We start from the raw sequence: 69014 nt of genomic DNA, 5'->3' as shown, positions 1-69014 counted from the left end.
TGACGTAACAATCAATACCTGCTCCCAAGAGAAGATAACTCTGCAATACGCAAAGACGGAATATGATTATTTGCACTCAGTCGATCTTTACAATAACATATGATATATTTTTCAACCTTTTCTTTCGCTTTTGATAATTTGTTACAGCCTTTACACTCATTAACCTGTTTATCTTTAGTTTGATATAATTTAATCTTGCTTGTAACAAGCATTTTCATTGGCTTAAAAATGTATGTTATCAGCCCATGACGCAAAAAAAATGACGTCGCCGTTTGTAACGACGCTTTTGGTTGGCTGATACAGCAGCGAAATAATTTCTAAGAGAAAAGAGTCCATCAATAAAAGTGGATTTCCACAGGGATTGTGTAGGGTAGATTAAATTATAAGGATTAACTTGAATATATTCTTCATGTTATGGAGCTATAACACCGGAGTGTACTCTCACTCCGGTTTTTTGTGTTATATCTCCATAACATGAAAAGTATATTCAAGTTAATCCTTAAGTATATATTTTTATCTTCACAATGTTGTTTTGCCCAAAATGACTTACATTGTCGATGGGCCGAAAAACAATACAAATACAAACAATATTTCATTTAGACGTGCTTTAACTTTAATTATTACGGCAATTTAATGATGTAAGAATATTCATTGTTGATGAAGGATAGCTACATCTCTAGTGTACGGTGAGCATTCAAATAGTTTTTAAAAATACGTAGCACAATTAAAAATGTCACAAATATTCAATCCAGGAGTGAAATATTACTGCAATTCAAGAACCGGAGAATATTCTGTTTATTGCAATAAAACCTTCTTATGATATCTTCATTTGTCCAGAGAATGTTTTGCATCATAAAGGGGTTTAGCATTACATTGAGGGAAATGTGTAAGGAGTTAGGAAAATGAGAAAAGGGGACATTGAAATATTTTGGCGATAAATGAGGTGACAAGTGAAACAAAGGGGCATTATATCGAGGTTTCACTTGTCTTTTGTCATGGGTATCCGTGAAAATATAGTCCATTTCTCGTATGCGAATTTATTACATTTTTTGCCAGTGAAATAACGGGTTCTATCAACTTGATTAAACTGAAATCTTTCACACTTTTGACCAATCATAACGGTATCTTCTATTTTTTGTTCTGGTTTAAATGAAGCGACGGTAGAATAAGTGGTTGTTATGGTAAATGTTTGATGCACACACTTAAGTATTTACATAATTATACAATTTATAACATTTTTAAAAGCAATCATACCAGAAAATAGCAGAAAACGTCGTAATTGCGTTGAGTATCCCATTCAAAAGGGCGCGCAGCCTTGCTGTCAAGCGAGACGTCATTAGAATATGGCGCTAATTATTACGCTTCTGATTCCCGCCCTTTTTCAATGCATTACATTTTTCATGTTTTATGCTTTAAAATGCAATAAATAGAAAAGTTTATGGTGTCTTCAGTAATACCAAATATATTTCACGAGTGTGGTTAATATTTTGATATTTTTCACGACTGCGCAGCCCGAAATTAGTCTGAACTAATTTCTGAATTGTTCAGTACTTAGCTTTGTTCCGAACAGCTTTGGTTCTGAGAAAGTTGCAATGACTCCTAGAAGCTGTTCTTTTACAAAATTATTGACAAAAAATAAGTAAGAATCAAGATTTATTGCTGTCAGGCATTTCTCCAGATAAAACGATTATGTCTCGACCAACACACAGACGATGTTGTAGACATCGTTTCTATGGCTCCATGCGACAGGAAGTTGATTTCCGCCTTAAATCGTACATTGCCGAACGCTCTCTACAATAAGTGGTCTTGCAATTTTCTGGAATCCGGGGATTTGTTAACAGGATAACGAAGAAATGGGCGATTGTGTTATATCGTTTTGGGATATAATTCAGAATGTAATCAATTTAGCAATGATTGTTCTCAAACGCCTAACACGTTGATCAATTTTTCCCCCCAAATTAACCTTAGCAATGGTTGTATTGACCAATATTTTTAGTTTTCTCTGACACAGAGACAACTCCAGACCTTTCATGTAAGTGACTACCAGAGGTTACTGAACCTCGTTCTATGAGGTCCCCAAGGCAGGTTAGGAGAAAGAAAAGGCCTGATAAATCCCACTGTATGTAGTAAAAGGCGATTAATATGCACGGCTGCGTTGTGTACTAATAAGGAATATGTGCTTCCTCAAAGTGCTCCTATTAAAGGAGATATCAAGAAATGACAAGATGGCAACGGAAATCGATATCCAATAGTTGGAGATAATTGTTATTGTTCATATTTTCGAGGCTATATCCCTCTCCAACCCACTGTATGCTCCGAATGCATCTGAATATATAACATGTATAAATGTTTTAAAAAGGAAGTCTTCGACACTAAATAACTCTGTTCAGGCCACTGGTTTCACATATATTTTAAGAAGAAGGGTTTCTCAACACCAGCCCGGTATTAGCCAGAGATATTCCTTTAAGTCTCGTTCCAATGATTTCCCATAAAGGATGTGCAAATCAAAACCCGTAAAAGTCAATGTAAAATCGAACGAAGTGCGACATATAATATACAAACTGCAATTATTGGTTTCACTTGAATTAGATTGACATGACAGTTAATGAATACATTAGGCTTGGAAAATCCTTAGCCTCTTATTGATACTACCACCATTGTGAATAATCCTGTATAAAAAAACTCAATTTAATTACAGCAAAGAATTATGACGCACTTGTGACAGCGACAAGGAATTCAGAGTGATCCCCCCTCATTAAAATGCGATACAGACGGGGAGCTATGTGGTTTATTTACAGCAGACGAGAATAATTAGAAAGCCCAACTAGAAGACATGCTTCATATCCACTACACTGGCGAAACTGACATCTTAATAATGTGTTTCACAAGTCATGTTTTTATGTAGAAGCATGCATGACAGTCATTAAAACGCACAGGTGACTCTGATCTCCATTTCCGACGGCGGGACAATTAGGAAATGGCAAGCATTAAATTGAATTCGATTCAATGTAATGGATGCTCCCAAGACCATATATTTAAAAGCTGCCTTCAATGAGTGATATTGAAGTGCAGCGATATTTTTTATCCAACACCGCCTATGCTTAACTGTGTAACTGACATTATAACTAGTTAATGTTTAAAAGCCCGATTTCTTTATTCATTAGTAAATACTTTCACTTGTTAAAATCTAGCTGTATGGCAACCAGATTAGTATGGCCGATTAAGGGTAAAATGACACTGAGGAACTATTAAGACAAACACAAATTCTATGGTATATCAAATTTTCACTCTACTGCATTTAACCTTGGACTTATATAACTAATCTAAATCCATGACTTAACAATGATGTAGGCTCCATCTCGGTTTTTGACAATGTCGTGCAGTATTGCTTGTAAATTTGTTGCAAGTGCTCGGTCGACAATAGGAGGCAGACAGGGACCAATTCCAATGACAAGGATCTGCTTAATCGGGAACTGTCGGCACTTTCCGTAACGAGAATACACTTTCTCGTTTACGGAAAGTGATGACGGTTCCCAATTTGAATCTTCATCGAAAATGAGTTCTTTTGGTAACGAGTGTCGGAGAGCTGATTTGAAATTAAATTACTTACTGATAATAGAAATTGTTCTTACACTTCGACTTTGATATTTATGCTGATTTTGGCATTTTCGTCTTAAGGACCAATATTTCACTGAAGGCAAAACAAAAGAATATTGCACTGTATTTTTTCCTACATTAAGTTACCTTCGTTTTGGATTAAACTGTAGTGGGCTGGCCCAGAAAATTTATATCGCTGATTAGGTAACTCGGCTAGTTAGAACAACCATATTGTGATCCGACGGCTGGCTTGGGGATTCGAATCATGGTACATTGTATGTCCCCGTTGCTTTTTTACACTAAAACACTGTTCTGTTGTTGTTGGTCCCACTTTCCAGATTTAAGGGGGGGGNAATGGATTTCTTACAAGCAAAGATTTATTTATTGATTGATTGATTAAAATAGTGTCTTGCGGGTAAAAAAAAACCAATTCATTGTCTAAGCATTTGGCAGTGACACGGGGATCCTTAATATTTTAATTCTGAAATTGTTAAATGTACTTACATAATGAATTAACGTGATTTTGTTTTAAAAAATGAGTCGCAGAAGACTATTGAAACAAGACCTGCTACGGTGTCAAGTAATTGTCATCGGGAGTAGTCCTACCAATAGAAGTACCTTGACTGTTGAGATTCAGCCCTAGCGAGGGGTGGGGGTGGGGGGNAATCTTAATTTCGATGCAAATCTTTTAAACCCTTTTAATCTGAATCTTAACAAGCACACAATGCCAGACAGAACTAGCAAATGTTTATTTTCTGGGGGTTTTGCGTTCTTCGCTATACATGTAAAATGGAACAGACAAAATAAGCTGTTGTTTTTTGCTCTGTTCGTTTTAATTAATAAATGTACCACGACTCAATTTTAATGGTGAACATGTGTCTAGAAGGAAGATGCATGCACGATTTAAAAGCATTTCACGCCTTCTAATTTATCTTAATTAACCAAGCTGATGAAAACAATACATCGTTAGATTTCGGACTGCAGAACATTATCTTTGTCCTAAGGTTAACTATACTACGAAGAATGGCTAAAATCGTTTCGCTATCACTCCGCCCAGGCATAGAAAGGTCTATTTAATAATATTCGAATAGCTTTTTGTTTTCGTTTATACTTTTACAGCCTGTTTTACATCTAATGCAGGCAGATTTATCAAGTTTTGATAACATCGTCCTTTTAATTAAAAAACAAAAGCAAGAAAAATAAATGTATTATTGACAAAAAAAACATGTATTGTTTACAAACAAACCATGAACGTATGATGTTCTTCTAATTGACTCCCTTTAACTGCAAAACAATGTTTATCATAATGACGGAGCTATTTCCCTTCCTCTATGTTCGAAGATTTATAACTCGGGAATCGAAAATGTTGGAGAAATCATTTACTCAGGCCGAGCCGACATTCGTTATTTCTTCTTTTTGTTACATTTTCTCATCCGCTTTATATAATCCACCATAATGTACATACACATTTTCTTTTTAAATAGATCTAGTTAATTTTTCAAGGGTCAGTTTGAAAAGTACCTCATATTTAAATTCACCATAATTATAGCATACATAGAATTTCTCGGGGATTGAAAAACAAGCTTAGATCATTGATAAATTCGTCTTACAAAGGCTGTAAATATATTTTGTTATAACGCCTGACGACAGTCTGTGCTATTTCGTTACATCGTCAGCCGTTATAACAAAATATATTTACAGCCTTTGTAAGACGAATTTATCAAAGCTCTAGTCGGCAGAGCAGTTCCACTATTCCATGTCATACATTACTAGTAAAACCCAACGAATTTATTTTCTCACGCCTTCGATCAATCTTTCTGAAAGTGTGTTTTTTCCCCACGATGACAGATTCATTGAATTGGCCAGTCTTTTGTTATATAGAGTAGGCTGTTGGGAATTGAGAGTATTTGTATTGCTGTAGCATGACCGACGTCTTGTAGTCTTGAGCTCAGTAGATCACAGCAATATCCATCAGAGACAGTTTAAAACAATAACACTGGACAGATTGTTCTCCATCTTTGACATATTTCTAGACAAATCGACGCATTCGTGGCTACTGTAGGAATCATAACTCCTGCAGAGAGTAAATCTGTCCTTGTCAAACGTTTCATTAAAGTCGCTACATAAGACTTTTTTCCAGTAGAATAAAACACTGTCGTGTTTGTATCGTCTGCCTTAGTAAGTATAAATCATATAGTGTTTACTGGCCTATTGCATTTTGAACATTATTGTGCAATTATTTAAAATGTAGGATGCGGTACTGCACGTGTGCTGTTTAAGCAGATGAAGTGTAATGTAGAGGCTCATGTAACGCACTTGTACCAAACTTGGTCTTTTAAGGCACCACACGTATATCCTATTGATGCACCGCACTAATAATGATGACGTATAACACATGTTATAAAGCGGATCTTACATGAGTGTGCATGTCATATTGAATTTATAAAACGAGTTCAATAATTTGATATGATACATGCGTCATAACAAATCATTGATCAAGTTTAATAACTTCGACATGAACACTCATGTTATATTGAATTTATCATATAACATTCATAAAGTGTAATTGTGTGTTATCAGCTGACACTTTATAGGTCAAAACCAAAGTACGCTGATCATAGTATTGTCGTTCCGCGCAGCGCAAAGTTGTTCCAGATTGTTTAATAATAATAATAATAATAATAATAATATACAGCATTTGATATACCTCAAGTATGATGTAGCTAACATATAAGCCACTGTAAAGCGTTTTACAGTACATAGATATACAACTAATGCAATTAGCATTTACATTAATCAATTCAATTTTGAGGAATTCGCAGGAGCTGCCTTATCAGGCGCTCACTTCTAGTCCTATGCCACCTAATATCTCCCTATGTGTGTATGCCTGCGTGTGTGCTGGATATGTGTTGTGTTCTGTGTGTAGTGGGACCGTGCTTCCAACGGCATCATTTAAAGTGCCAACTCACTTGAATGCTACAGCACAGATACCGCAACATCCACCACAGACCACAGACCATTTTATACTCCATCTGGGTTGTTTGAGTTGTGTGGGCAGGAGAAAAAACACTTTCTCTGATATTCCATTTGTGCGACGACTTGGAGAATCGAACCCCGGCCGCCTGCGTGGAAGGTCGAATTATTTACCACTCAACCAATCCGCCCTTAATAATAAACAGTTTTAAATTATATGAAAAAATATAACAATATAAACATTTTAAATTCGTTAAGAATAACAGTAAACATATCATGTGGTATAGTATATAAACGTAGTATCCGTAAGGGCGTAGGAATATGTTTTACCATATTTATGACATGGCCGCATGATAAAGAAAGATATCACACGTGCATCGATGACGTAATGAAGGCATACTAAGTAGGAACGCACGTTTACTATTGAATTGGAGCACTTGCTCTAAGTAGGTTATACACATGTACGTTTGTGATACCCCACAAATATCGATGAGGGTATCACATTTAATCTGATAAGGTACTACAAGTATAATACGGAGATACTGCACGTGCGCTGATGACGTAGTGAACGTGCACTTCATAGGTTAACGCACGTGCAGTGTTAAAATATATCATGTGTACTGATGCTGTACTGCACATGTACAATCGGGATGCAACATGTATTATGATTAAGAACTACACATGTACTGATGACGTTTCGCTCATGTACCTATGGGACAACGGACGCGTAATAATTTAAATATGCGTGCAAGGTATTTGAGTTAGAACACGGTGACTGATGAGATGCTGACGTAACAGTGTAGGCGAAATATTGGCAAATATTTCAATATCCAGACGAAAGAAGCCATACAAGTACTGTCATGGCGACATAATGACAGCTCTTGCGTCGAAACGCATACTTGTGTTACAGGGAACGGCACGGTATATATATATATATGGTGATCAAGAAACTAAACACGATCATTAAGGGGCCGTATTTTCATCTAAAATGAATCCAATCTTGTGTTGGAAAATCACAGACATAGTAAATGGCCAAATGGACCTGACAATTTGTTACAATATGTATATAAAGACCTATCTTGATGTACGAAGAGTAATATTTCACATGTTAAAGTTTAAGAACAGCACTTGGTAAAATTGCCTCCCCTAATTATGGTATTTACTATTTGATCTATACCTTAACATGCCAAATGTTACTCTCTACAGTGCATAAAAGGTCTAAACTACCTTTAAAGGTCGCCATGGATTATTCTTCTATTGAAGCCGAAGCAATCAGTGACTCTCTTTAATAGACGACGGGATTTTTTATTAAAAAAATTGCATAGTGCCGTAATATTTACAACTGTTCTTCAATTTATTTGTATATTGCAAATAAAACTACTTCAATCCTTTATACTGTACTCACCAACAGCCATATGCTTTTAACATTCAGTTGGTCGTCAGGCAGTTTGCGCGATCATTATGCGTCATGCAGTTTGCGCGATCATTATGCGTCATGCAGTTTGCGCGATCATTATGCGTCATGCAGTTTGTGCAATCGTTACGTGTCTTTTGCTTGTGCGATATTGCGCGTTGTTCTGTACTGTATTGCAATTTTACGCACCTTGAGTTACGCTGAAAAGTATGTGCAGTGTGGCGCATCGTAAAATTCTGTTTCGCGGTGTCTCAATAGATACCACCAGTTTGCACGTTTCTTGAATAATTTGACAGAATCGAATGTCATACGTCCAATACCGTTTTCAGCTTATGACATTTCAGTGAGATCGCACTTAAATGTAGCCATTACGTGTCGCTAAACTAGGTGGACATCGTTTTGAATGTGAGAACGCAAAACCCTCAACAAACACACGGTTTATGGCAGTCACTTGTCGTGTAGTGTTTGCGGATTGTATTTGTGATGAGTGTGCGGTTGTTATTTGCCGTGTGGTTAAAAGATTGTATTTATCACATAACATTCATACAATGTAATTGAAAACAAAACTTCAAACATAATAATGTGTTATCAGCTGACCCAATATAGGTCAAAACTAAAGTACTCTGATCGTAATATTGTCATTTCCGCAGTGCAAAGGAGTTCCAGATGTTTTTTTTAATAATAAACAGTTTTAAATGATATGAACACATGTTAAAATTAAACGTTTTAAAGAGGTATGGCGGAAAACTGCCCGTATTTCCCTAAGTCGGCATTTATGAAAACGGGAAAACAAAATAAGGAGTAAAACATTTCGTGTAGCAAAAATGCATACAAAAGCTACAAAACCATTTGAATATGAATTTTTAAACTGCTGAGAAATTAGGTATTGCTAATATGATACTGCAAATATAGCCAAATACACTATATCTATGAAAGTGGTGGGGTTTCCCGGAGTTAAAATAATACTTTCAACACTTTCCCATCCGAGGACCAACTTTTGAATATTTGTTTTGTGACTGTGATGTAATATGCAAAAACAAATCGTATTACGGAAAAGTGGTCCTCCTTTGGGAAAGTTCTCAAAATAATAAAAACAGGGGTGATCAAGTTTCTCTAAACTGCGACCGATGTTTATCGGGTAAAAGAAGTTTATAATTGCCAATATCTATATGTTCTATGTAGCCGAATGTGTAACGCAGTTTTCTTGCGACTAGAAAATAAACGGTGCAGGTTCGAATCCTCCTTCAGTTATTTTTTTTAAAAATATTTATGCATGTGATCATTTTCCTTAATAAGGCAATGGTGGTTTTAATTAAATCGATGGAAGATTTTGTATACATTTTAATAACATACCTATTGATTTATCAGTTTTGTTAGTAATAATTTCTTTACTATTTAGTGCGACATACTTCTATCGAAGCATGTCAACACATCCCTGTACACGTGTACAGTACAGCTACGCTTTGTAGGTAAGACACTATTTTTGATGAAATTTATGAATTGTTTTACCCTCCAACTGGCAATAGTAATTATATCAAGTGCTTAAACACCAACAAACAATGCCGAAATACCAAATATGTGGTCTGTTTACAATAATCTATTCTTAGACACGGGATTCCGATATTGCTACCTGTATAAAAATACCTGAGGACGCGTCATAACAGTGCATGGTTGGATGCGCGCTCTAGCGAAATATAGCTTTGGGGAAATAGGCATAGCAACCCGCCATATCTCTTTGTATAACAGTAAATGTATCATGAGGTATAGTAAATAAAAGAATTATCTGTAGTGGCGTAGGAATATGTTCCCATGGTTTTGACCAATCACATCACCTTTAGGTTTTATTACACGTGTGTAATACCATATTTATGACAGGCCGTATGACATAGTAAAATGGGTCTGTGTGTGATAAATAAAGATACCGCACGTGTATTGATGAAGTAACGAACGTGGAAACGCACTTTTACTATTAAATTAGTGCACTTGCTCTAAGTAGGTAAAACACATATACTTTTGATAAACCGCACATATACCGATCACATGTCAGTTTTTCGCAGTCATCGTGCCACTTTATGAATAGTAATGAGGTTGACGTCAGCCTTTGCATTTGCTCTGATACGGTATCACACGTGTAATATTGAGATACTGCTCGTGCACTGTTAAAGAACTGCACGTGCAGTATATCGCTTGTGTACTAATGCTGTACTGTACTTGTACTGTCTTGTGCAACATGTATTCTTATTAAGAACTGCACGTGAACTGATGGTTCATGTACCGTTGAGACAACGGACGCGTACTAATGAAAGTAATGTGTACAAACGACGTAATCCAAGGTGACTGATGAGAAGCTGACGAAACTCTGTAGGCGAAATATTGGCAAACATTTAAATATCCTGACGAAAGAAGTCATACAATTACTGTCATGGCGACATAATGGCAGCTCTTGTGTCGAAACGCGTACTTATTGGATACAGGGAACGGTTTCATTAAAAACGAATTCCCACTTTGTATGGGGAAAACGTCGAGCACAGCTCACAGACACAATTTAAGGCCAAAGGAACCTGATATAGACATATCTTGATGTACGACGAATAACATAACACTCGTTAAAGGTTTAGAACAACATTTTGTCAAATCGCCTCCCACTTTTACGGTTAATCTAAACAATAACACGTCCAATTTTTACTCTTTACAGTACATAACAAATATAATCTACTTTCTAAGATCGCAGTGGATTATTCTTCTTTTGAAGCCAAACCAATCCGTATTTCCATCGACAAAAACAATGCATAGCTCCTTAATCGTTACAACTGTTCTTCATCATATTTGTATTTTGCAACTAAAACAACTTCAAAATCGAAAATACTTTACTCGCCCAAAGGCTTTTCCATATACTTTTACAACTATGCGATCATTATAGGTCATACGATCTGTGCGCCATCCCGTGTCTTGTGTAATGTGCGATGCTTGGCGTCGTGCGGTAATCGTTTTATTCTGAAAAGTGTGAACGATGTGGCGCGTGGTACGGCCTTTCTTGTACGCCCTTACTCATTCTGTTCCGCGTTGTCTGACTATGTTCTGTCGGTTAGCACGTTACTATAATAATTTGACAGACTGGAATGCCAGAATACATATAACGTGTTCAGCTTATGACACTTCAGTGTGATTTCACTTTTATGTACCCATTCCGTGGCGTCATACCCTGTTGTTATTGTCTTTTTATGATACTGACGGTTTTGAGGAAGGAAAACTCTTAACAAAGACACTTTTCATGGCTTTTTGATTTTCGTGCGGTTTAAGGGATCGTGGTAAGCCGTGCGTTGTGTGCGGTTTTTTCTACTGTGTTGTGTGCAGTAGTTTTTTTGTCGTGCGGTGTGGCAGTTGTTTTGTGTGCGGTGTGTGCGGGTTTTTTCTTGTCGTGTGGCGTGTGATGTTGTTTCTTGTCGCGCGGTTGGACCGGTTGTTACGATGTCGTGTGGTTTGTGTACCTGTTGTACATATTACGGTATTTGTGATTTCTACGCGTTGTAATGTTACATGGTGTTTGTTGCTAAGCGTTCAGAATTTAGGGGAATAGCAACAACTAGTTCATCCGTTGTCACTACCATGTGACCGGACGGAATGCTGTGCTGGGTTCCTTTGGAATGGTATTTCAGTGAGATAGCACTATAAAGTCGGCATCAGATCTGCGCTTTCACAAGGAAGCACGTACACTAACATACCCTGTCTCCGGCACACATACACACATGCATGCCTACACGCCACACATGGATGCACGTCCTTAAATGACCTGAGCTGCTAGTACGACGTTAAACCAAATATTTAATCTAAGCTTTGTCCGAATATCTGCGCATTTTCGCGTCCAGCGATCTGTGTTTTTGTACCCTGTTCTGTTTTTACGTGTCTTGCAGTGTGTCCCGTTGTAACGTTTCGCGCGGTGATGGTCATCTCGGTAAAACTGTTGCTCGTTGATCGATAGTGTTAGCTCTCCTGGACGTGGTAGCTGTTCTTATTTGTTACAAAATATTTGTTTCAAAATATTGTCTTGATAATTTCCCGGTTGACTCGCTGGATCGCTATCAGGACGAATGATTATTGTCAGGAAGAGCGGTCAGCAATTGGTTATCATATACACTATCTACTTGTCTGAGTTTTCCATGGCTAACAAGATAAGGAACGCCCTATGGCTACTGTGTGTCCTTAAAAGTCACGTCTAATCGATCATATAAAATGAATTATGACATCGATTTTATCAATAGGGTTTAGAAAATGATTCTTTCGGTTTTATAAAAATGATTTTTCTGTTTTTTTACAAGTTCAGATTTAAATTATCATTTTTTGAAATTTTGGTCTAGACGATCAAGTTGATATGACATGTCCATGTCCTTTGATTTTCCTTACAGCATGGCGATTATTGAGCCAATAGGATGTTAATCCAGATATTTAATCTAAGCTTTGTGCGAATATCTGCGCATTTTTGCGTCCAGCGATCTGTGTTTGTGTTACCCTGTTCTGTTTTTACGTGTCTTTCAGTGTGTTTTGTTGTAACGTTTCGCGCGGTGATGGTCATCTCGGTAAAACTGTTGCTCGTTGATCGATAGTGTTAGCTCTCCTGGACGTGGTAGCTGTTCTTATTTGTTACAAAATATTTGTTTCAAAATATTGTCTTGATAATTTCCCGGTTGACTCGCTGGATCGCTGTCAGGACGAATGATTATTGTCAGGAAGAGCGGTCAGCAATTGGTTATCATATACACTATCTACTTGTCTGAGTTTTCCATGGCTAACAAGATAAGGAACGCCCTATTGCTACTGTGTGTCCTTAAAAGTCTCGTCTAATCGATCATATAAAATGAATTATGACATCGATTTTATCAATAGGGTTTAGAAAATGATTCTTTCGGGTTGATAAAAAGGATTTTTCTGTTTTTTTACAAGTTCAGATTTAAATTATCATTTTTTGAAATTTTGGTCTAGACGATCAAGTTGATATGACATGTCCATGTCCTTTGATTTTCCTTACAGCATGGCGATTATTGAGCCAATAGGATGTTAATCCAGATATTTAATCTAAGCTTTGTGCGAATATCTGCGCATTTTTGCGTCCAGCGATCTGTGTTTGTGTTACCCTGTTCTGTTTTTACGTGTCTTTCAGTGTGTTTCGTTGTAACGTTTCGCGCGGTGATGGTCATCTCGGTAAAACTGTTGCTCGTTGATCGATAGTGTTAGTTCTCCTGGACATGGCAGCTGTCCTTATTTGTTACAAAATATTTGTTTCAAAATATTGTCTTGATAATTTCCCGGTTGACTCGCTGGATCGCTGTCAGGACAAATGATTATTGTCAGGAAGAGCGGTCGGTAATTCCTTATCATATGCACTATCTACTTGTCTGAGTTGTCCATGGCTAACAAGATAAGCAACGCCCTACGGCTACTGTGTGTCCTTAAAAGTCTAGTCTATTCGATCATATAAGATGAATTATGACATTGTTGATCATTTTATCTATAGAGTTTAGAAAATGATTCTTTCGGTTTTTAAAAAAAAAAAAAAAAATCCGGTTTCTTTACAAGTTCAGATTTCAATTATCATATTATTTTTTTTAAATTGGTCTAAACGATCAGATTGACGTGAAATGTTCATGTCTTTGATTTGCCTTACAGCTTAGCGATCCTTTGAGCCATGAATCACTTAAGATATAAAACTGAATTGCTGGTACATTCAGTTTTGCTAGACAATAGCATGGTAAAAGAAAGCAGCGGAAATATTTTGAATACTGATCTTAGTAAAAACTAAATTAAGCCAATCTCAAACATTATTTTAGCAAAGTAAAATCAGTTTCTCAAATCATTACTAATTCAACATATTTCGTTACAGGCGCTAGAAGGAAATTTAAAATGTCGGTTAACAGTAATCTTGAGAACAAAATCGGATTTGACTACGTTATATTAAAAAACCTTGATGCAATCTAAATAAAACATCAAGCAAGTTAGTCAAATGATATTCATATCTAGCTTCCAGAGCACGCCCTGGACCAAGTGTAATTTTACAGAGCAAGGTCGTATAATCCATAGCTATTCCTTTGTGCACTGGCCGCATACCTGTCGACCCCGTCTATGGCAAGGATTGGCACCATACGTTAGGTCACTAGGGCAGAGGTGTCATGGCGTGTTTTGTCAGCAGAGGAAGGGTGGCATACAATGCCAAGTACCTAGACCAGACCAGAAGTGACACACTGTTATTTATAGGTAACAGGTCAGAGGCTACGGGCAGTGACAGGTCATAGGTCAGAAGTTGCGCGCAGTGACAAGTCATAGGTCACAAAGGTGACACATAGTGATAAGTCTCTCGAGTCATGACAACGTTGTTTCCGAGATACTTTTTCTCTCCGGATTCGACCGGGTTTTAGATACCCATGTACACTTCCGGTATACACCGAAAATCTTATACTTGTGAAAAAAACTGGTATGCAATTTAAAACTTCATATCTATGAACAGGGTACTAGTTTGCAGATATCCTTTCTTTTCTTGATGAAAAATGTGGAATTTCAGCCATTTTCGTCGAAATTTATCAATGCTTTACTTCGACAAAATTGGTTTACTGCTGATTTACCTTTTACACCGGAAGTATAACATGCCCTATTAGTATACAACGTGACCGCCAAATCATGTGACTTTTATCCCAGAAACTGGTAGGGCTTACACATTAATTAGGGTGTAATGGCTAATAGTTACTCAACATTCCTAACAATAATGTACATCTATGGCCGTTTTCGTTAAAACGATTAAACCTGTCGGACCACAGTTGTTCGTTTATTAAATAAGGTCGGACCTAGTAATCTGATGCTGCTTTAAGGCGAGCCTTGACAAAGCGTTGCAAGACCTACATCAACTTTTGCAGGTCCGCCAGGATTAATACCCGAAATTGTTCCATTTATAAACGGACAACCCGGTTGTTCCGTATAAACGAACAGGCTCTAAGTGTCTGCCTGCCGATATATCTTTCTCCACCTCTATCATACGTATCTTGTTCCACTCGTACTCACTCTCCACTACTCGAGCTCAATAACGTGCTCTCCTTCCACTATTCCTTCGGTACCTCTCTTTTTCTTCCGGAACAGCTTGTGGCTTTACATACATGTGACATGCTGAAATATCCCTCTGTTCCCAGAAAATAAAAACCCAACCTGAGAAGGTGCGGAAGATGCTTATTCATTTACTAAGAGATGGAATTTAAGTAAATACCCGTTGCTTTCATGGTTCTTGCATACCCCCTTAACTAACTGAATCAAGCATTGTTCTTTGTGTATTGTGTATGTTGCTCATGTATCGTTTGTATCGATTGGAGTGTTCACACAAGATCTGTTCTGTTATGTCCAGAAAACGCTTGAATAGCCAGCTATTTATTTTACTTCAATCTGTAAAATAAAGTGTGTATGGATCTTGTGTGGACAAGGAGAGAAGCCACACGTGAGACAACATAGTTTCGTGATTAGGAGCGCTATTTAGCGTCAGTTATCTTCCATTTTCGCAGCTTGCGCCTTTACAAACAGCTTTTCCTATATTGAAGTGTGCGTCAAAGTTCCAATGTATTTGAGAGAGCAGATAAGAGTTTGACATAGTTAGGAGTTACTCCTCTTTGCGAAGGAAGTCTGAAATACAGATATCACGACAGTTCTCCCTGCAGTATTTTAAAAACAAACTAATGTTCATGTGGTTGTTTGGTTTAGAACGATAAAATGTTAAAGAAATCATATATAATAAATAATATCAACTTAAAAAATCCTCTATTATTTTCACACAATATTGCATATAGAAGAAACAATATGGTGGGATGCTGTTTCTCACTTTCCCCATATATGGTTTTCATTTCTCCTCAAAAACCACAGTGGTAATGGCACGGTAAGGGAGGTAAGCACTGCTGCTTCTAATGTCCTGTAATTGGAGCAGGCAGTATTCGATCTGAGGTCTCCGCTTTTTCTGGTACAACAAGAGACACATAGGGTATGTATCGCTTACTTGATTTGTATTTTTCTAAAAAATATATATATTTTTCTTACTTAAAAAAATAAATAAAAAATACAAGTGATTTACTAAAAAGAAAAGGGTGATTTTTTTTTTTTTATATATATATCGAAGATTTTCACAGACTAATGCAACCAGTATTACGCTAAAACTGAAAAAAGCAAATATAATACTGTGCAGAGGTATTGTGTCTACGTATGTACGATATACTGAAGATATTTTTCAGTTACAAATATGTACATTTTACTGTGGTCGTTAAATACTGCCGTTTCATTGAAGCGAAACATAATTTCTTTCCATTTTCGGCCTGTCGTGTCAAGCTTCGTTTACGATGCCCCTGAATTTATATATGTGCAACGTTAGTGCTGTTATCGTAGTTGTATTAAATATTTTAAAAATATGTGCCTAATGAAGACAAAAGAAGAAGATTTAGACAGAACACCTGGGGCTATAATTGAGTGTTCATTTATACCATTTAATAACCGAACATGATTCTGAAATATGGATCAAAAGGAAGGGAAAAGACAACTTTACATATTATGTAAATACAAAATTGAAAAATGAACTTTGTATTTTTGGATTCATTAATTAAATCACGAGTGCTCAGGTGCGGCGAGTATCCCATATACAGTGTAGCTCTGTAATCAATCACAATGTAAGCGTTACATATATATATCATTTATGTTAAAAAAAAATATCAGTAATGTAGTGATGAAATTAATTCTAATGAATCAGTCCTTAATCTTATTACAATATTGTAATCAACCCTTTGTTTGTAAAATCGAAGTTTCGAAATTGAGACAGTCTATGTAACTAACAATGATACAATATTCACTGTACTAGCGTGGAGGGACGCTGTACACGGTGACACCATACAAAAAAGACAAATGTTTACTATAAAAAGTATAAAATATTTACACTTTTGGTTGGTGACCAATTCTCATCAATTACCGGTACTCGCCCCAGCATGTGCGTCAAGGGAGCAATCATAAAATAGTCACATTTTCCTTATCAAACTATACAGCTGTATTTGTTTCCGTAAGCACAGTTTTTTTAACAAGGCGTTCCTGTTTGACGAAGATAGATTGTATGTTTACCGCGGCGGGCATTGGTACTTCGCGATAATTGATCGTCAACCAGGAGACAACGTTCTAGTAATATAGACAACAATCTTGTTCGGTTTTGTTTGGGGGGGGNTTTCCTCCACCACCAAAACCTAGCACGTCATTAAATGACCATAGCTGTTAATAGGACGTAAAACACAAACAGACTAAATTGGTTTTCTTTAGATTGGTTGTGTTTACTTACTAATAACAGCGCTAGCTTTGGTCATTTACGAACGCGCCAGGTTTTGGTGGTGGAGAAAAATAGAAGTGACCGGAGAAAAAGCACCGACGGCTAGTACCTGTCGACTGTCCCACGTAGGTCCAACCCGTGACCGGTTACTGTAGTGTTATTTATCGTAGATGGTCGGATTCTTAAACCATTCTGCCACCGTGACCCCAAACCACTTTGATAAGAAAAGTATCACACGAAATACGTATTATATTATACTGTCGAAATTTACATTTGACCTTTTTCCTTGTAATATGAAATAAACATATTTCCTTTGATTTACATTAATTTAATTACAAAATCAATACCATACACTGACAAGATTGTACATGCATATCATTTCGCATCATTATTATTGTCAATTTCCGGCTGCGGTTGATTTATCTGTTGTTGTTTACGGTCTCGAAAGGCAAACCGTTTAATGTTCTTGAAAAAAATAACATTTTGATTCCTTTTCCTTTTATCGGACAGAGAAAATATAATTTTATCCCAAAACAACCTGTCATTGATATTGACATAAGTCAACGTCTGCATACACCGTTTTAGGTCAGCGTCGAGTTCCTCCGGCGCTAATTGCTCGACTGTAACAAGTATTAGGTGTTTCTTCTTTTCTAGCAAGCTTTGGTGAAAAGCTGTTCTAAATTCCATCAAACACCATTCACTTTCCAGGAACTTCCGGGAAATCACCAGAATGGTGTGACGACTAGTTTCAACACTGTTTACAATGTTTTCTGCAATGGCCGTTCCTACTGCAAAATCTCGTTGATGAAGACACAGTTTGAACGGATCTAGGCCATGGGGACGCTCTAATCCCGGTACCAAAGTTTTTAATACCCAATCCGAATCATGCTGACTATACGAAACGAACGCATCGAATTTCTTCCCTGCGTTGTCTTCCACTCGTTGGCAAGGGAGCAAAATATGTAACCTGGTAAATGCAAGAATGACAATTTCCTTCCTGTATTTTATAATAATGATGATGAAGACGATGAGAAAAACGACGATGACACAAAGTATGATAATTGGCGCTGCTAGTAGAGTCGTTGTTTCCAAATCGCAGCCCAACTCGTGGATAGTTAAACCGACAATTTTACGACCTTTTACCACTTCTGGTTTCTGGCATTCCAGATCCTGCAGGTAGGTGTATTGTCCCACCGCACCATCGATGGTTAAATTGTTTTTATGACGAAAGAACTCGACAAAATCCCGCATTCCACAGTCACAAACAAATGGATTGTCTCGAATGTCAACTTTTACATATTTATGATGTTGTAGTGATCGAAGTTGTTTTAAAGTAATGGTGGTTATGTTGTTGTAGCGTAGATCAAGTGTTCCCATACTTGGATCCTCCGTCTTTATCCCGTAATCAAGCACACTTTTGAAATCGCTAATTTTATTATGTGTCAAATCGAGGTATTTCATACGTGGGAAATACAATCTCCAGTCATCGAGTTTCCCCGGTAACTCTTTTAACAACACATATGATAAATTGAACACAAGGAGTGCTGGGAATTCTGAGTTTTGTAAAAGAACACTATCGTGTTTCGAACCAAGATTTTTGTCTACGCTTCGGTCCAGTTCGATAAGTTTGGTATAGTTACACGTGAATGCTGCACGAGACATTCCGCGATGGAAAGCACGTGCTGCGTTCGGACTCTCCTCACGCTTTATCGGTTCAAGTGCTGGAAGAACAATCTTGTTAAAAGCGTACGAAATGTTCCTGTTAACCGCAATCATTAGTTCCTTTTCCGGGCCGCATTTCGCTGATTTTGTGATATATTGCATGTTCTTTATAATGTGTGCGAAATAACCGGAGTCGACATAAAACACGGAATCTGTAATTGCGTAATACACCAACGTATCTGGAATCAAGTTGATCTCAGCATTAAAATAATCCGCCATTGTGTTGCGTATCAAACAGTTGTGTACATGGATGTACTTAAGTCCGTCAGCTCGCATTGGGTAAGGTAATGTGATATTCCCCCCTTCTTGACACCCAATAGTGACAGCGTAATGTTCCCTCACCGTCGGATCTTGTAGAAATTTTCTTAAATCTTCGAATTTCAAGACGTCTCCATGAACAACAGAACATAGTACGCATGTCGGTTGTACTATTTTTAGAATATCAACCACGCTTTGTTTGGTTGATGGATGTAGACATTCTAATCCGTGCTGAATAGTGCATATGTTTGACCACGTTTGCGGTAAACGATTCTCCAACACATCCCCACCAAGCTGAGTACCCAAGAACGTTATTTCTTCTTCGGTGAAGTTTGCACTGCTTTCAATATCCAACGGGAATTTGGCACTACCTTGGAATGTCTCTGTAGAGTTTATAGTATTCAATGAAGCTGACATCATGATCAAGAGAGATGACAAAACCATACTGATCAACGTTACTCTTGCCATTCTACAAGCTTACGTAAAATGTAATCATGATGCTATTTAATCGGAGGCTAGTTATTTTATAACAATTCTTTAAATATCCTATACGCATGCGCAGAAGTACTTGATTAACTACTTGAGTGATGGTTGGCTGGCTTTGTTTATTTCTGCTCGGAAGCCAAGGGGAAACCAAATTCTACATGTGTCGGCTTAGGTACATGAAGACCCTTTCCGCGTTATCTAAGATCCGATACAGCCATGTACATAGGATCCGGAAACATGTATTTGAGATGTAACCTAAGGAGAAGTGTCCCCTTTGATATTATGCTTACAGTAGGTGCATAACTCGTAATACAGGAGATATATATATTGTCAATCACGTTCGCACAAATCCCCCATAGGCTTACCTTACTTCTGTGAAAATACCTTAGCGGCGCATCACATAGACGTTGTAATAAGTAGTTGGTCACCGTCAAACAGAGCACTTTATCAAAATGAGTAAGTGACAATTAGCCATTTCATCATCAGTTATACGATATTATGAATGGTCTTTTTGTTCTCTTTTATCACCAATTTTGTACAATACTGTAAATATGTCCGCCATTCTCTTTCATCATTGCCTATTTCATGTGTATGGTATTGTGGATGTTTTTGCTATTAACAACAAAATAGTTTATCATCATTTGTACAAGTATGTAAATAGTCTCGCTATTCTTTTCCATTATCAGTGATAATGAATTGTGAATGTTTTTGTTTTTATAATTTTCGTTTATTAATTATTGTGTGACATGTTTAATACGTTATCTTTCATCATAAGGTAATTGACTTTGTAAGTGTTGTCACCATTCCCTTTCCTGCAACAAATGATTCTTAAATTGGTGTTGTAAGCTTGAACATGTCGATACATCTGCACAGGATTTCATTTCGGCTATTTCTTTCCTCGCTATACCCTGTCCTTTGTATCCAGTCTCATTTGTTATTCTTACTGTTCTTATATACACTTTATTTATTTTACAACAGTTATGAAACAAATTATTTCAACTTAAATTAATCACTCTTGTTGGCCCGGACTTTAGCACACAGCTAAGGGATTTTACTATTCTCAATATGTAAACACATCTTCTAGTCCTAGTTTCCTGCCCTTATCCTTGTAGGACATGTTCTTACTTCGTTCCTGTTACTTCAAACCATTGCATAGCAAATATAATCTAAAAATACATTTGCTAATGTTAAAGATCCCTGTCACACTGAACTCTGGTGTTATACACAGTTACTTCCCCTTAATTTTGTTTAATATGTAACTGCAGCACATTTGAACTAGGACACTTCCGTTGGCAAGGTTCATTTCAGTTTATTCCAAAAGCAGTACACATTATGTGCGTTTTACCATACAATAACATATATGTACCATACAATAACATATATGTACCATACAATAACATATAAGTACCCTACAATAACATATATGTACCATACAATAACGTATATGTACCATACAATAACATATATGTACAATACAAGAACATATGTACCATACAAAACGTATATGTACCATTCAATAACATATATGTACCATACAATAACATATAAGTATCATACAATAACATATATGTACCATACAATAACATATATGTACCATACAATAACATATATGTACCATACAATAACATATATGTACCATACAATAACATATATGTACCATACAATAACATATATGTACCATACAATAACATATATGTACCATACAATAACATATATGTACCATACAATAACATACATGTACCATACAATAACATATATGTACTATACAATAACATATATATGTACCATACAAAACGTATATGTACCATTCAATAACATATATGTACCATACAATAACATATATGTACCATACAATAACATATATGTACCATACAATAACATATATGTACCATACAATAACATATATGTACCATACAATAACATATATGTACCATACAATAACATATATGTACCATACAATAACATATATGTACCATACAATAACATATATGTACCATACAATAACATATATGTACCATACAATAACATATATGTACCATACAATAACATATATGTACCATACAATAACATATATGTACCATACAATAACATATATGTACCATACAATAACATATATGTACCATACAATAACATATATGTACCATACAATAACATATATGTACCATACAATAACATATATGTACCATACAATAACATATATGTACCATACAATAACATACATGTACCATACAATAACATATATGTACTATACAATAACATATATATGTACCATACAAAACGTATATGTACCATTCAATAACATATATGTACCATACAATAACATACATGTACCATTCAATAACATATATGTACCAAGCAATAACATATGTGTGTTAAACATAGTAAATGCATTACATACATGATAAAGGAGGATGAACAATGTGTTACAATATCCCTCCTAGTCATAATACGTGTAATTAATAAATATAGCATACAATATAACTAGTAGTGTCGCCGACGTCTGGCAGCGGAAATAACACAAACGTTTGTGTTACATTCCTTAGTACAGACAGGAGTTGTACAAGCTTGACGACAGAAGGGCGATGTCAGAAATATGGCTTAACATATTTTGTTCAAATATCAGAATAAAAGTTACAAATTGGAATAAAATGATTCTCGTTTTCTTCAGATAGATCAGTCGATTATAGAGACTGTTTAAAAATCCGAGGTTCAGTGTTCGGATCCCGGTACATGCCCGCTGATGTTTTTACTGTCAGAAACTGTTATGTATTGCATTTTAGTTATTTCACCTTTAATATTTTTTCAGAAGAGTCCCGTAAGGTGTGGATTTCTTTTCGGAAATTATTTATCGAAGCTATAGACATGTCGGAAAAAAAATCAATTTCCAACACTAAATGACATTTTTTGGTATTGTTATGGGGATCTTTATTCAAAATTTACTTAGAGGTCATTAAAGGGAGAAACGTATTACAACTGTTTAACTGTTTGATATTACAAATAACTGTTGGTAAACATTGACATACTACAGTTGATGACTACAAAGAGATTTGTGATGAAGGATAATTTGTGAGAGTAATTCTGCTTATAACATCTGATATGTATTTGTATTGTTATATACTTGGGTTAAAAATGACAAAACAAAAAGCGTTTTTAAGACGGCACAATCCGTAGAGTAAGCATTACATATTCAACAACTATTATAGAGGATATATTGTCATCACACGTGAACAACTCTGTACTGTACTGGTATCCCACAACGTGATTGACATTTTGTTTTTGACATAACCAAAATATTCATTCAATCTTCACGAACGAACGCTAACACTAAAACATCCCATAAAATCCACATACACGTTTTAACAATAAACTAGTGCTGTGTTTTTGGAGGTGAATCCGGTTCCTCAACAAAATTGTTCATTTAAGGTCGTGGGTTTCGACGCTGTCGTCATAACCGAGAACCGGATCTAAAATCCAAGTTATAATGTCACAAGGTTGACCTTATCCTATATAAAATAAACAACACACCCAAGTGTACTTTAGATAAATTAAATTTCATGGGATACAAAATTACAAAATGTAGCTTTAATTCCCATTAATCTTCGGTCGCCAATTTAAGCCTAACGCGGTCAATGATTGATACATAACACAACACCATAAATATTGAGTGAAAATGAAACTAATGTGTTGGTGAATAGCAATGATATCCTGTTAACTCTTCAACAAGATCCCTTTTATTTTGAGTTTTATGACTCCGGCTTTCTTCCTTGTATATCCAGTGAATATTTCACAAGTTAGTTTGACCCTGCTAGTGGACTATCAGTCCTGGGTTGGATGTAGCGTTGAAGCTGGAATATATTCTGGGCCTTATCCCTTGTATCTCAAAGTTGTATGTTTGCACATGTAACGTTTTAAAGGTTTTTTTTCTGTATGATGGACGTAAGTCCCTCCGTGCACTAACATCCGGGTCAACAAGAGTGATTAATATAAGTTGAGAGAAATCTTTTTGCTATTGTTGTAAAATAAATAAAATTTCAATATTAATCTATTTAGAATATCAAATTACTGAATAGTGCAAAGTAATTATTTTTTTGCGTGCTGTTACCATCTATTACCAAATTTAAAAGGTTCAATCCGATGTGTATTTTGTAGGTTCATCTTTTAATATACATACTACTTATGTATTTATTTGAAATTAATCAGTAAGCAAATTTTTTTTTTTTCATTCATTTAATTGAGCGATAAACGGGTTTTTTACACCTCCCCTTCTGATTCAACAGCAGGTTGGACCGATTTGTGTTTCCATTTGTTCGGACTTAGCATCACCGATGATTTCTTGAAGGGCGAAACAAGCTGTATGATGCAGTGTAATTATTTTTTGGCTTGCAGTATCTATTACCAAATCTGAATGGTGCAGTCCCATGTTTGTTGTCCTATGTTTATTCTAATGGAAGTTGGTTTTATAATACTCACCGGTATATAACTTTCCTTTCACTTTTTGTAATAACACATGTTATAACAAATATTACATGTCATGCATATTGTTATAACAAAAACGAAAGGCAAGTTATATACCGGTAAATAGTATAAAACAAGGAAAGAAACATATGAAATGCATATGCCAAATTTCGAGTTTGCTAAGCGATGAAAACATAGTCAAATAGAAATTTTAAGATGAAATAATATCATTTTAATTTTTGGAGCAATTGGAATCGGAAATACACTATAAAACTGTACAGTAGCGTTCTTACTAGACTTATACATCTTGTGTACCTGTAATTTATCTTCCGCTTGTCAACATGTAAATTTACAATTTCCTCAAGTCTATTTAAACGACAGCATGTTTAACCTGTCAGTCCGCAGTATGAAACTTAACGCATGATAGATTGTCCTGTTTATCTTCCGTGCTTTAATGGAAATCCTTCAAATGGGAGTGGTGGATTTCCCTAACGAAGGCATTAGTGAAAACTGAAAATATACATTACACAAATACAAATACACGTCGAGCGAACTGTGAACGAGTGATATCTGGTTTTTGTAAATGTGAAAAATGAACAATACGAGAAAAGCCGTTATAATTATGCTAGACGGTTTGTAGAGAGTTTCAATGTTTTAAAAAGATCAACATTTTCCATAGTAGAGACCGACTGTTAGATATTTTGAAAATTTATTTATATTCTTTGATCCTTATACATATGCTAGTTATTTACGATAGACACCAAAACATGCAATCGATAGATTTAGAAGGAGTTAAATACAGAAGAATGAAGAATCTCAAACGAAAACATCTTTTTTTGCCTTAATGATAACGGCGTAAGGCCTAACCCTGTTATTACAGGTATCACGTTACGTTTTCGTTACATTTCCAAGTAAACTTTATTTACTGTATTTGCGAAATTTGTCAATATAAATTTTGCCGAACCAATAAAGTGTCCTTTGAAGATCATTATTATTGTTTAGATAACTCATATATATATATTTCAAAATGTCATATTCCTTTCTAAAGACAGTACGAATACTATATAAAGCGAAATCAGCGGTCTACACGAAACCATTGACAATGTACACAGAGAATAAGACAAATAATATTTTGAACTATGAGGTTAAAAGAACAACAACAACAAAGAATTCATACGTGGGCCAATAAAAAACAAAATAATACAAAATAAAAAACACTATTCGAACTTCAAATCCATAAACTTGCCTTAATATTGACAAAGGATAGATTTACATGAAGACCCTTGAAAATGGGCATGGGGAATCTGATCTATTGTTCTTGAAGAGTGAGGATATTTTACTTTATCGGCGACACCTGCATTACATATGTCAAGTCGAATTACAGTCTATAATGTCATGTTCTCAAAGCCGGGGTCGTAGTAGAGAATAAAGAATGCATTTATATTGAAACTCCTGAATAAATACAAGGAGAATAAGAACAAATGTTCTGGAAGGGAAATTGTCTTTTGTTGCATCGACGACGCCTGCAATGAAATTCAAGGTCACAACGAAAGTAATTTTGCATTCTCAAATCAGGATCCAGGGGTATGACAGAGCAACAACTCGAACTGATGTGTGTCATTACGCTTTTAATGAAATTTATGTCAACAACAAGAAAAAATAGTACCAAATAAAATGGTATATACGTGTGTTCCATTTTGGACATTATTTTGACCAATCTGATACCTATTGCTTTTTTTAAATTGGAGAGCAGATTGCTCCATTGATTTAACAAAAACTTCTATTTTAAGTGTGACAGTGGAATTTCAAGATAAGGGTAACACTTTTTAGAGTATAAAACACAATTAAGAATGAAATAACCATTTGTCTGAACACTAGGCTAAATGGAGCTCAAACTGATTGTGTGGAAACTAATAAAATTGTTCTTGTACGACCTTGAGACGGATTTTACGCAATAATTGTTTGAAAATTGAACATGCATTTAACGTTTATATAGCGAAGACAGAAACAAGTAGGTGTGAACATGCTTAAATCTGGAGATTAAAATTGCTTATATAGACTCGCTGACATTAACTTTAAATCTGCTGAATAAAAAATGTGGCTGAGATAAGTTAAAATCTAATTATTTTAAAAATAATGACAATGACACTGACGTGTTTGGATCTACTTTTAAATCAAATGACTTCTTTCGTTCAAATTAATATTTTTTTTACTCATACATAGTGACGCGCCATAGGTCTCTCACGTTACGTAATTTGATTATATGATACATGTGATGAACGTCCGAAAATCAAGTTCGGTTGTAGCCAAAACTTGATGAAATTAAGAACAAAGCTAGCTCTTGTTTTGGTAGTATCAATATAAGTATCCTTTTCATAGAATTCTATCAATGATGAATAGTTTGGCAAAAGTATTTTTAACGTCAACATTTAGCATTATGTCCATGGGAACGACGTCAAGTTATACCTTCCATGCTTGGAGGAAGTGATATCTTAACAACTGAGCTACGGCTAATAATATAAATATGACCCGAAGAAACACAGGATAAATCTCTAACAGGATATCAAGTTTAATCAAAACTAGATATCAAACGAGGTCACAATCAAAACAGAAAAAAAGAAATAGTCATATAATGGGAAAATGATGTTACCGTTATATGAAAGACCAATGGCACATGACTGTGTGTGAATCAATAGCATTTTGAAAGCGTAATTGTATGTTTTTTTATTGTAATATGTTTTTTTAATTTTTTTGCAATAGATGTGTTTTATTTACTCATTATGATGTCGGTTTGTAGAAACAATTGGTTTTGGTACCTGTCTTTGCAATGGAAAGGTATCATAAAGACGCTTACGATATTTCGCCGTGATCGATTTGGGACGTTTAAGTGCATTAGAGTGAGTGAGATAATGTTGTTAGGGTCGGAGGTAAAACACTGAGATCGGTTGTTGAACGTGAAACATATTTTTATTTTTGTAAATATAATAGGAAAAACGTAAATATAATTGTATCTTGATATCTCCGACACATGAACTGATTTACTTTCTGCTGGTATGCTGTAACAAACGTATCAGTGTTTGCAATAATTATAAGATGGAAAACCCTCATTCATATAATCGTTTATTTAATCAACATAGCACTCGTACTTAATGTATTGTATGACCTAATATATCGTCCGGGAAACTCTGAAATATCCGACATATTTAATATAAGAGAACGTTCATCTGCACTTTTGACACAACATTATAATTTACAAATCGCGTTCAAGGTTAGATATTGGCTGATGTTCGTTACACAGAGAAATGTTGATTTATGGAACAATCTTCCGTCTAATATTTTGAATTAAAACACAGTAAACAATTTGAATATAAAATAGAAAAACACTGGCAAATACAATTTCAAGGAAAAATCCAAATCTTAACGTTGTAACTTTTGAAACATAATTTTATTTCATTTTTTTTTTTATTTCAGAGCCGACTGACAAATTATTAAAAACTCCAAATTTTCACAATAAAATCTATGTATGTGTATACTTAAAATTGTAATTAGTATAAAAAAAACAAGAGAATCATTTGTTTTTGGAGTATAACAAATACTTACATGTATAAATCACATGCACTTTCCTCTGAAGTTTCATATTCACATACCACATGTACGATACGTTAAATCAGTCATCGACGCTCCAGTTATTACCATACCGATATAACAATTTTAGGTTTGATTTGACAAATACTCCAAGCAGATGTATTTCTTGAGTCAAAATAATCCACAAATCATTTATATGATTGGTACATGTAGTATACAACAGACTTTCGAGTCACTACTGCAGTAGTGAGTGGATCTCTTGCAAATTGCGTTTCTCAAGTTCCTCATTTACATTAAAATGTTTGAACAAAAATTGTGTTGGTCAACGACTCTCGATTTTTTAATATGTGTTAATCAATTATATTACATATCAATATGTAAATACAGTGATGACAAAAGCCAACAAAAAAAAAACACAAACAAAAACACTTTTACATCAACAAAGATGGCGACCGCGATCCTGATGATGTCTGCTTTTATGAAACACACGCAGTCGCTGGTGATCCAGGCTGTCAAAATGATACACTTTATAGATATGATATGCATCTCCGGGTCATTAGATGCCGACCTAAGTAAAACCCTAAATAGTTTTTTGTTTGCCACGTAAGTGTGGTCTTGATTGATTAATGGCGACACATTAGAAACGGTACCTAATATGCACGCATTATTAACATTCGTGATGTGACGAAGTGTTAGATGGTGCTTAAAACATTATTCAAGGGAAATAACTCTAACAAAGATCATATGTTTAAAGTGATTTGCGAAATTTTCAAATTATATCAATACAAAACAAAAACGGAAATACCAAAGAGTCAACAAAACCTTAATTTTAACTCAATATCAAAAAAAAAGTATTGTAGAATACGAACAAAGGAACGATTGACATAAATATCCTTGCAAAACATAAAGGCGAATAAGACCATGTGTTCAGGAGGGGTAAGCGTATTTTGCTACATTGACGACACGCGTCATCATAATCTAGCCCAAATTCATACCAAACAGAGAAACATCATATTTCCCTTGAAACTCATATATAACAACAAAACGCAAACTTCACCGATTAGCATAACAAAAAAACATCGACTCATATAGCAAACAAAGAAAATACATATTTCCCTAGGAGATTTTGACAATGAAATATAAAATACATTAATGAGTAAGCTAAAATACAAACCTTTATACCGTACAAAGAAATAGAGTATTTACCTGGGAGATAATGACAACGAACACAAAGTTCACTAATGAGCAACATAAAACATCGACCTTCATATCACACAGTGAAATAGCATGTTTGGCTAGGATATACTGACAACGAACACAAATAAACTAATGAGCAAAAATGATTTCCACCGAATCGTTTATCTAGAGACAATATTAGATAAGTCTTCAAGTGAGTTCTCATTGGAAGTTTGTCTATTTGTACAAGTATAATAAGTTTGAAAATTGCTACAACGAGGAGATTTAAAGGCTGAAAATCAACACATGTGGTCTCTGAAATTAAATGCATTTTGCACGTCACATTATCTCTATCACACATACTAACAGATTGTAACAAGTCAGGTAATTACTATGCATCGAGCAGTGTATCGCTTTGATAAGCGCGTCAACATTTAGCAATAATGGTCACCTCATTGACATACCTACAAACGTGACTATCTTAACTCACGATAATTAACATTCCGTTCATTGATTGTTACATAACAACACGGAGGCACGGTAATGTAGTGGTAGGACGCCGGGATCGTGACCGAAGGCTGGCGGAGCCTCGCACTGTCGGGCATCCAATTTCCACGGCAGATATAAGTGTTTCTGATAAGTAATATGTACAATAAGAAAATTATAACATCGTATACCCTCTACACATTCATTTCCTCATAATGCTAAAAACATTGTATATCAACAGGACTTTGATCAACAATTCAGCCGTAATAAGTTACCGAGCATCAATACCTTAATTTTTTATGTTGTTTCTAAACCAATCATGTTGGGCTCCCTTTCCTCTTCATGTCGAGGCTCAGGTGTTCGAAAGCACAACTGCTTCAACTTCCGAAATAACGAAAGCGCCATTTCAACCTGTTGTCGCATCGTTAGCAATAAATAAATCACAAGAATGCCGGTAACAAAAGCTAACAAAGCGATCGGGTATATAGTAACATCTATTGTTTTAACTGTTGTACATCCAAGTTCATTCAGGCTCAAATCGAAAATTATCCTACCTTTGAGAGATGGTGGACTCGCACACTTTAAATCTCGGAGATATTTATACTGACCCACGACTCCAAACTTTGTTTCATATCTTGAATTATTGGAGGCAAAGTTAACGAAATCTGCCATATGGCAGTCACAAATATATGGATTGTTTCGTATATCCACTTTAACGAAGCGATGATGTTGGATTCTCATCAATGCAATGAGTGTTATGGTAGTAATGTTATTGTACCTTAAGTCAAGTAGTCCAACACTTGGATCTTCGCTCTCCATCCCATAGTCCATAACGGTTTGAAATTCTTTTATAAAGTTATACGTCAAATCTAAATGCTTAAGTCGGGGAAAATACAACCTCCAATCGTCCAGGCGTTCTGGTAGCTCCGTCAACGAAGATGCGGAAAGATTTAGCGTGCGGAGCACAGGATAGTTAGAATTCTGAAGCAACACGCTGTCGTGCTTTGATCCTAGACTTGTTGCCTTACTTTGATCAATTAACAATAGTTGCGTGTAGTTACATGTGATAGGTGATACGGATACTCCTCTGTGGTAATTTCGGGGTGTATGGCTGGACATATTGGCGTCGACTTCTTCTATTATAGAATCGGGAATAGTCTTGAACTGGTATGAAATATTTCTATTGATGGCAGCAAAGAGGTGTTCTTCGGGCCCACATTTCGCCGCCTTTGTAACCAAGTTAACGTTGTTGGTGACGTTCATAAAATCGATGACATCGATATACATCACACAGTTGGTAATGCTGTAGTATCTTAATGTATCTGGGACTTGGTTGATAGATTTATCAAAATAATCTGCCGTGTAATTCACCAGCAAACAGTTGCTGACGGAAATATAATTCAGACCTGCTGCACGAAGAGGCCATTGCAGTGTGACATTTCCTCCATTATAGCATCGAACTGTGATGGCGTAGCTCTTTATGCTAGACTGCTCCTGTAGGAAGCGTCTTAAATCATGAAAGTTCAACACGTCACCTGGGCCTATTGCACAAAATAGGCAAGAAGGGGAATCCCCTCTTCTGGTCATGTCGAAAACAATTTCCTCCATTGACGAATCCATACAGGCATTGATAGGTTTGACTCGGCAGACTTTTCTCCATTCTGCTGTAGTAGTGTCGATACGTGCATCCGTACGCATTTTAGCATGTGTCATAGAGAATTTTGTTCTCGTTGTATTGTGAGTTTTCAATGAAAATTTACCTTCAGATCCATATCTTTCCTCTGATTTGCATGAATTAGTCACCCAGAGAGTCAAATATGCTATGCATATGCAATATCTGGCAAGCATGCTGCCTCTTTTTGAAGAAAACATGATAAATGCTGAAGTGTTCTTCTTATACGTGATTGCACACCAACGCGTCTGTATTTGTCGCTTCACATAAGGAAACTCTTGATGTCAACCAATCGAAAATACCTCAAGTTTCTTGGAACAACACGGCTGAATGACGCATACAATTTGCTTGTTCTCCTTTAATAAGAAAACATACTTCCTAACGTGATAATGAACCGTACTAAATGCAGGGTTGATAGGCTATAGCTGATGTCCAAATGGCTGACAGAGGCGCATTAATTGCGAACAATAAAGGTCAAGGCTGTGAGTGACCGACACTATGGCGCATAGGGGGAATTCTGCTTATATGATGCACATGACTGCTGAAAGAACTTTTGTGTTTATGCTATATATGAAGTGAAGATTCCTGGAAAGTAAGTTCAACCACATGATAGAATATGAAGAAACTAAACAAATCAACGCTGTTGTCAGCAATACATTGGTGAAACGTATATTCAAACAAAGTTTTTCTACAATGTCACATTTAAAAAATGTCTTGAAACTATTACTGATGAGTCCTTCGTGCAAGCCCCAGTTAAAACATACACACACCATTAAAATGTTCACAGATTGATTCAATTTATATTTTGAACTTAAACAGGTAAGCTCGTTATTAAATTAGCTCACTTACAATAAATGCCATAGAAAACTATGAACAGACACGTTGAGCGCAATCATGACTTACCGTGAAAAGCGCTAAAAATGTTAACACCGCAAAACTTTCTGCCCTCTGAACTACAGGACATGTTTACAAATTAGAATTACAAATTAATCAGTTAGTTAGGCTGTATATTGATCCAGAAAATCACAACATGCTCAAACGAATTAACTTCAAATTAAAGATACCCGTGCCATTGTCAAAAACTGTAAACTATGACATTGCAGTGGAGATTTGTTTAACTGTCATGATATTGACTTTCATAAATCCTTTTTGAAAAAAATAAAAATATTGCTGAACTTTTATAAAAAAAAAAAGTAGATGAAAGAAAAATTATAAAATAAAAAATATCACCAACAGTGTTCTGCGTGCAAAACACACACAACATGGCAAAGCCTGAATTTGAACCCTGGACATCCGATGAGCTCAATACTTTATAGACAACTGTAATACTCTAGCAAATGTTTTATCCGAAATTAAATTAAGGGCAGTTTACTGTACATAAGAAAATCTACAATGGAGTTCTTTAATGTTTTGCCTTGTGGGACAAGGTTCCTTAATCACTTTTATATACATAGGTCCGTTGTTTACAGGCTATCATATGGGCTTGGTTCAGTCGTATTCATTTGTCACGATGTCACATCTTAATCTGCTCAACAAATCAAAATTAAAATGAACCCATAATTTATCCTTGATTCGTCGCGCAGCTCAGTTCCTTTTGATTGATGGGAGATAGTCAACAGCGGTGTACATAAGTACATTGTTGTATTTTTTAATCGCATGTTTTGCAGTAGTAAATGAATCGTCATGCCCTGCAGCAAAACATGTTCTTTTCCCTCGTATTAACTCGAGAAGATGACAGCGAAAAATGTCTCTGTGTTACTATTTATAGACATCAGTTTATTCAAACATTACTTTTAAACAGATAGATAAATGCATTTTTTCTGTAGAGGGATACCAAGTTTAAATTAAAATTCATTACACTTTGTAAAGATACGAAAAAAATAAAAGGAACCATTAATATTGTTATGAGTAACGGGACTGGTTGTTTTGAAATCAAAATGCTTTTTATTATTTTACAGCATGTCACTCTACATTTTAGCAGGCATCACTTGATAATTAACTACAGTGTTTACACTACGTGGTATTTTCAGCAGGTGTATAGTTTTACACCTTTCAATCGCATTTTTACATGAAATACGTTTTATTTCACTGCAAGTTATTATTATGTTTCCTCTATGGTCTAACAAGTTTTGTAAGTTAAAGTATTCTCTTAATATTCATTAATACTCATTCGTCTTAACGTGTCCATGTTATTTATATTTTCTTATTTAGTCCAGGACCTGGTAATTTTTACTTTTGTCACAATGGTTTTCATATGTATACTACCTCTGTATATCCTGTATAAATGCGTTTATAACGTGTTCGCCGGCCGTTTAAAAAACACGTCACTCCATGATGCGGAGGCTGACTCTCAAGTAGAAGTTGTACTTTTATTCACTTACATGTATTATTTTATCATTTCGTTGACTAATTGTGTCTCTTGGTTGTCTTGAAAAAGGAGCGGGAACCCCAAACATTCGGCTTTATTCTGTCCCCATGGTCGGCATCATTTAGTGTATCCATTTATCTCATACGGGAATGATTTATTAGCCTTTTCACTCGTGCTAACCGCATTCCTTTCATACAACATAATAATTTCATACTTTATGAACCATTTAATTTTCTCCACTCATCTCGTTACTCTGCGTGTTTCAATACTTAAAAAAAATTAAATACGTGCGCATGTTAATAACAAAGTTCTAACTGTTGTAGACAAGTACATTCAAAGATCTTTATCGGTAACCTTTGACATAGGCAAATCGACGATTGACAAGCTCAATGAAATACTACCTCGCAACAAACTCTTAAAACAATGCAATTTCTTTTATTATTTTTTTACTTATTTCAATTAAATGAATATGTCTTAAAATAACTTATGTGGGTTTTTTTGAAGAAAACTTCCCTTTTTTACACCACTAATGTAAATAAATGAATAACTGTGCTCTGAAAAGGCTAAAGTGGATTGTATCGTGTTTTTGTTGCATGTGAAGAACTATATGGTAAATGGCTAAATATGAGACATATATTTTCATCAGACACTTTCATAATTTTCAATATTTAATTGGTGACTTATAATATCCATCGGTCTTTTCCATACTATTGTTGTGTTATGATATATGTTTATGTTAAGTAAAATATATTAAAAAGATGAACGTCAGACACACAAGTTATTGCACGTTTAAATTGTGGTAATAGATACAGTTTACCAAAATCATGCACATTGTATCATACAGCTGTTTCGTCCTTCCGAGACTCGTCGTTGATGATAGGAGCCAAAATGGTAAAAATCGAAATTGGACTAAACTATTGTTGAAAGAGAAGAGAAGGAGAGGTGGGTAAAACCCCTGAATTTTATGAATTTAAACAATTCAAATTGATGTGTACTGGTGAATTTAAAAGGTTAAAAAAGAAAAACAAGTTATATAACTGATTGTTTCAAATCTATTAAAGCTCTTTGTAAAAGCAGTTTACCTTGGACGGGTCATATACAGGTTACTATCATTTCTGGTCTTTTTCTTCTGCTCAAAATGAAAACTTTTCCACGAATCTTAACAATCACACGAAGTCTCAAACTTCTATGTAAATGACATAACAAAATCACGAATTCAATCAATGTGACACCTTGAATCAATATAACGTTTATACGATATTTTCTTAGAGTAGAGGCCAACGTGGTTTATTAAATTATAATCAAATGGTAGGATAATTCAATCTGAAAACACATATGTAAATGTAGCTTCGCTGTTTGTAATATTACTTGTAAATGTGATTAAATTAATTATTTGGTAATATCTTACACGCAAATGATTAAGAAAAGACAAAATGTAAAATATATAGCACCAGTAAGATATCCAAGCTTTCGGACTTTCAGCAGGATGTAATAGAAAAATTAAAAAGAAAAGAAGTAAAACACAGCAATACAATTTCTTTGAAAGTGACTTCTTTTATTGTATTCAGCGTAATAATGTGGGTTGGTACGTAAGCTATATTGTGATTTTTTTTTATGAAAGTAAAATAATGAAATAATTTCATATAATGTAATACTTAGTCATATCACAACATATATATCATTCCTCCAACTTTATTTACACATGTAATTGTCAGCATCCAATTTCATTAAAGTTTAAATCTACAATTGTTCGACCTTTCAAGGAGGGTGGTTCTTGGCATTTTAGGCGTCGCAAATAGTCGTATTGGCTAGCATTTCCTCCTTTCATCAGATCATTAGGCCGACTAAAATAATCAATGAAGTCTCGCATATCACAGTCACAAATAAAGGGATTGTTTCTGATGTCAATCTTTACAAAACTATGATATCGTAAATATTCTAGTTCGTCCAATGCTATAGTAGATATACGATTGTATCGAAGATCTAGAGTACCAATTTTGGATTCTCGAAATCTGTCTCCATAATCCAACACACCACTGAAGTCTGCGATGTTATTGTGTGACAGATCAAGAGTCATTAGTCTAGGTAGATATAATCTCCAGTCATTGAACCTTTCTGGTATTTTACTAAGAAATGAATCGGAAACTTTTAGAGTCTGTAGTTTAGGGTAACCTGCATTGTGGACAAGAATGCTGTCAAACTTTGCGCCTCGGGTGTTAGACACACTGATATCCATTTCGAAGAGGTTTGAATAAACACAGATATGGGAGGATGTAAGAAGACCCCGGATGAAATTTGTAGCCGTATACGAGGTAAAATTTGTCAAAATTTCGTTTTCAATTCTTTCTGGTAATTCCGCAAATGCATACGAAATATTTCTTGCAATTGAGACCATGATATTCTTCTCGGGTCCACACTTTGCTGATTTTGTCATGTTGCTCATTTCGTTGGCAACAGCCGCAAGATTTAAAATGTCAACATACATGACTGAGTCTGTAATACTACTCTGTATCAACGTATCGGGAATAGTATCGATGGTGGTGTCGAAATATTCTGACATATAGTCTACTATTAAACAGTTTGTGATAGAGATATATTCCAGACCGGCTGCACGCATTGGAAACGGTAGAGTGATGTTTCCACCATCATGGCATCGAACAGCCATTGCATAATTCCTACTTGAATGTTGAAGAAAACTTCTGAAGTCATGAAAATTCCAAATGTCGTTTGGACCGACATCACACACAACACAAGTATGCAGTTTCTTTCTCATTACATTGACAACTCGTGTGTCTGTCGTCGAACCGAGGCATGACAACCCGGGCTTTGCCTTGCAGATATTGTACCATTGAGATGGCAAACGGTTATGTGATCTTTGTAGGTTGCCGTAGTCAACCATTGTTGACAGCCATAGCAAACTCAGCAGAATCTGGTTAATTGGCATCTTCGAATGAAGTGTGAACTGTTACACAAATCGGTATTGCTCCAACACCTTTATATCTAAATAAGATCCGATTTTTTTTTTAATCCTAACCGGATAAAGATCTTTAAATAGAAACAAAGAACATGATTGTACTTTGTCATAATTTACTTAATAGGATATTGGGGATTACCACTAGCGTTTCCGCCAAATGAAGAAGTCAAGAAATGTTACTAGTTGAATGGTTGACAGACTAGAATATTTGCTTGAATCAATTGAGGTTTAAGCTTTGATGTGTAAGTCATAAAAACGTTTCCTCCTCATTAAAATGAAAACAGAATACATGAATCCACAACTAATTGTATTTACTAATACAAGCGTGTTGAGTAAACAACTGAATCGTCTGTGTATCTAACAATAGCCGGTTAAGAAGCCTGTGTTGAGGTCAGTTTTACGGTGTGTTCCCTGAACGCAAACATATTGAGAACAATAAGTAGAAACATCAAAGGGAGGGAAATTATAGTTTGTATCATATATGTACTATGTTTACCTGATATATTTTACCTGTAGATCTACCTGTGATTGTTACAGGTAAAAAGTGTGTATCATATGTGTACTATATTCTACATGTAGATCTACCTGTGACAGCCCCGACGGTTGATCTTCAACATCAATGTGAATGAAAACTAAGACATTAATATCAAGTGCAATATTTTTATTTGATAAATCCATACTTAATATCAATATATTATTTACATAAAATACAAATAGAACAGTGAAAGACATGATATATTTTAAAAGATATTAAATAATGAATCTTAGTCAGTACATTACTAATATAGAGCAGTTATTTACATAGATACATTACGGTCATCTGCCTTATGCTGATGCATATTAAACAAAAGAATACTGACAAATCATTTCTCATAAATCTCAGTGTGAAACATGTAACATTACATATAAAATAAATAAACAGCACTAATGATTATCATCCGAGATTAAAGTACACAGTTATAAAATCACAGCACTGTCCATTTGGTTCTATTCACCAGAGTTTTATGTATAAAGTCAATTCAACCTAAGTGAATAAGCTGGGATGCTGCGTCGGCGTAGGTCATGATGTCGATGGTGTTGTTCTCCAGTCTCTGTTTCAGTAGGGCAAAGCGAGTGTCGAGCTATCTGTACTTCCTGTGTCGGAGTCGTTTGGTTCCTCCTGCGTGTCGTTGAAGTCTATTGATCTCGTTTGCAGCCTGTATGTCCTTGAATGTCTGGATGATGGTAAAGATGTTCGGATGGGCGTGATGTACAATATTCTTCAGCTTCCCGTGCCAGGCTTCCAAATTGTTATTTGTGCGTGGTCCCACGGTGTCGTAGTGGTTCAAAACCGGTCGGTCTCCATCCATTCACTGGTCAACAATGTAGTCTGTGAATGGTGTAACGTCTGCTGTTAGGTCGGCGTCCTCGAAGTCATCTAAAGCTCGAAACCAAACATCTTCAACTTGGTGCTGGGGTACAAGTTGCAAAACAGCTGCGCGGCGAACCAGTCTTCTAGTGTCCTCATTGTCACGGTAGGGAAGTTGTAGTCCAGCCATATGTGCCTTTCGCCAAACGTATTGAGTGAAGGTAGCAGTATACAGTAGAGGGTTGTGGCCATGGGTGATATTTTTGTTAAATGGCTAACCCCTGTATAATGAAATGTAAAAAAAAATATAAAAATAAAACTGTACTAAAATTGGTATAAGCATGATGAAGTGGGCTATGTTAAGCTTCACATTTATATAAAAAAAAAGATTCTTTTGGTTCGAGAAAAATATTTACGCCATAATCCGAAAGGGTGAAAAGCTAGCTTTACAGAACGTAAAATTTTGACAACAGCACACGACGCAAAATTGCAAAAAAATCAAGTTTTACAACTTTACTGGGACCCAGATAATTCTGCAACCAGGTAGGTAATCTTTAATTTCAGACAGAACTTAGGGAAAAAAAGCAATTTTTGGCATTTTTTGGTAATTTTTGATGCGGTAACCATGGTTTTCACACAAGTGCCATACATAGAAAAAAGAGGTTAATACACTTCTCAGTGCTTTATATGTATTGTAAATGTAATGCAGTTTACAAATATATATACATGTGTACATGTGTTGTGTAGGGTAAATCCGCTGTGTTTACATTTCCTCGACAAGTGCCTTGTTTACCAGTAGTGGTTTCTGTCAATCTTCCCTCGAGTTCAATGTCCTAGGTAATGGTTGGTAGCTTTGGTGTTAGCTTGCGTCTAGCTCTGTACAGTTGAAAAGTGTTGAAGGTGGGTATCTTCTCCAAAACGGCTCTTGTCTCATCATCCCATCAGTCCTCGCGCAGTCTATAGAGTTCCTCATTGAAGATGGTAGGAATTGGAATAATGTCTTGCTGGCAGCGGTCAGTAATGGAGTTCATGATCTCCTTGGCAACGATGCTGGCGTGATCTCCCGGGTGATTGTGTGGATATCGTCCGACTCCGACTATGATGTTGTTGCAGGTATTGATCGTAGCAAGACAATTGGTGATGGTGCATCTCCAGTAAGTTCTGAAATAAATAAAAAGGGATTCTTAATTTCGATGACAAATGGTTAATATACTCCCAAATGTATGGTATGAAAAAATCATTTAAACATTTAAGAATTACAGATAGTATTACTAAGCAACCATTAATTACTTTATCAATAATATCATAAAGTGAAATATGCAAACAGTTAAGCATTTTCTCTCTTATTACTTTAATATTGCAACCAGAAACAGTTTCATTTCTATGTTTTAATGTTCTTTCCAAAATTCAATCAACTTCTGACTTATTTATTGGTAAATAATAAACCTACGATGACCTTTCTCCACGAGATGACCTAATTCTGTATAAGTGACCGTTGTATGCTAAGTTGTTACCACCTATTCTATTTCTAATAAACTTATTATCTAACTGAGCATTAGCCATGATTGGAAATTCACAGTATCAGTACAATTGTAGAATGATAGCATTAAAGATAATTTTGAAGTTTATATAGATAGATAGCTTGGATACTCACCTCAAAGTGTCATGCCATCTGTAGCTTGGGCTCCATTAATACAGTTCACTATTTTCTTAACTGATCTCAGAGAAGTGAACAGTTTTTAAATTAATGCATTTCATTTGCAATATAACTTTTGAACCAGTAACTTTAACAAATTATCTTGATAGAAAATGATAAAATAAATGAAATTCATGTACTGTAATCGGAATGAAAAAATAAAATAAAAGCATTAAACGTATATAATAAATGTACGTCTTCATATACATTTAATTTCATATACAAAATCATAACATATCAATCTGAATTGCTTTCACATGTACAGGTGAAAAACACAGGTAAAAACACAGGTAAAAACCACAGGTAAATCAAACTAACTTTAACGAAATAGGCTATAATCACTATGAAAACATATTTCCTAATACATCTGTATGTGTTTTTAAAATGTATGCGTTCAGGGATACAACCAGTTATTCACATAAAACATCCTGATATGTCCACGATCGATTTCACAGTGACCAATAATGAAGGCGATGTCACTGGCTAAAAAAGCGGGATGAGCATGTGCAGGATATACTTTTCCTAGTCATCATATTTTCTTTTATGAATGTAAACAATGACGAAACTAAGAGTTGGGATACATGTGTACAGTGGAGTTTTCATAATCGTCACTTTTATGATGATTTTAAAATACTGGTCGTAAAACGTCATAATAACCCTCACATATTCGAGATGATTAACATATGCAGGAGTGTTTCAGTGCCCCCGTACCGCTGCCAAAAACTGTAATTACGCATCGGAAACCCAGTGGTGTTTCCGGCATGACTTTATCGTTGATAAATCAATTCTGAAAAGAAAACCATAGGTTGCGGGAATTTCATTAACAAAAATTAAGACGAAAAAAACAAACAAACAAAAAACAGTGTTCTGAGTGTAAAACTTCAACGGGACTTTGCAAGGATTCGAACTCAGGACTTCATATTGTTAAAGTGTTGCTCTACCTGGTCGACAAAAACATCATGACCCAGCTGTACTACGGGGAAGTAGCTGTATGTACCAAATACCACAGTGCAGTGAGGCAGCGATCCTTAAATCAAGGGCATCTTTATTTTTAATGTGCAAATTGTAATTGCTTCTGTGGAAATATTAACATTGAGTTTTTCAGGAAGGACGCGCCTGGCAAACTTGATATTATTATTACGTTTCTAGAAGTATTTGTTTCTGTTTTGTTATAAAACATTGAATACGGTGTCGTTGAAATTAAGTTTCAAATTTTGAACTAAATTAACCTTTTTTTGAAATACAAATTCAGATTTAGATTCCTACATTTTCGCACTACTACAATCATTTTAGTACGTATTTTTACAGAATAACATTAATTTACTCATAACCTTTTGTGAATGATGCTATTTCACTTTTGTCTCGCTACAGTTCATCAATAAATCCGTTAAGCATTGTAATACAATATCGAAGTAAGCTGTTTACAACGTTCTCCAAATACTGGTCAACCTCACGACCTGTTTCTGGTGTGCTTTTTTATCATTTAGATATACTGTGTGCCTAATGGAATATAAACTTATGAATTGATATAATATAATCAACCTACGTATTTATCTTAGCATCGAATTCCTCAATTTAGCATGGATTATTTCCCGTTGACTTTGCTTTCATCAAATAAATACAAATCTAATACGATAGAATATTTGCTATTTAAATTAGGGACGGCGACATTCAAAACGAATAACATATATCTGTGAGTTAAGGTGATGGAGTCCTTCTTTTGTCGGTCGTCATATTATTTACATATGATTTGACATCATTTAGTTCTGCGCTGGTAAATAAATCCGGAGGCATTCGAACGCCCTAGAGTATCCCTGCACTACACTGAAAGGATAAAAACTTTCCCCTAGCGTTTTCTTTATGGCCACTCCAGACTAATGACACAGTAAGTGGGTTCGCTCCTCAATGCACGCAGGTAATGTCGTTTGTCGTTTACTCTACACCTAAGAAGACCCCGTTCATGCCACATCAGCTTGACAAAGTATTTTCGAGTAAACCTGTTTCAAATTATAAATAAAATAAATGTACTAATTTTGGATTGAACTGTCACCAAATCAAGTAAAATATATTAAAACATAAATTATATCATTTTAATTACAACTCCTATCTGACATAAGCAACTAAACATAACATGGAAATCGCAGCCGAGGGTACTTCATCCATAGCCCCCAAAATGTTACTCTTTTATCGTTCATTAATGTTCATTTATGGGATCAAATCACCTAGGTCGGATCAAGGTAAAAGGTGATTGAATTTTTGCCAATTGATGCAGATATACAACAGCATCCAGAATTAAGATTAAACTGTTATTTGTAGCTGTGCGGGATCACAGCGTCGCACGGGTTAAAGATTCAAGAAATGTTCGACTTTTTAAATGTAGTGTATGAAATTGAGTCTGAAATGTTTTTCGATTTCACAGTTCGATACTGTTGTTTACTGTTGCTAAGGAACCGATTATTGCTCACCTGTAACGTGCATTCAAATTAAAAGGGCTATTTTTGAACAACTATATTTAGCAATCATTTGAAATCGCTGCATTGAAACGGTACGAAGTTCATGACTTATCAACACAATATATAAATATATGTGAAAGTTGAACGTACCAGCAGTGACAATCGCTATGTAGTGTTAAATGGATCAGGGTTTTGGATATCGTCTAAAAACAAAAATGGATTTAATCAACATTCAAGCATTTTCACTGATATTTCTTCTTCAGGTATGCTCAGGTAAGTTTTATTTTATTCATTTTTGCTACTGTTGTTTAATGCTTTAAATGTTATTCCGGAAAGACACTTTAAGTCCCTGTACCATTAAAGATGTGATTCCGTGCCAGACGCCAAACGTCAGTGTTATTTCTTGTAAAATGACCATCATCGATTATCACTTACGTCAACGTTTTTAAAGACAACAAAGATCTGTATTGTTTTGTTTAGTTATATATGCCTTCATTCGTGTCTTTGAATAATGATATGCTGAATAGACAATTACTATAGGTAAATCCAGTATAAGAATTTCCAGATTATGAATGAAGGAAAATCCAGCTTTGCCTTCAGGATGTGTGTTTTGATCTGTCATGTCACGACATTTGATGAATGAAAATATTATGGATTTGAAAGATATTTGGCAAAAGAACTTAAAACGATAATTAAATAAATGTAATTTTATCAAACGACTCTAATTACACGCGTGACTGATTATTATTTTAAAATTTTAGTTTGTTTCTTTTAAATATAACACTCAAACAAACTAATATTGTATAAATAACAAGTGAAATGAAACAGGAATAATATATTTCTTGGGAGTGATTGTATCTTTAATGAAATATTTGCAAGTGATGGTTAATTAATTTCTAACAGTTGTGTCCGAGAGTTGTACCTTTTACACGAGCGCCACGACGTTGGTTCGAACATGCACTACCGGATGTTGTGACAGTGGATGCTGTGCAGATGATTACAAATCGTAAGTATAATGTTATACGTCATTTTGTTTCATTTATTGAATGCGTATCGTATGTATTACGTGAATGTTAAGTTACTAGTATATAAATTTGTACTATTAGTATATAATATTGCGCTAGTGAAATATATATTATATTTTTAAAACACGTGTATACTATTACTTTTCACATATTGTATTGTTGTATTATATTTCATATGCGTAAAAAATAATATATGCCACAAGTTTGACCAATATTATGTTATACAAGTTATTTATAATTTAATTCACAAAGTGATTAACAAAGACCTATCACTACAAACACATATTTGAATATTCATTCTAGATCTAGATCTTTTGTCTGAAAGCTTGGATAAAGAATGACTATTGACATTCGTTTTATTACGTTCCCCGTAAGGTTATAATGATGAACTCTACAGAAATAAGTATGTACAATTTGAAAAATAGATACAAATTATGGATGGAAAAAGTAAAAATACCTTTCAGATTAAAAAATTTCAATAGATACTTTCCTTCAATCGTAGGTTGATATTGTTAATTTGCTTTCTCTAAGAAAAACTATTTTGTCGGAACATGAATTCTTGGAGTACGAGTACCAACTCAAACTCAGAATTACTTTATATCAAACATGTAATAACTTCGTGGACATATGAATTCCTGGATGGAGATTACCAACGAAAAATTTGTGATTTTACAGTATACTATATATTTTCTTATGATATTCCAGGTTAGCAATAATCCTAGGAACTGTGTTTGGGTGTCTGCTGTTGATATTCATCATTGCAATAGTGGTAGTTTGTTTGACGAGAGACCGCTGGTCGAAACGAGTCAATCCTATACCTAAAGGTATGTTTCTCACCTTTCTGTCGTAGTTTTGTAGTACCGTAACAACGATGAACATGGTTAAGCGTATGTAACAAACGTTCAATAATACATTTTACCTATGACTTATGATACCGGATAAATAATCACAAAATATAATGAGGGTTTGTATAATTGCTTAGGAAAGAGACGTAAACATATTATATTGCTTTATATGTCTCTGCTTTGGAGAAGCAAATTTCCAAACAGTTTTCGCCTTTTTTAAATGAATACTGTAACTTACTTCTCGTATTACTTATTTGGCAGGACCTTAGTATATAAGCATGTTAAAGAGATTAAGGATGGGCAGTGTGTCTGTGGCAAAACACTTATTGTTTATCGCTCTTTTCAACATGGTATTTATGTATGATAACCCGTACGTTTACTTGTCACAGATTCTGTTCAGAAAAAGAGGAATGATGACGTAATGCTTACTGACATGGAAACCAACAACACAGCGTCAGTGTGATTAGAGGCAACGTAAAGTAATCACAAGGAATTGTTTACTCTAAAGTGTATATTCATCGTGATATGGAATGTGTTACGTAAATACTGAAGTTGGATTCCGTGAAATTTGAAAATGTGTCTTAGATAATTCAAACTTAACAATGACTAGGTAATTGTTAGAAACACTTTAACAACAACAAATGACATCGCAATGTTAAAAGTTGTTATTGTCAAGTGAACTTGGCAGTGAACGGGTTAGCCGTGAGCGAAATGCCACATGACCTCCTTCGCAGTTTAATTTGTTTTCGCATGACCAAGTGCATTCGGTACCTCATTGACCTTTCCATTGAAAGTTGTGTTCCAAGAATGGTAAAATCGTCAACAAAGTTGAAATGTCACATGAACTGTAACATACACTGACACGTACTATATGACTTTAACATGAACACAATAACGGTGATATGTGTTACTTTCAATACCGTTCTGGATTAATCCCAGTTATGAACGGACAGTGTGTACCATGGTGCCAACAGAGATGAACAGCGTAGCCATGTAATGCTGAAACATATTTACTTTGGAGAAAAACTGCTGATGGAATTAATATGTTTTACTATGTAGTAAATAATGATTTTTGTTTAGAAATACTCGTCATTGTATTTAAAATAAACGATATTAAATAGCTAAATGCTGATTCAGAAGAGCAGGTGACATCAACAACAACAAATAAATAAATACCGGTATTAAGTTGAAAATTCGGGCTTAAACTAATGTATTGCAATTTACAATCATCCGTTCATTGCATGTAAACGTTATTGATGAGGATCAACAGTTCCTCCAAAACCGTAAATCTTTCATAATTTCATAAAAATGGTTCCATTGAAAGATATTTCATTTCATATATAATTTACATAATGATGTGTATGTCATATTATGGTCATGGGATGAGGATCTCAACCGTTTCAAGTTATGGCTCTGGAATTGAGTCCCTATGGGTTGGGACAGACCCCAGGGTCAATTATTATTATGTCATGATTGTGTTTGTTTCTTGATGCTCAGCAATTGTATATATTGTTATAGAGTGGGGATCCTGATAATGTCAAAATTAAGTTAAAACTTTGTATGCGCAATTTTGAAATCCTTTAATTTTATTGTCTTTCAACATTCCATTAATTCTACCTTGATATGCATTAAGTATACAACATGTCCAACATATCACTTAAATGGAGGTGGAGGAGGGGGATCAATTTCATTTTACCGGCTTAAAGTACCTAAGCTACGAATATATTTACCTCAATATAAATATTGATTTTCTTGTTAGCTTATTTCTGTGACGTGTAAGTATACGTTGTTTCCTTTTAATTTTGAAAGATTTTGTTTTGTAACTTTTTTTACAATGTGGAATCTATCGTTAATTAACCTTTACTAAAACCCAACGCATATACATGTATATATCTCCCTCGCAAAAAGTTTGAAGAGTCAAAACGGAAGAGATGTATGCAAAAAACAAGTAATCTGTCTATTAAGGGCATATTTCAATATATATATACATCAAATTGATTATAACATTGCTATATGGAAGATTTACATAATGCTTACTGCTGCAATCCACAAATGTTTTATTCATGATAAAAAATCCTATTTTATTAGCATGAAGAACGCTTACTCAGAAAATGATTTATCGACATACGGTGTTACCTATAAATATTTAAAATGTACCTGTTGATATCCGGGTGAAAAGGAATTCCCCAAAAAGTAACTGTGATATGATCAATCATCTTAGCAGGAAATAGTTTATTATGTTTCCTTGTTTTCTAATGATTTTATTGTTTATTCCTCACTAAAAAAAACCAAGATAACATGTCTTTCAAACCGGTAAAAAGCAAACATGCATTGTCATCTAGGATAAAGTCCTTCTATAAATATGATATACATTTGTGTGTGTGTGTGTGTGTGTTGTTTGTGTGAGAAGTTGAAAGTCAGAGATAATCATCAAGACTAACCATGTTTTTGGCAAAGGCAAGAATTGAAATCTGTATACGTATGGAATTGAAATATTTTCTGTTCATATATCATTATATTTTATATCATAATTATGTTACCTATCCTTTCTGTTATGATAAGCTTTTGGGATAAACTTTACCTTATAATATGTTATTTTAATAAACTCTCTTACTAAGAAAAAAGTTACAACTTTTGTATTTTGTATTTCAGCGTGTTGTTTTTTTTGTTTTTCTAAAAAAAAATAAAGGCATCTATTTTGTGTTTAAGTGCATGTACATTTATTTACACATTTATATAGGAAAGTTGTCTTGACATTAACAGTGCTTCCTTAAAAATTGCCTAAAAAGGGTAAGCACAAATAGAGTAGGTAGGGTGTCCGGAAACGAACATCTTGTTATGCCTTATAAGCTTGTAGAAAACGTTAAAACAATAATGGCACTCAAGAAATCATTACATTGAAATATTTTATCGTGTCAATAATATGATTTTGATTTACAGAATAAAAAAAATATCTAAAGTACACATGTAAACATTCAACAGATGGCTCTCACGTTGATAAAGCATAATCTGCATGAAATCGTATTTTGTTTTGACTACGCTGGAAATAAAATGTCCATCTTTTGTGGTCTATGATATTTTAGTGATTTATTATAATCAATGTAAAATCAACACTGGAAAAAATAAGTAAGGAATCGCTTATCAAAACATCTATACTTAGAGCCAAGTAAGGTAAACAGTATGTAACAATGTTTCTTAGTCCTTTTTGTAGTGTTAAGGTGCCAGCGTAACCAGTGAAATGTCATCTCGGTGTATATAATGATATTATATGATTTTTATTTCAGATATAAATGTCTAAAATACACGAACTAAAATTCAATGTATCGCTATTTGTCTGATATTGTATTATATTTTGACTAGGTTCGAAGGAAAAAGAGTATTACTTTTGATTTATGATATTTTATTGATTTTTTAACTTCAGTGTAATGGTCACTAGCAATACGAAGTAAAGTAATACCTATTTAAAAACAAGTACAACCAAATAAAGTTAAAAAAGCAGCTAACCAGTGATTCTATTTTTCGTTCGAGTTAAGCTAACCAGTAAGATTTTTTCTTTTTCTTTTAAAGCTAACCAGCGAGAATCCCTTTCTGTTAGTGGTAAGCAAACTAGTGAGAATATTTGTTCTCATTGCGTTAAGCTAACCAGTTAAAATATTTTAAGTGTTAAGCTAACAAATGATATGCTGTGTCCACGAGATCATGTGTATATAAAAAAAAATATACAGTTTATATTACCTAGCCAGGTGAAATTGACATACATGTACGTTGAAGCCACAGTGTAACCTGAAGACGTGACCCATCACATTTCAATGAACCATCAATCAAACACGGCGTTTACCTACACTGATGTTTGTATCCCATACTTACCAATGTACCACAGAGTAAAGCATGAACAACAAATATGATAGACACGGTCATAAGCATATTATTTACATATTATAGGTTATAGGTTATAGGTGATATCTATGGAAACCTATACGGGTCGTCTATCATTTTTCTCAACCTACTTATTACTAGAAACTATTCAAACTAACTACGAGATAGTAACTACTAGTTAGCTGTTATGTTATAACTAGGTAAAGTATTTTTGTTATTACTTAATATAATTATATGGTTATCTTATTATTATTATTATAATGTTTTCATGTGATTACTATGTAGTTATCCTGTTGTGACTAGATAGCCACAATGTAACTTGTAATTACAGGATTATCTTGTCATTAAGTGCAGTATTTTTGTTATTACTAGACTTACTAGAAATGATTAGATAGTTATCCTACTATTATTATTATAAAGTTATCTTGTAATTACTAAGTAAGTACCCTGTTATGACCAGATAGTTACATTGTAACTTATAATTACAGGATTATCTTGTATTTACTATATAGCTATTAAGTTATCATTAGGTGCAGTATTTTTGTTATTACTAGACTTAATAGAAATCATAAGACAGTTATCCTATAATTGTTATTATAAAGTTATCTTGTACTGTAAATACCAAGTAATAATCCTGTTATGACTAGATAGTAACATTGTACCTGGTAATTACAAGATTAGCTTGCTACTGCTAGATAGTTATTTGTTATTACTAGATAGGTCATAAGCTTGTTGTTACTAGGAAGCTATTTTGTCATTGCTAGATAGCATTCTTGTTATTTTAGATAAGTGATCTTGAAATCACTAGATAGTTATTTTGTTACAGATATAACTATTTTGTTATTTTATATGATATGTCTCATCAAAAAGCCCTGTTACAGGTACAAAAGAAGTTTGCCCACCAATCAATTTAATCATAACACGGATATATTTGTAGCTCCCTAACACACGATCCATGAATTTGTTTTTTTAATTAAAAAGGTCCCCGGGGCCTGTGCTATGACCTGTTTAGTGTGTACGACAGAGTTCACTTTTTTGTCCAAACAACTATCAAAACAATGTTTTACGCTATCAAATAATAATAAAAAAAAAAATCCTCATGAGTCGTGTCTTAGAGAGCTATAAATATAACCCAGCTTTGGTTAAATTGCTTTATGCGCAAAATTCTTTTGTTCCCGTAAAATGTCTTTAGACAGTTTGTTATTACTTGATAAATTTATTTGCATTACTGATGGAAGCTTAAATTTTAATGGTAATCTTGATCATTAACCTATTACGGTATTTCAAATTAGGTCAACTGTTTTCTACCGCCTTTGCAAATTATATATTCCTACTGTATAGCGGGTAATGTTACAATTGTACATTTTATGAGTTTTCTAAACGTTTTCTTCATGTTGGTAAGTATGAGTAGTAGAAAGGTTATGTACCACAACCACTAAGTGTACATATGCTTCACTGATAATTTGTCTGACGAATGTGACAGTGTATGTATCGTATACGTAGTAATCACAGGAAACGTCACACCTAAACATTTACTGGTTGTGATATATAACCTTTTTCTTATTTCTTTTATAATTTTGTAAGTTTTGGCTTATTATTTTCGAACTTGATATTTAAATGTTGTAACAGAATAAGCTCTACCAGAAACTCAATTAACTATAGGACTGTGTGACTTGGAGGTTTCGACAAGGAGACAGTGACAGATGGTAACAGATTATAGACACTGACCTGATAATTTGTTACAGCTATATGTGGACCTTAAGTGAGTAATTTAACACGTTTTCGGGGTTTACATTAGTTCATCATTGGGGGTGGCATTTTTACCGAAAATTGATCTAAACTCGAAAAACATGTAAAATCACTCTGACCACCTCAGTGCAGGTCCAAATAAAGCAGTAGCAAATTAGCAGGCCCCTGTGTCAGCTTTGACAGAACGCATTACGAACCGAGGGCGAGAATGAACTCTTGCACCTGGGTTAAAATAAACTTGAACTGTACCAGCATTGGTCGTTAACTCTTGTGTTACAATGTAACATGCATATGTATTTTCAGCACACCGTTTTCTCCAAGGGTGATTGAGGAGCAAATGTTCTCTCGTTCTCTATACACACGAGACATTATACAAAGAATAACAAAGGCACCATGATGGCGTTTCTTTCAAACACAAAGGTCTTTTTTTCTGAATGAATGTAATAGATGTGTTTTCGTTTTTCTATTTTGAACAGTAATATGGTTCGTTATTATCGAGTCCATTACAATATACAAAATAAAACACGGTTAAATCACTATCCAATCAGATTTCCTGAAATGGACTTAAGAGGAAGTCGACATAAATGTCACTAGACGCTTTTTATCAGCATCGATCAAATTAATTTTGAAGACATATACGTAATCGATAAAAATAGCTTTTCTGCTCGAAAAATAAATCGTATTTCATTAATATGTTTCATTATTGTTTTCCACTATATAAAATATATTGTTTTTTTTAAACGCAGATAGATATGTATGCACCTGATGTTTCGATGTGATATATATATATATATACAATGTACTTGAAATTGGGTTCACGCTATTCTAATATGTAGGACATAGGTTTTCTCATGAACAAAACACCCTGCTACGATAATAAACACATCACATTATGTCGTTAGTCGAATGTGATCTCTTTTTAATGTGTTTTTAAGTTGACTTGGCAGCGTCAAACGGAAACATAAATACTGCCATACAAAACATAGGCAATTTCAAACAATTTCTGCTTTTCTAGTCAATATCCCCCATCAGCCTATGTAATGTAAAACCAGTTAAGAGTCGAACGTACCGAGCAAGCTCGACGCAACACTCGCCATTTATGTTATGTTTGCCATTTAAAGTTGTCCTAAAAAGACAAGGTAAATAATGGCTCCAAAATGCTTTTTAAGTTAAGCCTATTTTCATTAAATCTCGCTTACAAGTTTTGTAAAGGTGTGAATGTGATTAACTTTGACTGCTGTAGAACGTGGCGAATTATTAACCGAAATATTGAATGAGTGATAGTTCCGTGACTGTTATATTATACATATATATAAAATCTTAACTTCGACCATGGGTGGTTTCTAATCGGTCTGTATGTACGACTTTTGAAGAATTAGGAATTTAAAAAAGCGTTGCGAATCGTATTTAATACTTCGTCATGTTTATAAAGTACAGAGAAAATATACTTCAGCAACAACAAACAACAGTAAATATACCACAGCGTCAGCATAATAAGACATACTACACAGAGCGTCGATACATTTATGAATGATACCACAGCGACAACACAAAAAGACTAAATAGACCTAAACTTTTTTACACAATCTAAAAATATACCACAACGTCAACACAAAGACACAATATACCACAGCGTCAACACAAAGACACAATATACCACAACATCAACATATAGACAACATATACTACAGCGTCAACACATAGACAACATATGCCACAGCGTCAACACTAAGACAACATATACCACAGTGTCAACACAAAGACAACATATACCACAGCGTCAAGTCAAAATGACTAAATAGACCTCAACTTCATTACGCAAATTCAAAATGTACCACAGCGTCAACACAAAGTCAACATATACCACATCATCAACAACAAGACAACATATACAACAGTGTCAACACTAAGACAACATATATCACATCGTCAACACGTAGACAACATATACCACAGTGTCAACACAAAGACAGTTTATACCACAGAATCACACAAAAAACAACATTTACCTCAGCGTCAACACATAGTCAACATATACCACAGCGTCAACACTAAGACAACATATACCACAGCGTCAACACATAGACAACATTTACCACAGTTTCAACACTAAGACAACATATACCACAGCGTCAACAGCAAGGCAACATATACACCAGCGTCAACACCAAGACAACATATCCAACAGCGTCAACACAAAGACAGTACATACCACAGAATCAACACAAAAAACAACATATACCACAGTGCCAACACTAAGACAACATATACCACAGCGTTAACCCATAGACAACATATACCACACCGTCAACACAAGACAACATTTACCACAGCATCAACACAATGACAACTTATACCACAGCGTCAACACAAAGACAACATATACCTCAGCGTCAACACAAAGACAACATATACAACAGCGTCAACACAAAGACAACATATACCAGTGTCAACACAAAGACAACATATACCACAGCGTCAACACTAAGACAACATATACAACAGCGTCATCTCAAAGACAACAAATACCACATCATCAACACAAAGACAACATATACCACAGCATCAACACAAAGACAACATATACAACAGCGTCAACACCAAGACAACATATACCACAGCGTCAACACAAAGACAACATATACCACAGTGTCACCACAATGACAGTATATACCACAGAATCAACACAAAAAACAACATTCACCACAGCGTCAACACATAGACAACATATACCACAGTTTCAACAGAAAGACAACATATACCACAGCGTCAACACAAAGACAATATTTACCACAGTGTCAACACAAAGACAACATATACCACAGCGTCAACACCAAGACAACATATACCACAGCGTCAACACCAAGACACAATATACCACAGCGTCAACACAAAGACAGTACATACCACAGAATCAACACAAAAAACAACATATACCACAGTGCCAACACTAAGACAACATATACCACAGCGTTAACCCATAGACAACATATACCACACCGTCAACACAAGACAACATTTACCACAGCATCAACACAATGACAACTTATACCACAGCGTCAACACAAAGACAACATATACCTCAGCGTCAACACAAAGACAACATATACAACAGCGTCAACACAAAGACAACATATACCAGTGTCAACACAAAGACAACATATACCACAGCGTCAACACTAAGACAACAAATACAACAGCGTCATCTCAAAGACAACATATACCACAGCATCAACACAAAGACAACATATACCACAGCATCAACACAAAGACAACATGTACAACAGCGTCAACACAAAGACACAATATACCACAACATCAACATATAGACAACATATAGTACAGCGTCAACACATAGACAACATATACCACAGCGTCAACACTAAGACAACATATACCACAGTGTCAACACAAAGACAACATATACCACAGCGTCAAATCAAAATGACTAAATAGACCTCAACTTCATTACGCAAATTCAAAATGTACCACAGCGTCAACACAAAGTCAACATATACCACATCATCAACACCAAGACAACATATACAACAGTGTCAACACTAAGACAACATATATCACATCGTCAACACATAGACAACATATACCACAGTGTCAACACAAAGACAGTATATACCACAGCGTCAACACCAAGATAACATATACCACAGCTTCAACACCCAGACAACATATCCAACAGCGTCACCACAAAGACAGTACCTACCCCAGAATCAACACAAAAAACAACATTTACCACAGCGTCAACACATAGACAACATATACCACAGTTTCAACACTAAGACAACATATACCACAGCTTCAACACCAAGATAACATATACCACAGCGTCAACACCAAGACAACATATCCAACAGCGTCAACACAAAGACAGTACATACCACAGAATCAACACAAAAAACAACATTTACCACAGCGTCAACACATAGACAACATATACCACAGTGTCAACACTAAGACAACATATACCACAGCGTTAACACATAGACAACATATACCACAGCGTCATCTCAAAGACAACATATACCACAGCATCAACACAAAGACAACATATACCACAGCATCAACACAAAGACAACATGTACAACAGCGTCAACACCAAGACAACATATACCACAGCATCAACACAAAGACAACATATACCACAGTGTCAACACAATGACAGTATATACCACAGAATCAACACAAAAAACAACATTTACCACAGCGTCAACACATAGACAACATATACCACAGTTTCAACACAAAGACAATATTTACCACAGTGTCACCACAAAGACAACATATACCACAGCGTCAACAAAAGGACAACATTTACCACAGTGTCAACACCAAGACAACATATACCACAGCGTCAACACCAAGACAACATATACCACAGTGTCAACACAAAGACAGTATATACCACAGAATCACACAAAAAAACAGCATATACCACAGCGTCAACACAAAGACAATATTTAGCACAGTGTCATCACAAAGACAACATATACCACAGCGTCAACAAAAGGACAACATTTACCACAGTGTCAACACAAAGACAACATATACCACAGCGTCAACACCAAGACAACATATACAACAGTGTCAACACAAAGACATTATATACCATAAAATCACACAAAAAAACAACATATACCACAGCGTCAACACAAAGACAATATTTACCACAGTGTCAACACAAAGACAACATATACCACAGCGTCAACAACAAGACAACATTTACCACATTGTCAACACAAAGACAACATTTACCACAGCGTCAACACAAAGACAACATATACCACAGTGTCAACACAAAGAAAACATATACCACAGCGTTAACACATAGACAACATATACCACAGCATCAACACTAAGACAACATATACCACAGAGTCAACAACAAGACAACATTTACCACATTGTCAACACAAAGACTATATACCACAGAATCAACACAAAAAACAACATTTAAGTGTCACCACAATGACAGTATATACCACAGAATCAACACAAAAAACAACATTTACCACAGCGTCAACAACAAGACAAACAGCGTCAACACCAAGACAACATTTACCACATTGTCAACACAAAGACAAAATTTACCACAGCGGCAACACAAAGACAGTATATACAACAGTGTTAGCACAAAGACAGAATATACCACAGAATCACACAAAAAACAACATTTTCCACAGCGTCAACACATAGTCAACATATACCACAGCGCCAACACATAGTCAACATATACCACAGTTTCAACACTAAGACAACATATACCACAGCGTCAACACCAAGACAACATATACCACAGCGTCAACACCAAGACAGCATATACCACAGCGTCACCACAAAGACAATATTTACCACAGTGTCAACACAAAGACAACATATACCACAGCGTCAACAACAAGACAACATTTACCACATTGTCAACACAAAGACAACATTTACCACAGCGTCAACACAAAGACAACATATACCACAGCGTCAACACCAAGACAACATTTACCACATTGTCAACACAAAGACAACATTTACCACAGCGTCAACACAAAGACAGTATATACAACAGTGTCAACACAAAGACAGAATATACCACAGAATCACACAAAAAACAACATTTACCACATCGTCAACACAAAGACAACATTTACCACAGCGTCAACACATAGTCAACATATACCACAGCGTCAACACATAGTCAAGATATACCACAGCATCAACACTAAGACAACATATATCACAGTATCAACACCAAGACAACATATACCACAGCGTCAACACCAAGACAACATATACAACAGTGTCAACACAAAGACAGTATATACCACAGAATCAACACAAAAAACAACATTTACCACAGTGTCAACACTAAGACAACATATACCACAGCATCAACACTAAGACAACATTTTCCACAGCATCAACACAAAAACAATAATACCACAGTGTCAACACTAAGACAACATATACCACAGTGTCAACACTAAGACAACATATACCACAGTGTCAACACTGACAACATATACCACAGTATCAACACGAAAACAACATATACCACAGTGTCAACACAAAGGCAAAACATATACCACAGCGTCAACACAAAGACAATATATACCACAGCGTCAAAACGAAAGTATACATTTCCCTGCACCATATGGCCATTTCGTCTTTCTAGGACTCACCAGTGGTACTGAAGGTAAAAAGAATGGAAAATACAAGTTTATAAATACAGACACTGCTTGTGGATTTTCTAGTCCCGATGTTCATCGAAACTTTGATGGCCATTATTATATCTTTTTAGTGGCAGGGTTCATATTACACACTTTACCCTCATTATTAATTTGAAATGACCCAGTACTCCTTTAATTTTTCAAATTCATAAAAATTAAGTGTTGTTTTTATTCACCTACCGCCCCCTGTTTCTGTTCCAACGGTTTAGTTAAGACCATGCACCTATTTGGCCCTTAGAATCACCGCCTAGTCCTAGAAGTACAGAACAACTGTTGATGTTGTGTATTTAATATTTAGCTTACAGTCTCTATAATCAAATTTTATGGGTGCAATCATCTGTGGTTTTTTTTTAAGTTTGTCCCTTTAAAATGTTCCGAAAAATATGTAGAAAAAAGAAATGTCCTATACAACAACAAGAGCAAAGAGGGCTTATATAGCTCACCGGGATAATTAAGCAACCATGGGAAAAAATTCCCATTGAATATTAAAATAATACTGCTACTATTTCCAAGATTTTGGCTTTGTCTCTCGGCAATATCCGTCTTTCTCCTTTAGTCCCTTCTTTCTGCCCCAATAAAGTGGGGTGGATTTTCAACATTTACCTCAATTTTCCCTATAAGGTCCCACTCTTCTTCTCTCAGGGGGACACATCCTCCATTTATACAAACTAAATTCCACTTTGCCACTTTGATCCCTTCTTTCTGACCCAATAAATTAGGGTGTATTTTTAACATTTACCTAAATTTCCCCTATAAGGCCCCATTCCTCTTCTCTCAGGGGGACACATCCTCTATTTATACAAAATGAATTCCACTGTGCCCAAGGATGCTCTGCACCAAATGTGGTTTAAATCGCTCATTTTGAACGGAAGGAGAAGGATAAAACATTAAAATTAATATCCAAACACCCCCCTGTTCTCCTTGACATTGATTGAATTGATAACTAACGCTTCTTTCGCCACAGTGACGTCAGATCATGTCTGTGAATGTCTTGAAGAACACAATATTGCATAAATTGATCCATTCATGATTATGTTTCCTACCAAAGATTGTATATATTGCATCCATTGGTTAAGGAATTCATATTTATCACATATAATGTACTGGGTTATCAAGTGAGTATACCCAGCTAGTTTTTTAGTCGGTCGTTAATTTTATTTTTTCTATATTTATTTCCTTCACATGGACATTTAATCACTTTTTATTATATATATATATATGTAATATATGACAATTCAAATTTTTCAACAGACCAAAAACTCTCAATAGTTGTGTGCACATAGAATTTATTTTTTTCCTGTTTGTAAGAGTAAATATTCTGAAAATTATGCAAAGAGTAACATATCATGACGGAAATAGCAAGCACTGCAATTACGTATAGCGTACAAAAAATAATGTTAAATAGTGCACAAAATTGGCAAATATTGGTGATGGAGAAACGCTCAACTGAATTCTAAATATAGACACATATTTCGGTAAAACTTCTCTGCTTATATATATATGTGATTTGCACAAAAGGCCAAATTATTCCGCTTCACTCATAATATGTAATGAACATTTTCGAGTAAAGAGTAGATCTGTTCTTCTCAAACTTTTGATTTCAGTCTATGTATTTTATTTTGTTTGCTACTGTAATTGTAACCTATGTTATGTGGGGAACAGCAAGGCAAATCAGTGATTTTAAGCATAAATAAAAAAATAAAAAAACTTTTGTGGGAAAAATAAAAAAAGTGATCTATCTATCTGTGAGCTACATTTGTAGGCGATAAACAAACAAGCAATATATATAAAAGCTCATCTTTCTAAAAATAACATCTTTTGATCTCTTCAGCTAGAAATTTTGTAAAATTTGCATCACCAGCAGAATCAAACAAATCTGAAAAGGCTGGAAATTTGTTGTAAATGCAATTTTGTATGTTAAAAAAAAAAAAAAAGTTTCAAAGAAATAAATTATTTGACCGCAAACAAAATCAAAACTTTTGTCTTTTATAAAAGAACCCTAATGAAAAACATGTTTTTTCTGACAATATCTGTGAATATAAATAGAGAGCTATAAACATCTTATAAACTTAAGTATTTAATACACATTAAAAAATAAAATAAAACCCTGTATGGCATAATTTATTAATTTATTAATGTATTTTTTTAACCAACCTAAAAAATAAATGTTCTCATACTCAGGTATATAGAACTAAATTAAAATGTTTGTGTGTGTACTTAGTCATTGTAAAATGCTGACATATTTTGATTTGATTTTGTGCACTGCATGGGAAGGGAAACAAATCTTCATAAAATCTACTCATTTTGTTCACTGTTTTTTTTTTATTATGAGATTACAAATCAGATGCAAGTATATAAAGTGTTTGATAAATCACGAATCTTTGTCAATTAAATGTCTATAATTAGACAGATTTTAAGTTGTTAAGACCCTTTTAGCAGAATTTTTGAAAATGTGAACTTCAAATGAAATTGCAAATAGAAAATAAAGGAAAGGCCAATTTAGCAGAATTTTTAAAATATCAATTTGATATTACAAATGGAAAAGAAAGCAACAGAGAAAAAACCCACATCAATTCTTAAAATGAAAGATTTGCCTCTTCAAAATTTAACATCTAAAAAGCTCTAACGATTTCGCAAGCAGTATTTATAGACTTAAATATATGACTGGAAGTAAACTTCATAAGCACATTTCAGAAACTCAATAACATCTTTTGAAATATAAATGTACCATGAAACATATAATCCATTTATAAAAATTAGGATATCTTCAGAAGACGAAAAAAAGCAGGACAACATGACTGGGATTTAATACTGATGCTGAAAAATATTTAAAATGTTTATAAATCAAGCGACAATGTTTCATCAACAAATAATATAAATATCTGATAGTTCATAACAATGTAAAAAGACACACATATACAACAATACATTAACGCGTAATATTTGTAACATATCTAAATGTAACTGGGTTACATCTATTTATCATACTGTTAGCGTACATATTTTAGCGGTAGTCTTATTTTAGCGATTTTTGCACTTTAAATTTTTTGCTAAATAATGCATGCACTAATTGAAGTTCTTGTGTATATTGAATTTTATTGCATACTTTGGGTGCGTCAATTTATCCGTGCACTGATCTGATAAAATTTGATAATGCGCTAAAATAAGAGTGCGCTAAAATAAGTACGCTTACAGTTTATCTTAGAAATATCGCAGAAGGATTATAATTGACTGGATCAAGGATGTGCTGAAAGTTCTTGAGCAAATTAGAATAGAAAGTAATAGAATTATATATATGTATGATATCATAAATACCTAGAATTCCTCTAAGTTTGTTATTATAATTCTTATCTTAATTATTGCTGTTTTTGAAAGAAACAGAAGATTATTTTTTCTTGAATCTTCTCTTTCTCTCCATCTCCACTTTTCTTTCAATTTTCAAAAATCTTGCTATAAATAACTATTTAGGGGAAATAGACATTCATTATATTGAAATTCATTCATGCATGACAATTTACATTATTTAATATTTTGTCTTAATCAAACAAAAACGTATGAATCAGAATGTCATTACTCCAGGAGTGTTGTACAAATTGAATATCAAAATTAATGCTGATCTCTACTAACTTTCTGTAGAATGCTATATTTACTATAAACACATTTTGGCATCATATTGGTTAATTCACTATAGAGATTTTAATCCTCAATAAAAAAAACACCCGAGCAATTAAATTTATCAAATAGAATCACAATTATTCAGACCAAAATGGCCTGAAATGTTGAAATTTGAGTGGAATATTCATATTGGATAATTTCATTTGTTCACGCAAGTAGAGTACAGTATAACCCAATATGCTGAAATTTGGGTGGAATATTCATATCAGGCGATTGCATTTTTTTTTAGATATGCCTACCTGCTCATTGTTCAGGTGTATAGGGTACAGTAAGCACTTACTTTGATGATAGGTCTACCCAACCCTTTCACCAATGTAGACCATATTGGACTCATCCAGATCAATGCATGGTAGAGTCTACTAAAGTTACATAGGGGTGAAAGGGCTAATATCCCTTTATGAATATTTCGACTCACCTGTAACCAATATGTAAATCAAAGGTCAACAGGACAGTTCATTGTGGTCTTACGTCACTTAATAATACTGTATACAATTTAACTTTACACTTGACAAGATCACATGCATAAATAATTGTCTTAATGTCTACCAACATCGGTTTGGCTTATAATTTGATTTTTAATTTATATGAAGGTTCCAGCACATCTTGTTTCTCAGAATAACACATATTTATACATAGAAACGTACTTGTAACATCTTTAGGTTATAAATAGAACATTTATCAAAAAAACAATATCACAATTTTATCACAGATAGGGGATGTGTGAAGTTGTAGATACCAGATTATGGTAGATTTCCTTTTTAAACAAAGAAAACAACGTTTATTTTCCTGTCTAAATGATGAATTAATAATTAAAGTGTGTCCAATGCCCAATTCTTTTCTTTAAAAAATAATGAAACAAATTAAAATTAAAACTTTTGTCTGAATTCAATATATTATTTTATTTATACTGTGTCTCTAAATGTGTTGGTCAATAAAAGAACGCACTGCATTTTTTTAGATACTTAATTGGCACAAAATGATGGACATTATAACTTGTTCAGTCAAATTTTCAACCTTGTTGCAGGACATTTAACCAAGGTATCACTCTTGGAATGTTTGTAAGATAGAATTATAACTTAAGAATTTGAATTGTCTCTGAATTACATTTCATCCTAAACAACATCCTCCAAGCATTATTTAGTATTTATTTGATTAGTTAGGCCTCTAGTTGAGGAAAGCCGGTGGAATATGGCGCCCCACTGTGGTAGCCCAATGGAGGAGCTCCAGCTGGATAGGTGTGAGTTGTCTGCCCTTGGGAGAAGGAGCTGTTGCCAGGGTAACCTCTATCTTCGGCATAGCTTTTATCAGGTGGGTAGGCGTATGATGGGTGACCAGTGTACACAGATGGTACCACGCCGGGCTGGGCCTCAGGGGGGATCTCAATCTTACCATAGCCCTGTATTGAAAAAAATAAAAATAAATATGTGTCAAGTTGATAGAAATAGAAACTAGCAGTCTTTTTCATTAAAACATTAATGCATACTGTATATTGGGATATTTTTGCCGCAGTGTAATTTCACCTTTTTCACCCGCCGTAATGAGGGCCATGCACTTTATCATGACTGTGAGCATAATTTAAATACACCACATATTATACTTGGCAAAAATATGCGATTAACACTGTACAAAAATAGGATTCTACTGGTCAGTGAAAGACAAAATGTTCCCAGGATACAATTTATATCCTGTAACAAGCCCTGGAGGCCAACAATTAATCTTGCACTCATGCAGAACTGGGGGATGGGCTTACTAGTCAGGACAATGAAATTTTAACATTTGTTTGCATTTCTTATGAACTGATAATTATTACAACAATCATATATAGGATTAATAGAAAAAAGTTTACAATAATGAACATAGAACATCACATTTTTTAAACTGACCATACATGTACATACAGATACAACTGTTTTATAAACAAATTTTGAAGCAGTTTCCATTTTGTTATTGCTACAGTTATTTTAAAAACAAATTTTGAAGGATAAATTCTTAGTTTGTTTTGAACACAAACAGTACTTGCAAAACTTATTTTGCAAACTTTTGAAAATATGTTTCCTTTGTCAAGCAAAGAATGCAAATGACTGGCCATGGTGTCTCAACTCTAAACCAATGAAACAATTTAGTTTCTTTATTTTGATGTTACAATTGTTTTAACTTCAACTTTATCAAATTAACTGCAAATGTTTGGGTACAAACTAGCATAAACATGCCCTGCACATATACTAAAATGGTTAGATAAATAATGGTGAAATACATGAATTTATAATAGATTATCCTTGTAAAATAACATGGAATTATAAAATCATCCAATACAGTTGATTAAAAGTTACAAAGTGTTTGTTACTTACGGGGATGAGATCAGCCTGCATGGGTAGGGGCCCGTATAGATGAGGGACCATCGGGCGGGCCTGTGTGTAGAGGCCTCCGAGGGCGGCGTAACCCTGGTGACCTCCAGCGGCTACCTTATTGGCCACAGACGATCCAACCTGTAACAGTGGCCAAAGAGACATGACGTCCCACACCAAACACCAAATACATTCACTACAATATATGTTATTTTAACTCATTAATCCCTGAAGTTTCATAATGAACTATTCCAACCTTTGAATTGGAAGGGTTCAAATGTGTCTTCAGGGGTGAATGAGTTAATACATGTACTTGTCAAACCTGTTTGTGTAGTCCACAGTATTGTCACATGTTTGTCATATGTATTTTACAACAATTATGAAACAAGTTATTTAAACTTATACTAATCTCTCTTATTGGCCCAGATGTTAGCGGGTGAGGGTGGGTTAATGTGGGAGGTAACCTCAGTACCTGGAGAAAACCCACCTGGTGGGGCAGTTGACCCAATGCCTTTTCACGTCCGATCAGGGAATTGAACATGGCTGCCTTTATGAATACTTAGAAAAATAATTAATATGAAATTGAAAAAATTAAATAATAAATATAGGCCTACCCTACATTTTTCACAATGCCACTGCATGGAAACAGCCACTGAATCCACCTATTATATAGGGCCTTATCGAAAGACCTCCCAGCATTGTCAAACACAGTGACAATTAACAGACACTGGGCAATTATAAGATTTTGTAAATAAAATCAGACCTGATTGTACACAAAATAATACTTACAGTCTGCAGAATTTGCATGGCTCTCTGTTTGTCGTGTTCGAAAGGGAAGGCACTGAAGATATACTCTTCCCCCATCGTCGTCTGATAGTCACACAGACACCTACAAAAAACATTCCATAACTTCTCTTAACAGCTTGTCCAAGAGGTCCCTGGCATTTTATCAGATATCTTTTAACTTATTCCAAGATCTATGCTATATGTGTTACACAAGTTTTTCCAGTACCTGTGTTGCTGGGCACTGTCCGGGTGTTCTATGCAGTGCTATTTTCAGTTTAGTTGCTGATAATCTCAGAGCCAACTCATAACTAATAAACACCTGGTGTCAGATAAACAAAAATATCATAAAATATATGCTTTTTGAATTTAATTTTTTTTCTGAATAATTTAAAAAAAATGCTGAAAAACCTAAAACTGGATTAAAAAAACAATCTGACATTCTTCAAAAAAATTATTGTCAACCATTACATATAATTGCTAACTATCTATAACTAATATTCATAAAATGGTCCCTAAAAGAAAGGGATGTTTCTTTTAAAATACTCCTAACCTTACCTGGAACACAAAAGACCGTCCATTTCAGACTAAAAAATTGGCAAAAATGTAAAAAAAAGAGCATTCCTTTTTTTTAATTGGTAAATCACTGGGCTTATGGTATCACTAAGCATGAGTTTTCTTTTTGTAGATCTTACAGAATTAGTCTACTTTGAAAACCAAGGGTTCACAGTGCATACCTTGCCTGGATGTAAGCAGTCAGTGCATACATGCATATTTATACCATTTAAATTTTCTGTATAAAGAATATCTGAGCTGCATTTGATTATTTAAATTAGGAATTAATTTTTGTGACCTTTATTTATCAGTACTCAAAATGCTGGTGGAAGTTATTGAGGTAACAATATCCAAGAGAAACATATCAACATAAGAAAGAAAACATCAATATCCGAGAGAAAAGCATCAATATCAAAGAGATAAACATCAATATCTGAGAGATTAACATCAATATTCAGGAGAAAAATATCAATATCCGGGAGAAAAATATTAATCTATGGGAGATAAACATCAATATCCGAGAGATAAACATCAATATCCGGGAAATAAACATCAATATTCGAGAAATAAACATCGATATCCAGGAGCAAAAGATCAATATCCAGGTAAAAAACCATCAATTTATGGGCGAACAAGATAAATATCCAGGGGGGAAATATCAATATCCGGGAGACAAACATCAATTTCTGCGAGATAAACATCAATATCCGAGAGAAAAAGTTTAATATCTGGGAGAAAAACATCTATATCCAAGAGTAAAACATCAATATCCAGGAGATAAACATGAATATCAGAGTGATTAACATCAATATCTGAGAGATTAACATCAATATATGTGAGAAAAACATCAATATCTGGGAGACAAACATGAATATCCGGGAGGCAAACATGAATATCCAGGAGATAAACATAAAAATCTGAGAGAAAAACATCAATATCCGAGAGATTAACATCAATATCTGAGAGAAATACATCAATTTCAAGGAGATAAACATCAATATCCAAGAGAAAAATATCAATATCCGAGGGGAAACATCAATATCAGGGAAGTAAACATCAATATCCCGGGGATAAACATCAATATCCAGGAGAAAAAGATCAATATCCAGGTAAAAAAACATCAATTTATGGGCGAAAAAGATAAATATCCAGGGGGGAAACATCAATATCCGGGAAACAAACATCAATTTCTGCGAGATAAACATCAATATCCGAGAGATTAACATCAATATCTGAGAGAAAAACATCAATATCCAGGAGAAAAACATCAATATCCAGGAGAAAAAACATCAATATCCAGGAGAAAAACATCAATATCTGGGAGATAAACATCAATATCCGAGAGATAAACATCAGTGCAGTTATTGAGCTCAGAATGTCACATAAGAATATAACATGACTACCAGAAAAACTTTATCAAATAAAATTGGTCGCTGTAATCTAAAATTTTAGCTACTATTTGTGAAACACTAGTCTAACATTTGCTTTTTGACATACATGTACATATAATCTTAGCCAAGTGACGGCAGATCAGGTATATGAAAAAGTACTAAAAGTATATATTGGTATTAATTAGCACATATACTACACTAAATATTCATCTGGTGGAAAAACATGGAAGAACTACACACTGTTATGATTTCTTAACTTAATTTTACAACGACAATTAAGTTTTGAAATATTATTTTACAAAAACATTTAGAAACATCAAATTTGAAATTTTAACAAATTGAACTTACAAGACACATGACTGAACAGTATTAATTCAAAACTAAAATCTACAACTACTGTCTGAACATTTCTTATTGTTTGATACCTGTGTACTAAAAAAGCCATTCAATTTGATAAATAGTCATGCAGTAACTGTCATGCATGGTCAAAAAGATCATGTAACAGGAATTTACACCAAAACATAATTAAAGATGTAATTAATAAAAAAATACCAACATTTTATAAATTCACATGTATTATTTTTCAAACTAATTATAAAACTGCATGCATGAAGATCACATATGAGTATGTGTATATATCCAATGTCATAAAATTTCAAAGATATATCTGCTATTTTAACAAACAAAACAAAAAAAGATATTTTATATGAAGTGATAATTAATGTATCTCAACTATATACTAGGTACTTTACCATTGATTATTTATCTACAAAGAGAACATGAAAAATTCATGGAAATTTTATAAATCCAAAATTTTATACAAAACCTTATGAAATAATTTCACACTGATGAAAGAAAGATTTGACAGACTCTAGAGGCACCTAAATTAATTCAACATTAAAAGTCCAACATAAAAAAAAGTTAAAATAAAATAAAAATTGGAGTTTTTTGAAAACAACAGTATGGGCCTGTCTTGCATACTGGATGTTTTCAAAAAACTTCTAATTTTTATTTTATTTTTTTTAAAACTTTTTTTGATCTGAAAATAAAAATGAACTTTTAATGTTCAATTAATTTCATGACATCTTTTACGGTCTGTAGAAGTCAAAACATAAAGACATTGTTAATATCCCCACTCCCCCTTGTTGAATGGTAAACAACAAATTTTCCAAAGAATTGATTTTTTTTTTACAAATTATCATCTTAAAGATGTTACAAAAGAATCGCTACATTTCATATATTTTTAATTCATCAAAAAACAAAATAAAACTTTTTTCTTTTAATAGGGAAATTTTAAAGGTTGGTTGGTTATCAGGGTTTAACATCCTATCAACAGTTATAAAGGTCATTTAATTTATTCACCCCTTGAAATTTCATAATGAACTATTCAAACCTTTGAATTGGAAAAGTTCAAATGTGTTTTTAGGGGTGAATGAGTTAAGGACATGAATTTCAAAGGGNTGATATGTGCCTTACCTTTTTATACAATCCAACACAATAAGCTTGTCGTTATGAACACTGACTGCTCCGATAATTTCTCTGGCGTCCTTACAGGTCATTCGACATAGCCTCTGGGGAAAAAAGGAGAAAAATCATTTTATAAATATTTATATGTACTTAAATGTACTCAGTTTTCCTTTATTGATCCATTATTTTTATTGATTAATTTTTACAACCCCGTTATTTGTAGTATAATCTCTAGCTACACAACTACCTTAGAAGATGAACAAGTACTTTTGTAGATGAATTTGTAAGTTAGAAGTAATCGTATCAGAAAAAAAAAAATTGATTATGATTTTATATAAACATTATTATTATCAAAATATCAATTAATTTCGCAGAGTGATATGAAATCCAGCTGGTCTTCATTTACAATTTATTTTTTGCACTTTTCTTGTTAAAATTGACTTGCAATGATAAAAATAAACTTTATTAGGAAAGGAAACCATGCACATCAACTCTATAAGAAATTATCTACAGAAATTGTAGTTAACATTAATTTTTATAGATATTTTGATGTTTCAACTTACAGACTCCAGGACCCTAATTGCCTTGATCTTGTCTGCTGGACTTCCATAAGCATACAATAATGTGGCCGCCTGAAAAGTAAAATCAGAAGTAAAAATGACAATATAAATTAATGGAATTGTTTTTAATCAAAATAAGGTCGGACAAAATAATATTTGTGTTGTATGTTGAAAAAAATTAGGGGTAGGTAGGTAGGTAACAGATTGTATTTATAAACATAATTTTATATGGTTTATATAGGAGAGTGATCTTGACTTTAACAGTGCTTCTTTTAAAATTGCCTTAAAAAGTTAAGGGTAGGCAGGCACAAAAAATTAGGGTTACAGGAAGGGTTACCGGAAACACCAAATATTTTTGGTTTAGCCTAAGTATGTGTCCCATTACTCCTATATACCATGAGGATAAGATTTTGCATACACGGCGCCTGTCAAAAGTATCTCGCCCTGTAAACCTCTAACACTGTTGGAGTAGTGTCCCACTGTACTAGTGATAAACATTTTCAGGTTAAATAGATTGCATAACTTAAAGAATAAAAACAAACAAAAACATGAAAAAAAAAAGAAAAAAAAAGTGATTATATGTCTCATACAGAAGCTACAATTTTTACAGGCCATACAGTAAAAAGGATGTGCTCTTTTTTTTGCAAGGACAAGGATTTATGCCAATTGAGTGCATTCTTTAAAAAAAAAATGGCATTCCTTAAGAATATAATTTACAATGTACTTGTTAAAATTAGCTTTGTTTTGCATATAACTTTTTTCCCATTTTTAAATTCTCAGCATCTCAATACATGTACAATGTATACCCATGGGCTTATAGCAACTTGAGTCAGCAAATGGTTACAATGTTGTTTTTTTACTTAAATGTTACAACAGCCTATTAATTTCCTACATGAAATGGAAAAATGTAGCACTTTTTTCCATTGAAATTGAGAAAGATATTCGTCAAGTTTCTTCATTTGGAAAAATACAGCACTTTTTTTTGCTAGGGTAAGTAGCCTATTTTCGGATTTAAAACTAAGCAAAAAAATGACTGAACTAAACTAAGATTAATTTTTTATCACTTAATTCAATTTAATTTTCCATGACTGATCTTTCTCTGGTGAACAGTTAAAACATTTTGACCAATACACAGTACCTGATCAGCACTGAAAAATCCTCTGGAGCTGTACAGGGTCTCAACTTTCTTATCCAAGGATGAAGTTTGCTGAAAGGAAAACACAAAACATGATAACACATGTACATCATGTATCAGAAAAACATTCCAGGTAATATAATAAATATCCCCTTTCCCTACCCTCTCCTCAAATGCTTGACAGATTTGCTTTCTGCTTATTTGTACCTGTTTGTAGTACATTTGTATCAATATTACCATTTCCACTGCACTGAAAATGAATACTGTAATACATGTACCAGGAATATTTTGCCGTAGCTAAACTTTCGCCTTTTTTGCCCTCCCCAATGAGGGCAATTTTATCATGACACTATGATAACAGTGAATTTTCTGGTAAGGGGCCAATTCACAATTGGAAAATGACCCTGTGTTTTCCCAATTTCAGTCTTCATTCTCCCAATTGGATTATTAAAAAGCATGATTTTACAAGTTTCCGATTGTTATATGTGCAAAGTTCAAAGTATTACCGTCCATGAAGGAGCATTCAAAACACATAACGAAAATTTGAAATTGAATAAACAAAAACACTGAAAATTGATGTTTATTTATTGCTATACATTTTACTATAAGAAACAGCTAAATGAAAAGTTTTTGCAAATCACATTGTAGGTTTTATTTTTTTCAACACTTTGATATTTTCCCAAACCTGTACATATGGGATTTTATATTTTTTTTGCAAAATGCCGGAGATATTTTCCCAACTTCAGCTCAGGGGCCCTTTCCCAAAATAGCTGGCAAAAACTCTGGGCAAATTACAACTAGACGAAAATGGATTGAATAAAAAAGGGGGAATATTTGACTGGGCACAAGTTTCCTGGTACACAGGACTCGAAGTTTTGTGTCAAACAGTGCCTGGGTGCTACATAATTGTTTCCAGTCTTAATTTACCTGATCAAAAGTCTTTAAGAATAATGAATTGTAAGTAATATCATTTGATAGAAATCTTGGACAAGTATTTTTACAGAATTCTCTGCACTAGTTTGATATGTTAATGATATCTAAAGGATGTCAGGCAATGCATTGGTCATCATAACACTGCATTTCTTCATATTAATATCAAGCCACAGTAGGCGGAATTGCAGCCTTCGATATTGGAAGGAGTTGTCTAGTCACAGAAGTATATAATTTCATATAAAAGATGTAGCCTGCAGGCTGATTTTGTTCTACTAGGCCGATCTTAATTTTCATGGTAAATTTAGAAAATATTCACTAGTCCAAACATAACAGCAACTAGAGAAAAGGCCAAATACAAAAAAAGTTTGTTTCTGCTATATAATCCTACAGTGTAAACATGTGTGTGCCTACGCTGAAGTTTGTATTGGCATTAAGTGCTATGCACTGTTAAAGTCAG

General features: G+C 34.4%; 3 protein-coding genes across 3 annotated transcripts in view; 1 reads left to right on the top strand and 2 right to left on the bottom strand.

Moving 5' to 3' along the window:
* Positions 1-17620: 17620 nt before the first annotated feature.
* On the bottom strand, positions 17621-36461 carry LOC110453361. The gene is made up of 3 exons (XM_021502277.1): positions 35228-36461; positions 30250-31012; positions 17621-19752 (listed from the first exon to the last, which is right to left on the bottom strand). The coding sequence occupies exons 1-3, from the start codon at positions 36453-36455 to the stop codon at positions 17679-17681; spliced, it is 4065 nt and encodes a 1354-aa protein (XP_021357952.1). The 5' UTR covers positions 36456-36461; the 3' UTR covers positions 17621-17678.
* A 5736-nt stretch (positions 36462-42197) lies between these two features.
* On the top strand, positions 42198-44333 carry LOC110453360. The gene is made up of 4 exons (XM_021502276.1): positions 42198-42255; positions 42886-42988; positions 43713-43831; positions 44242-44333. Exons 1-4 carry the CDS (start codon positions 42198-42200, stop codon positions 44313-44315), a joined length of 354 nt encoding a protein of 117 aa, XP_021357951.1. The 3' UTR covers positions 44316-44333.
* Positions 44334-56982: 12649 nt separating this feature from the next.
* The window catches only part of LOC110453401, a 12883-nt gene continuing 851 nt past the window's right edge, over positions 56983-69014 (bottom strand). Inside the window, exons 2-7 of the mRNA XM_021502329.1 lie at positions 67628-67696; positions 66493-66561; positions 65939-66033; positions 62523-62622; positions 61737-61874; positions 56983-60784 (exon numbers count right to left, since the gene is read on the bottom strand). Coding sequence (XP_021358004.1) covers positions 60545-60784; positions 61737-61874; positions 62523-62622; positions 65939-66033; positions 66493-66561; positions 67628-67696 — 711 coding nt within the window. The 3' untranslated portion in view covers positions 56983-60544. The remainder of the gene's footprint in view (positions 60785-61736; positions 61875-62522; positions 62623-65938; positions 66034-66492; positions 66562-67627; positions 67697-69014) is intronic.

The sequence above is a fragment of the Mizuhopecten yessoensis genome, unplaced genomic scaffold (genome assembly GCF_002113885.1).
Source record: "Mizuhopecten yessoensis strain PY_sf001 unplaced genomic scaffold, ASM211388v2 scaffold7283, whole genome shotgun sequence".
In the NCBI taxonomy this organism is placed as follows: Eukaryota; Metazoa; Mollusca; class Bivalvia; order Pectinida; family Pectinidae; genus Mizuhopecten; species Mizuhopecten yessoensis.
The sequence above is the reverse complement of the archived record's forward strand: the minus strand, read 5'-3'. Positions and strand labels throughout refer to the sequence as shown.

Excerpts from the sequence above, each read along its gene's own strand:
- LOC110453361 (XM_021502277.1), bottom strand. The coding sequence starts at position 36,455 with ATGCCAATTAACCAGATTCTGCTGAGTTTGCTATGGCTGTCAACAATG. Across the intron at positions 31,013-35,227 it reads AAACTTTAATGAAATTGGAT|GCCCAGGTGACGTGTTGAAC; the intron begins GCTGACAATTAC and ends TTTGTGCAATAG. Across the intron at positions 19,753-30,249 it reads GTTGGACTACTTGACTTAAG|AATGGCAAGAGTAACGTTGA; the intron begins GTACAATAACAT and ends GTAAGCTTGTAG.
- LOC110453360 (XM_021502276.1), top strand. The coding sequence starts at position 42,198 with ATGGATTTAATCAACATTCAAGCATTTTCACTGATATTTCTTCTTCAG. Across the intron at positions 42,989-43,712 it reads TGTGCAGATGATTACAAATC|GTTAGCAATAATCCTAGGAA; the intron begins GTAAGTATAATG and ends ATGATATTCCAG. Across the intron at positions 43,832-44,241 it reads AGTCAATCCTATACCTAAAG|ATTCTGTTCAGAAAAAGAGG; the intron begins GTATGTTTCTCA and ends TACTTGTCACAG.